A 65,396-nucleotide genomic window follows, 5' to 3' on the forward strand; every position below is an offset into this window, starting at 1 on the left:
GTACAGATTCACCTTCTAAATTTAGCTGTACACAGCAGCAAAGGAAAAGAAATCGTGTACTTCCAGGACAGAAGCTTGTGTACAGTGTGAGAGTGCATGTCAGTATCAGAGAAGTAAATATAAGAGCACTTTAACTGTCTAAGAGAGATATTACAGTGTTAGGGTACACATTGTAAGACTAAACTGAGAATGCTTGAAAGTGGAAATGATCTTCAGGTGTAGTTCTAATCTTAGCTTTCTTCCACAACAGCACCAGGCTTTCAGTCTTCCCCTCTGTGTACCTTTTTATCTGTTACACAAAAGCGCTAGGAGCATTCTCTATGATCTGTAGAAGTAAAGCAAAGGAATCAAAGGTTGTGCCAATATAGGAATGAGATTGGATTTTTCCCATATAGAGCTATTCTGAATTCTCTGAGGGCAAGTATAAAAAGCTTGTTGCTCAAAACCAGTGGCAGAGTAGAAAGTGTATCCATTCCTGGATGATTGTAGCATCAAGAAATATCTCAAGAGACAATCATCTTCCAAAGGAGCCAAGTTCCTCAGATGCAGTAAACACCACACTAAATTGACTCAGGCAGGGAGGAATGTACTGTAAACATATTTCCCACAATTATTACCCAAACCTGCACCAAAACAAGAAACAAAGATTTGTGGATAATTTCTTTTGCACGGAGATTTTCTGTTTGCTGGCCTAGCATATGGCATACCTGTCAGATATGTGCTGGGCAGCAATAGATAACAAGAGCAGGTGTATGAAGAGAAAGGAGGCTTTTGCAACATGGTGAATGAAGCAAAGTAAATAATATCATCAGGGATTTTAGTGTTTTGATTTTTCACAATGAATACTTCTAATGATCAGGATTTTCAACTTTCTTATCTCATATTGTCTTCCAATGTTACTTTTTTTAAGGAGTAAGAAACCCCAGTGTATGGATATGCCACCTTAATTATCTAAGCATTCAGCATTTTTGTTTTGATCTCTGTTGGTCAGCTCTAATATGCCAGCCAAGTCACGCGATTTGTGCTGTGTTTATTTCCTAGCTGAATCCAGGTGTGTGTGCTCTCAGCATGAATACTGACAGATGAGTGTAAAAAATTGCTTCCTCAGAACACCTGCACCTGTCACTGTGTTACTTGTCACTAGATTTTCATTTTCTGAAAATGTTCAGAAATGTTAGGTGAATTTCACTGCAAGCAAATAGAAGGAAGGAAGGGTGAAGTCAGCTGCAGGATCTTCACTTCCCATTTTACTCAATAAGCCTTACAGATCCAGCCTGTGTTGTTCTGGGGGTCTTGAATTTAATAGAAAGTTTCAGAGAAGAGACACTGCAAAAAGTTTTATGCATTTTAACACCAGAGTGTCCACAGACCTGAACCAAATAAACACCCTGCTTAACTTATCTCAAATGGGAACAAAACATCTCTCTTTGCTGCTCATTGTGGTCCCAATATGTGAAAAAGGAATAGTCTTTACTGAGAATTTCAGAGTTGAAGCCAAGATTGAGTTTATAATGGAAAACAAGTTTCAACCTTAGCAATGCAGAGCCAGTAGCCTCTCCATAATACAACTGTCAGTTCAATTTCTGTCAGCGACACAAACATGGAATTGAAATAAGTGTTAGACTAGGATTTGGATGAAAGTTTTAATCAGATGAGCACCTGCACTCCAAGTTTTATTAAATCATTGAGACTGAAATTGTGTGTGAAACATTGCCATCCAGTGGCTGCTTGTACAATTTCCAACTTGCCACAAAAACATTTGTGGAAGAGAAAAATATTGCAGATTATGTCATTCCTCTGTCACAAACCGACAGTGATCTCTGCATTAGCAATCCAATTCTAGGCAGAAAATCCAAACAGTCATAGACTGAAGTTCCATGAAGTTTTCATTTTAAGTAAACATTTAGTTCTTACAACAATGCATGGTATCAACATTTATGTTTCAGAAAAAAATTTCACTACTGCATCTACAATGTATCCATCAAAAGAGGAGTTTGCAGCTAAGGGGTGAAAGCCCAAAGGAATGAAACATCAAAGGCCATGCAGCCCAGATCCTGAAATCACAAGGAAATGTTGTTTTTCTAGCTGAATGATATTGCCCACTCCCCTTTATGCCATACTGTCTGTGCCCTGGTATTTATCTCCTTTCTTGACAGACTCATTTCTGATTTTTTTCCTTATATAGTTTCCTTATAAAACTTTTTTTCCAAAAGTTTCCTTTGAAACTTTTGAAAGCCGCACATTCTGCTGTAAGGAACTAACTTCTGCTTTACCAAAAAAGAGCTAGAGCATGACTGATAGTGACTTTTCTTCTGCCACCTTGTCACCCACACTCAACACTGATCTGACGGGAACAAATTTGGTCTTTATTAAGCCCTCTCTGTCCCTCTGCTACCCTGGGATTTTCTGATGGCCAGAGTGAGACACAGCTGCAAAAAATCAACCAAGAGCTTAATTTCTGTGGAGAACACTGCTGGTTATCAATAAAAGCATCTACAGCAGTAGCCACATTTTTGTGATGGGAGTGCTAATCCAAAGGAAATGAGATTGAGTGTAGCTGTATTAGTTATTGCTATGACTCAGTTCGTTTGAGTCATGGCCCACACAAGGCGGAAATTAAGCTCTGCTCCTATTCCACGTCCATAAACCATTTGGTTTTACTTTCTTATCACTGCATTCATCTGATGTCCACCAGGTTGTGTAGATCTGTTTTCTCATCCTATGCCTATTGCTATGCCTGCAATCCTATGACAAAGACCTGATCCCCATTAAGGAAAGCTGATGCCCACAAGTACAACCATCATCTCACCCAGCTGAAAAGCAGTCTTTGTAGCAGAAGACTAGAGCTTGTTCCTCAGCTCTATAGAGTTGCAGCATTCAGGCTGGATGCTACAAAAGGACACAAGACCTTTAAGAATAAACATTTCACTCTCTGTGTCATACCAGGCTGGATTGTATATGGCATCTAGGTTAAAGTTCACACTTTATTACTAAGAATAAAAGTAACTACAGGATTGCAATACCCAGGCAAGTAAAACAAAGAAATTAGAATATTTTAAATAGGCCTGAACTCCCAAACTGTTTCAAGTCTTTCCTTTTGGAAATCTGGCCTTGGCTAGCCAAGCTCAGGAACAATCTGACAATCCTATTAAATGCTATCTTAACAGAATAAATCAAAAGGACACTGAATGACATGTAGCTCTGGGACTGATTCATGAAGCATTACCCTGTCTTATAAATATGCTTTATAGATTATTCAGCTATGTATCTAAGAGTCAAATTCACCAAGCAGTAACCCATCCCCATCCCATAAACAAGAGGAACCCATGAGTCTTGCTGTAAATCTGCAGGACATCAGAGGATTATAGTATTTAAACAGAACATCAGAGTCTTTCAGGTTCTCTGCTTTCTTTGCTTTGCTAATTAACTTCTGTGTAACTCATTGTATTACCTAGCTGCAACAGGGAGCTGGCACACTAATCCATCTGCAAGGTGACCCCTGTTGTGTGCTATGCAGATTGGGATATTGATATGCTGTTGTGGACTGCAAGACATATCTGTTTCTGTCCCTTGCCTGTCATTTGTAGATACAAAGGGAGGAATGGCTGAGTGTTTAACAAGAGAGTTTGATCCCACTGTGTGTCTAGGTTAATGCAGGGAAGAATAAGGCTGGGATAACCATCCTCACTTAGACACCATGGTGATAGGCTTTGATGCCCTGCCTACGATTGATCTGTGCTCTGAGAGACTTAGTTAAATCAAAGCTCTAAATAGATACAGCTTTTGTAATTGTTAATTTTAAGGCTGGATTCAGTGGTTTTTAGCTCCTAGGCTTATCTTTGCTCTCTCTGCATTTGACTCTATATGATCAAAGTCCCCTTGGGAGCTGTGACTTACTGCAGTTAGACTCACGGCAGTTATGGAGGCCCACAGAAAAGATCAACACTTTTTTGTAAGTCCTCTGGACTTATTGTAAAAGCATCTGAAATGATGATCACTATAAATATTTTTCAGTGGTATTTTCTCTGCTGTGAAAAAAAAAAATGCAGGTGTTAAAGTTATTAGAAGTATGTCAAAAGTTTGCCACTTAATACCAGCCTAGAGGTATGTTTACCAATGATAACACCAAAAATAAGGGAAAAAAGTTCTGCAGGAATAAGGATTTGTCAGGTTATTTCAGAAAGTTCGGGATCATTTGGGGAAAACCAATTTTTAGCAGAGAAGGCTGTATGAAAGCAACATTTCAGCAGTCAAGACTCTCTAAATCCAAAATGTAGGAAACCTTTCTTGCATGAAATAGTGTGTTTCAGTTTCTAGTGATATCTTTTAAAGAGTCAGTCAAAGATTAGAGAGTTTACTTGCGCTGGGATCCCAAGGTGACAGTTCTGTGTGGACAATGACTTGTAAAACAAGTCATCTTCCACCTGCACAGATCCTGGGCAGAACCAAGACTTTCCTGCCATTTCCATCACACCATTTAAAATATACACCTGAACATCATCCTTGTTTGCACAGCACCCCACCTTTACGCCTGCCAAAGAAACAGGAATAATAACCGATTTGAGAGCCTGTTTATCACTATATACAGATTATTCTCATATATATTATACCCCATCAAAACAGTACTGCATATTCTTCTGTCCCCAGCTCAAAAAAACCCACCACCTAGTTTATTAATTCAAAAAGAGCTAAGCACAGATTTCTAGTAATGACTTTTGCTGCAACTGCTACAGTGGTCTTTTTAGCAGCCCAAATTTTGTAACTTATTGGAGTGGGGGAAAGGGAGTTCAAGGCCAGAGAGATGCAAATTAATTCTCTGGAATGTTTTGAAGGGGGGTTTCAGGGTAGATTTCCAAGAATGTGCTCTTTTAGAGAAAGAAGTGATTTTTGCTGAGAGCAGTGAGTGTTACTGATTTACTGAAGCTGATATTGACTAAGCTGCCTGGTTACAGTCCCAGGCACAGAATTATTTGCCTTCCAGGCTGCCAGCATTAAGTCCTTCAAGTCATCTCTATTTACTTCAGACACAGTCCAGGAGGTAGGAAAAGAGACGCAGACTTTCAAAAAGAAATCAAGACACAAACAAACTGGGAAAACAATGGTTACATTCACCAGCAGTTCCAATTTTCACAGGTTTGTTTCAGATGCCACAAGTCCATGTCTGGATCCTATGGAAAGGGATACAGGGGAGTATTGCTGCATCTCAGAGAGAAGTGGGATGACATGCAAGCAGTTCTTTGTAGGTTGTGTTTATTATGGGAACTGACCCAGTAGACTGAAAAACCTGGTGGCTTGATTTTTTCCTGATACTTAACCAAAGTAGCGTTTGCTGAAACTTCAGCTGCCATTTTCCTTGGTTTATAGTGATGAGCAATGAGAACAATTGATCACTCTTCTCTTTCCTTATAATAATCTTTTAAACTTTACTGAGTTGAAAGGTTATCAGCATTACTTCTCCCCAGTCAGAGTTATTTCTCTTCCAAAAGTTAACAAATCCTTTCTTCTTTCATTTCTCACAAATCGCACTTTAAAAATGCCTCTGACTATTCTCTTTGCTCTTTTTGGGCATGCCTTCCTTTTAATGTCTGGTGCTTTGACCTCTCCAAATAATGTCACACCAGCATTGCAAAGAGCAAATTCTGCTCAGTTCAGTGACACTTTTGCTAATATATCCCAGAGGGAGATTGATTTTCTATATCACAGTATTTCACTGACTGGCTTTTTTTCAGTTTGTGACCCATAAGCACCAGACACTGTTCTGCAGCTCTGCTACCTTGCCAGGCATCGGAGATTTTGTACTTGATTTTGTCTTATTATAATCTTCTACACTTACTTCTACAAAACTCCACTTTGTTGACTTTAGACCACCAGTTTCTCCATCCAGGCTGGCTTTGCATTTGGTACAAAGTCAACAATTACAGTTGAAGGCACTGTTTTCACCTGTAGAGATTCTGCTGCTCAGCAAGTGTCCCAGGAAAGCAGAACCAAATCTGGAGCTGGGCTCTCCAGGACTGGGGTCCCTTATTAAGGAAGGCCCCTCAGGAGCATGTAGAGGAGAAATAGCAGTAATGTTAGAGATGTAACACTCTTTATGGTTATATTCATTTTCTTTCATTATAACTCTAAGAGCAAAAAAAATTTAGGAAAACTGTCCAAACCCCACCTTTGTTCTTCTGCTGTTGGTCTTTCAGATATTAATATCTGCCTACAAACAAAGGACTGGGTCCTATGCGTGCTCAGTAGGCCACAGCAGAACTGACCCCTTTTAACTGGCAGCCTTCTGAAAGCAGTTCACAGGCTAATGGAAGAGAATGTCACAGCCCAGGAAAGTCTTTGTAGCTCAGCGGACCTACCAGCTCTTGACAGCACACTTTATTGTACTGAGTAGAACAGGTTGCTTTTAAAGCACAACTGTTGTTAAGACCTGTACATACCAAATTAGACCTAATGTATGACTTTTAAAAGCTATTAAACCAGCAGATGCAAAAATTAAAAATTATGCCAATGTCTGTATTCACTGGATCCTTGGATTACAGGAGAATGTAGTTTCCATCCAGGACCAAAAATATATTCTTGAACTTCTTGAAAAGACACAGCTGGAATAATGTTACTGTAATAGGCAGGAATCAGTCTAAATCGTTGCCCCAGTGGCCAAGTGGTGCTGCTAGTAAAATGCCTGCATAGATACCCTTGTTGCAGCAGATGACATGAATATTTCACAGTGCTGAAAGGAATGTTCTAGTTCTCCACCCCCAGCAAAAAACAAAGACACTGTTTACTGAAGTACTTAATACATTTAAGTACAATACTCAAGAATAAAGAGGAGCTTTTTCCTCTTCTGACTCATCCTAACTTCCTTATATTTTCTTTAATAATAGCTATCTGCAAGCATATCCTGTATATAAGAACTTGAGCCAAGTGTGTTTGACCAAGTGGGTCTTCATTTTATAAAGACAATTTATAAATAAAAAGTTACATATATGCTTCTTTTAATTTATAAACTGTGCCACAACTGAGTTTTTTTTCAAACTGTGTTACACTGGCCTAAGATCCTACAAGTGAAAAACTATCCAGAACTGCATTTTACTTTATTACAGAGAACGCCCCAAGCATAGGCAGGGAATTTCCCACACTGTCTCTGTTTCTCTTGACTTCTTTTAATTCACTGTCTAGAACAGAAGTAAAGTATTCATATATAATATCATTCTACTTTTAATTTCCAATAGCTTCCTTTGGAGTCTGGCTCTTGTTTGGATCATAGACTCAATTCTCTGTAACTGATAACAACTGAAATTCCAGTCCAGCCAAAGGAGAATACCTACTTTTGCTGCATCCACGGCCTTAATATGCCCCTTGAAACAAGGACTCAGACACTTCTTGATATGTCTGCTTTGCACACACACCATCACTCCTTCTAGTTAGAATGTGTATTAAGAATGGTATGAATTCTATTTTATGGATCAATCGTTACTAAAAAAAAATTACACAGCATTAGGCAGCAGCCACTTTCAAAAATGTCATTATCACAACTGCTGGATTAATCTAAAAAGGAATACCAAAGTGATTCATTTGTATTAAGAGGGAATAGGCTGCAGGCTTTGCTTTCAAAAATAAATTTTTTCAGACACAGAAATAAAACAAATGTATTAAAATGCAGCCGTTTGTTACAAAACAGTCTCACACAGGTCTGGTGACATGTTGTCAACACCACCAATGGACAAGAGCTTGTTCAGTGGTCCTTTCCAGCTATCCCTACCCATTCAGTCAGTACTCTGGGACCAGCAGCCATGGCAAACATCTCCTGAAAAATTACCATGCAGGTTCAAATATGCCAAAAGGCATATTTGCAGCACATGGGGAGTTTCATTCTCATAGATCTGTGTTATAACTTTCTGGAACATTCTTGCCCACAGGTGAGGCAACAGCAGCAGCTGTTGTGTGCGGTGGCTCTCAGCCATTGCACTTCGGACTCCGGTACAGCAGCTTAAGCTACTATCATTGAACTCAAACAGTGCAAACTAATGTATCAGGCTTTAAACCAGCTGGGAGGCCACAACACACCAAATCCTGAGCTACACTGTGCCCACCAGTGCACTGGCTACAGCACCTCCTACATGGGCAAAGCACATAGCCCCAGGCAACGCTTCTGGAACTACGTGACAGCTTTGTCTGCTGTGGCACTGGTAACACTTCATGCTTTAGACTCCTGTGCTATTTTGGTGGTAAGAGATACCAAAGGCTACAGGGTGGATGGAATGGAGCTCAGATTGTAGGTGAGCTAAACCAGTGTAGTAATTTCCCTACCAGCAGTTCAGTGTGAGACACTGTTTTTTCTGTGAAAGCACAGACTCAAACTGCATACAGCTGTGCCCTACAGATATTTGAATTCTGTCTATCTTTGCTTTATAGGTTAAATATATTACATAACACAAAGAATCTGTTATACAAAACCTGAAACAGAACGGTCTCATTTCATGCATTTCTTTCAGCATAAATGTGCGAGACACAAAGAAAGACATGCCCAAACTTATTGGGATATGACATAAACATTTAGGCCATGACTGTGCAAAATAAGTCTGTTTTCTGTTGCAAATGTGATTAGACATGTTAAATATGTGTATATTGTTATCTATGGTCTGTATGTTAGTAAATCAAGCAATAGCAGACTAGCAGAGGACCTACCATTCTCTGCAGCTGAAAGAACTGCAGTTCTTTGCAGTTTGGCCTGATTTCACATTTGTTTTTCTAACTCCTACAGTTGCCCTCTTTGTCTTGGCAAAAAAATCACCTACTGATTACCCTTATTTTGTCTCCTTGTGAAATATACAATATCTCTCTCTGAGAAATGTACACAACCTGCAGTACAACCAAATTGTACAGATTGAAAGAAAATGGTTTAAAACACAGTCGCTGGAAGAAGAAAGTAAAAGAAGTCCTGGAATTTAAACTGATAATGGAGAAAAGAACACATGATTTTGGAGAGTCTACTAAATAATAAATGTAGAGGACAATAAACAAGAACTTGTTAGTGGGATAGTCTTTCCACCTGGAAAATAAATTGAAAAAAATTCTAATTTTAAAAATGCAACTCAAAAATTAATGTTTGAAGATCAAAGACAGACCAAGAAAATGTTACATTTCAATGTCATATGAAGAGTTCTAACAGTAGCAAAAGGGTAAAAATATATATATTTGGTATATATATATATACCAAATATATGTATATATGTATATATATGTGTATATACATATATATATATAAAGCCTGTAACAGGAAGTAGAAGAAATGCTCATAAAACATCATAAAACAAAGCTATCCATGTTCCTGTATCCATACCAGTATCAGAGGCAAATGTTTTTGTCTTCCCTAAGATATATACTGAAACTAAATCCTAGATGGAAGTAGACTGAGCAGAATTTTTTTTCATTAGTATCCGTGTACATATTTTTCCAGACAGATTAATGACGGCACCCTAGCTGAAATCTGTATAGAATTCTGAAGAAAAGTTCAAGTTATTTTAAGCTGCAAGGATCAAGGTTTCAAGGTGATCTTTTAGGCAGCAGCAATCTCCATCAGAAAATTGTCTTAAAATTTCTATCCATGACTCTCAGCTGCACAATGCCACAGGAGCTGGACATGCTGCTAAGGGTACATCACGTCAGCAAAATTCGTGGCCACTAATTGCATTACTGGTGTTCCTGTAATTACTTCTGCACTACTGTGGTAGTTCCCGTAGCCTCAGGATCTCATTGCATTCAATATTGTATAAGAATATGAAAATTAGATGGTCAGGTGTTTATATCATGTTAATAGAGGCAGTGGCACAGCGTGCAAGGAAAGACTTAGGTGGTAGTGCTCACTGATATAAAAAGTGTGCACAGAACAGTGAGTGTCACCCCAGTCTTGGGATTTGCAGTGAAGAGCTTTAAACAGGATTGTGGTGTGGAAGTTTAAACAAAATACCTTTGGACAGCAAATGAAATAATATAGCAAAATATTTATTTCTACTATAGTGAGCTGATATATCAAAACAAATGTTTAATTTCAGTGATTGGAACAGTAAGGTGCACATCTGTTTACCCCATCTACAGAATTAAATTGAGATTAAACATGAGGGTCTACATTTTCCATGTTAGTCTTTGTCAGATCTATACAAAGAAGACTTTACCAAGTTCAGTCAGCATGCCCTTCATGTGACTAATCTCAGCTTTGAGTGTCAAAATGTGGCATGTGACCATACTTATCTATTTTTAGAAATAGATATAAAACTGAGAAAAATCAGCCTTATTGTGGTAGACTTTGAAGAAACACAATGTAGATACTCCTTAACACAAAAGGGCATATGAAGAATGTGGAGAAAGCACACAGAAAGCTAAGTGCAGTTTTAGTAATCACCTTTTAAAGTGCAGAGCAGGGCTTTCTACTACCATTTCCCAGAAAAGCCCAGTATGCTTTTTCATTGCTGTTCCTCCATTTTGCTCTTTCTTCCATCCTTCCATATCCCTGGTTAAAATTACTGTAATTTTTGACAGTGTGTTTTCCCAGATTCTCCTTTTCCCCTTGGACACATTTACCTTTGAGGATTTACTGTGTTTGGGGTTCCATGTGTCTGGGTAGACAGAACTGTACAAGATGTCTGTGAGCAGAAATCAGTGATTGCCCATAGCGTGCGCATACGGTGCCGGTCCCTGTGCGACATCCGTGCAGCACAGATTCAGTGTGTCAGACACGAGTAGAAACAGTACTTGCAAGGCTCTCTCTGCCAAGGACATCCCCAGCAGGCACATGACAGTCCATCCTGATAAATGATTGCTTTTTTGCTCCTGTTCCTGATGCTGCAAAGAGCCCGATGTCTGTCAGTGTGAGGACAGCCGGACAAACGCAGACAGCTGGTGGCGCCATCAGCTCTGAGCAACCTCTGTGGGCAGACAGTCCCACGGACCTGCTGCTTATCCCTCCTCCTTAGCCAGGCCACCACACTGCACTGCTTCCAGTGTGTCCCAGCTGCCTCCTGCCCCCGGTTACTCCTGCAGCACATTAAGGAGCCCCCGGTTACTCCTGCAGCCCATTCAACCTGGTCCCTTGTCAGCCTGATCCCCTTTCATCTTAACCCTATTCAGCTCGAAGGCCTGTAAGGCCAGCCTGGGTAAGGCCTGTGCGACCACACTGCAGGCTCCATTCTTGGTTCACAGTCATATTCATAGAATCACAGAATTATTAATGTTGGAAAAGACCCTTAAGGTCTTTGAGTCCAATCCTTAACCCAGCACTGCCATGTTCACGACTAAACCATGTCCCCAGGTGCCACATTTATATGTTTATTGAACACTTCCAGGGATGGTAATTCCATCACTTGCCTGGGCAACTTTTTCAATGTCTGACTATGCAGTGAAGAAATTTTTCCTAATATCCAATCTAAACCTACCCTGGTGGAACTTGAGGCCATTTCCATTTGTCATACCACCTGTAATTTAGGAGAAGAGACTGATCTTCACCTTGATACAACCTACTTTCAGGTGGTTGTAGAGGTCAATAAGATCCCACCTGTGGCTCCTTTTCTCCAGGCTAAACCACCCCAGCTCCCTCAGCTGCTCCTCATCAGACTTGTGCTCCAGCCAATTCACCAGCTCCATTGTTCTACTCTGGACACGCTCTAGAACTTCAAGCTCTTGTCTTGTTGAGAGGGACCCAAAACTGAACATGGTACTTAAGGTGTAGCATTCAAATCACTGAATGCCAACAGCATCCAGAGAAGCTGAGAGGTTTTGTTGTGCTCCCTGCCTTGGGTTACATTTCCAATGCAGGTTTTTATCCCTGTGTCCTGATGCAAGTTACACACTGTCCACTTCCCTGGTGACACAAAACACACTCCACATGAAACAACTTTAATAGAATCATAAAATAAGCTGAATTGGAAGGGACTCATCAGGATCATTGCGTCCAACTCCTGGCCCTGCGCAGGACACGTCTCACACCCTGTGCCTCAGAGCATTTTCCAAATGCTTCTTGAGATCTGTCAAGCTTAGTGCTGTGACCACTTCCCTGGGAAGCCTGTTCCAGTGCCCAAACACCCTCCGGGTGAAAAACCTTTTCCTGATACCCAGACTATACGTCCCCTAACTCAGTTTCGTGCCTGAACTTTGTTGAGACTGATGGCCGTGGCTCCCGGATGTATGTCAGAGACTAAGTCTCTGTCAATGCACACCCATTGCAGAAATGCGATTTTCCATAAGCCCTGGGCTCCCGCAGCTCCCCCGGCTCAGCTGGGAGCAGGGAGGTCTCTCCTCTCCGTCCAGCGAGGCCGGGCACGTCCGGGGGTCCCCGGCGGGTGCCCGGCGGCGGGAGGCAGGCGCGGGCTGCCAGCGGCCGGAGCGGGCGAGCTTCCCACGCTGCCCACGAGGTGTCCCCCCGCACCCGCGCAACCCCGCAGCGCCGCCCGACAGCGGCTGTCGGCCCGGCACGGAGCTGCATGAGCTCCTCAGGTTCATGTTTGTGATGATCTCTGTTCTGCTCTGTGGTCCAGCTCGGGTGTCCGTGTGCTGAAACACGGGCAGCCTCCGGCTGGCGGGTTGGGACCGGGAGTGGGGTCTGTGCAGTCCCCGGATCAGCACAGGGGTTGCTTCTCTGGAGTGGTGCTGCTGGGCTTTGGACGTGCGATGAGATAAATGAAAGGCTTTATACTAGAAACAGTAAAAGAGCAGAGAGCAAACAGTGTATTTAGCGAAATATTAATAGTATTATTTATTAATTGACTCTGATTTCCATTCATGCCCAGATTTTGCCGATGACGTTGGCAGGCACCCTTCCAATTCCTCTATGCTGCCCTCAGCCAGAGAGACAATAATTTCTGTATAAAACCAGAGGCAACATGCGGCAGGCAGAGGGCACAGAACAGAACAAACCAAAGAAATGCAGCTGGTCTGTACATGGGGTCATATCCCAACCAGTGCACAGGGTGACGAGAAAAGCCATGAGAGGGTGCTGAAGGTCAGTGTCAGCATGGAGCACCATCTGTTTTAAATTCTACTTTGAAGCTAACATTGCTTGGCCTCTGTACTCAGAAACCAGAGTTTTCTGTCCCCACAGGTGGATACAAGTGGGTAGAGGTAGGTTTTGGATGTGGTCCAGTGAGCCCAAGCCCAAAATGGATGACCTCCACTGACTGATCAGTTTTATGTATTTAAACAACAACAAAAAAAAGGTAATCCTGCCTAACCTTTCCAGATTATTCTCCCACAGCTGTGGAAATGTCACCACACTCCATTTATCTGCAGTGCAAAGTTCACATGACATTACATGATATTCACAGCATTGGCTTTCTTTAAAAAACTTATTTGCATTCAAGGATAGACAAGGGAATATATGTGGCACTAAAATAGTAAAATATGTCCAACTGTTTTATAATTTGGGAGTCAAATATCCTTCACTATTGAGAAAAATGCAGAAATATGGTTTAATTATCCCAAAATTAAACTGAAATTTGAATACAGCTTTCATTATTTCAGCCATAAAAGACCAGTAGTAGCAACACTTACACAAATGCAAGAGTATTGTAGGCAATATGAAAATAAACTATTTAAATACTAGAAAGATAGAAGGGAAAATTATAACATTTTGAACATTAAAGGCATTCATTCTAGTTCCTGGTATGCCAGTATTAAATTCCACATATAATTAGCCATTAAGAATCATAAGAAATTTTCTGAATAAGTACTTTCCAAACTCCTGGTTGAGAGAAGAACTTCATGGCCTGACTCAGACTTTGGAAATTTTGCATCCAATGAAAGAAGGAAAATCTAGATCAAAAGTGAGGAACCCCTATATACTCCTCTACTTCTCCAAACAGGCTCCTATGTTTGTAAAAAGATAAAAATATTTCTCATTTTAAAAACTAATATCACACCAACTCTGTCTTTAGACATTCATGAACTTCAGATTACCAGAAGACAGGAACATGTATTAGGAACTGCAATTCTACATGTGCACTTTTCTCACATTCCTTTCCAATTTCCCACTGTAGAAACAGGTATATTTTGGCCAATCAAGAATTAAAATTCTTATGTTGTTGCCCAGCATAGTTCAAGGAATGTCTGATAATCACAGCAAGATTTCCAGTGTAATTATTGGGAAAGCAGCACAAGATTAGAATAAATTGGTGGCCAGCAGCCTCAAGAAAGTGAGGAGCTCCCTTTTGATAATTGTTGCTCCTCTTCTAAGCTTGCTCCTCACACTCTTCCTCCTGGCACTTTACAAGATGTTTTAGATAAACTGGGGCAGGTCCTGAAGCATCTTGAACACAGACACCAAAACAGTAAACTGCACTGAACACCATAGAAAGTGCTTATAAGAGACAGGAAGCCAAGTCTGAAAGGCAGCACAGATCCATCCTGTATCAATCAAATCTTCACTCTTTACTGATCAAAGTACCTAAATACTAAAAATTTCAAGTCCTAGTAAACATAGTACAGTAGCCTAGCCAAGAATGACATCATTGTGTCACTTTAAAAGAGAATTAGAGCTTCAGGGGAAAAAATAAAAGCTCATTCTGGGTAAGTCATACAAATATTACCTTAGCATTGTAATTATAGTAGTTTAATTGTGTAGAGAACTATTTAAGTTAGCTTTGTAAGTATCTCTCTTATTTTATATAACTCTTCAGTATAAAACAATATTTAAAACAATGCTTTATAGTTTCAAAATGCCTTGAATAGTAGGAGGTTGTGGTTTGGCTGCCAAGCAAATTACAGAGATGAGTACTGTCCTTGCGTAAGAACAAAGGAGACAGTGCAATAGCAAGCTTGTTCAGGGAACTGAGAGTAGTTATTTCACAGCTTCTGACTCTAGATCTTTAGAGGCACTGTTCAGAGGAACAGAGAAGATGCTCTGCTTGTTCTTTGTCCAAAGGCAAATACAACAAGGGGAAACTGCAAGTCTTAAATGCAGCAACCCAGAGATGTAGAGAGAGGGACAAGGGTGTGTATGTACCCCAAAACTCCTGTGAATAGCATCTACTAATGCATGCAATTCTTAAATTCCTTTCAAAAATGGTATAACTACAGTGTGGGATTTCTATTTGGTTTGTCCATACCATACTGCTTGACAGCATTTTCCCTTGGTGACTGCTGCTGTGTTTCTCATAACTTCTCTTTTCGTGTCTGAAATAGGTAGGGTTTAAGAAACCCTATGCAGACAGCTAAGGAAAAGGGAAGCTAATGCTGTATACATACATTTGCAGATATTATTGTCTAGTCACTAGAATTTTCTGCTGAGAGAATGTGAAAAGCCTCTTCTCTTCCAGCCTAAAAACTCAAATTGTCACAGCAAAGAAATTTCAAAATCATGATTTTCAAAAGTACAAATCTCTTTGTGTTTTTACCTTTCCACAAAGCTCCCTCATGTTCCCCAAGCCTTGCTACACCAATGTTTGGGGTGACTGGGCAGTTCAGGGCTGAACTCTAAGGATTTCCCCACTGCTGGCAGTCCTGAGGTGAAGTTTATAAAAGCTGAGAACAGAAAAGCCAAGTTTGCAAAGAGCTGCATGCCTGGCTCCAGAGCTGTGGATTCTCAACTTGCCACTGCCCCTTGCTCCATGAAGCTGGCAGATTCTCCTCATGCCTCCTCAGCAGACCATTCTATTCAATTTTTGCTAAAACATCTTCCCACAAAACACTCCAGTTTTGATAAGTCAGCACTTTTAAATGAAAAGTAGTTTCACCTAAAAATAAACAACTAACTTCAGCTTTGAGAGCTGTAGATTACTTAATTGCATCAGCAAGTGCTGACTTTGAAGCTTAGATATGAACACCTCTTTCATACCCTACCAAACTCTGCTAAGAAAGGATGATTTATAGAGCAATGCAGAAGCTGGCAGAGCCTGAGGCTTGGGATTAAACCCAATCCTGGTTGATAATACTGCATTCTAAGACACCCAGAAGTGATGATACAATGTAGCAGGGAGGCACCACAGGCTTTTGATCACACTATTTTCTGTTCCTGTTAATTATCTCCTAGGTCAGCATGCATGTACTCTGCATATGCATCTGCTAATGGCAGAATCTGTTACAGTCACAGTAAAAACATTTTGCAGTCTGACCTGAGTAATAAGATAGGGCAATGTTATGTTTTGTTTCACAAAGAATGTTGTTCTGTTTGGGTTCACTTCACCAATTACATTCTAAATGCTTTTATCACACTCTACTTACCCCAAAAAGTAAACTCTAAAATTCATAGCTAACTTCCTCTCCCATTTCAACTAAACTGGGGAGAGGCTTATGACTTTTTATGGGAAGCAGTGATGAGATATTTTTCTTAGAAACAGTTAAAAGTAACATCTGGAAGATTTAAAGTTCATGCCACCTGGCCACCATGTGGATTATATTCTTAACACCATGAATTTAAAGAAGAGGAAATGCATCAAAAGCAGCTGACTGTGTGACCCTGATTGCCCTCAGTTTTATGCAGCCCTGCACAGAAGAGGGAGCACAAAGGTACTGCAGCCCTTGGTTCCAACAGACTCCAAAGTCTGGAATTATGTGAAAATGCACTGGCTTCATATTGACTCAAACACCTAGGTTAGACATAGATGGTACTATGAATGTGAACATAGAGTTCTAGGGCAGCAGTTGGAACACAGATTTAAAAACTCTAAAATATTTCTGTGAACCGCTCTAGATCCCATAACTGTGGTTGTGCAATTCTCTGGCTCCATGTCTAATTGCTGGATTTTCTGTTTGGATAATATGCAAAAGTCTAATCTACAAAGTGTATCCTAATCATTTGACATCTTAAATTGGTTTTAACTTCAAAATAAATGAAATTAAAATTTAATTTGGCCATATCATATTAATGATATGCAATATCTATTACATATGTTATTCAATGTACATAATATTTCAGAGTCTTTGAGCAGGATACCAAAATCACTATATTACAAAAAGCAACTCCCCTGACTTCTGAAGAGAGGGGACATCAGCACAGGTCCACAGGCAGGAGGTTACACTAGACCCACAAGGTCCCACTGCCTCCTTCTCCCAGCTAAGGCCAGTTTAGATGGGCAGCTGAATCTTTCTGTAGCCCTTCTGTCCCACCACATCACTCTGGTGGCTGAGGAGCAGACCACAGTGCCACTGCCACAGTGCCACTGCTAATCCATAACACACTGTGTGACACGATAGCAGCAGAGCAACTTCAATGGCTCATGAATTGCCCAAGGCTCTCAAGCCCCATTTGACAGAGAATATGAATTATGAGAAGTTTGTGAGCTTGAGTCAGTGTTAGTATTCACTAATGAGCAATTTCCCATCTGAACAAAAGGCAAAGGACAGGAGACATTCACTGTCCCAAAGTGTCCTGTAGTTCAGCCTACCCACAGAGGCTGCACTGGTCTAAAGGCTGGAGTAGTCACTTTGGTGGCATTATTTAGAAAAAGCTCAAAGGAATTTGATAAGCCTCTCTGGCCCCTAAGTTTGTCACAAGATAATTTTCTTCAATTCCTACAAACTGTGGCAAGGCAGTATGTGTGGCTTAGGTGACACTCCTATGCCAAGGCACTTCGGGATGGTGCACAGCATCCTACCCTACCCTCATTGCACAGCAAAGCTACATCACCTGCTGCACCTGCTGCAGTCATAAAGAACTGCTTGCCCCAGAGCATACTTTGATCTCTATTACTACTTTTTCTTTCTTTATTCAGAAATTTGTTTTTCTTTCTCCCAAATCTCTCCTAATTTCTATCTGCAAGTGTTAACTACAGAACAATTTAACTGTCCCTCTGCAACATTTTTGAAGCTATTAAAGCATGCAGAAATTCAAAAAAAGGAAGAAAATCTGGTCCAGAGAATGAGAGAACTGTTAAAATTATGGTGTTATGTTTTGAAATTCTCCTTGGAAGAAATACATTCCTGAGAATACCAAATATATGTGCTGGTTATTTAAGAACTCCCTGCTTACATATCTTTGCCCCTGCCAGTTAATACTTAGATTTTTATTAAATATTGCTACTTTCTTGTTCAAATCATGTTAAAACTTAATTGGCAATGCTTCTTATTTACATATTTTTATTTACCCTATTTTTCTCTTCCTCCAGGCCAGCTGGGTTTAGCCATAGAGCCCCATTCCACTAACCTCAAAAACAACCCACTCCTTTTTACATCCTCATTTTTCCTGTTATTGTGCTGTTTTATCCTGTTGAGTTTTTATTCCTCTCCAGCTACCATATAATTTTTCCTGAGCACCAGCATTACATAGGCTTTAATCTTGAGGTAAATGTAATAACTCCAAAGAGTTTGTACAGGTATATGTCTGTTCTGAGGCCTTAAACTAGAAATGAGCACCAAATTTAGATCAGATCAGTTACACAAATTAGCATTTTATTTAATTTTTTTTGCTGGTATCCTAAGTATCATAGTATCCTGTGGTGGCATATGCAATCAGTAGAAGTCAGTTATGTCTGTAACACTCATTGTAGGTTAATAAAAAACAGAAGGAACACACTGAGATCTCATTGTCTCACCATCATCATCTGTGTCAGTGGTAAAGACCTGGTTGTAATTAGAACCCTTAGATCTTCTGAATGTAAGGGTTGAAGAGCTCTTTAGAGTTTTGGAAGGACTTGCCTGGAAGGATTTGAGAAAGATCTGGAAAAGAGTCGTTCCTCCCTATAGCTTGTTAACTAGTACCATTCTGGAGGGAATGTATTCCATGTTGGTAAAAGTCTACACCTTCTGTTCTACCCAGACCTTTGAGTGAATATTAAAACCCCGCCTCAGCCACAAAGGGAAATGGTGAAATTCTTAAAAACTTATTGTAATCCACTGTTTCCTGATGAGCTAAAAGCTTTTTCCTGAGCAGAACAAAAAGTAATTACTTTAATAAAATGTTACATCAAAAATCTAACATAGGTAAAATAGTTACATGCAAAACCTTAAGACATATGATAGAAGGCAGGGACCCACATGTACATAATAAAAAGCTGCAGTTTAGTTCAACCCAGGTTATTTTCTTGTTTTCTTGTTAAAAAGCTGCAGTTTAGTTCAACCCAGGTTATTTCTCTCTTTCGTTTTGCAAATCTTGATTATAAATGGCTTTTCCCTGAAGAATGCTTGACAATGCTTGATCATTTATTTGCCTTCCAATATTTTTCAAGGCCAGATGAATTAGCTATCTGTTTCCCTGAGTTAAAAAATCAAAATGGTTCTGTCTTGGCTCCGAGTAGCCAAGTTGTAAGAAAGATGCTGCCTACCCTAAATGCCCTCAACACTTGAATCAGAAGAAAGAATTTTGGATGCTGACCACAGATTCACCAAGTATTTGTAGGCTGAACATTTACTTGGATTTGCAATGGTTGAACATGAATTGGCCTCCTTATAATTTGTCTTTCCATAATTTCCATTAACATTTTCTGTTTGTCAGGTAAAGCATTAGCATATGGTGACCTATAACACATTTGCCACATAGTGAGGCTAATGAACATGGCAGTACTTTATCAACTTCATCTATTGCGCTTTTACCAGTTGATAATTGCCATAATGGGGCATTTGCTATTTTGATCTTGTAGAGCATGAAGTCCCATTACATTCATACACTAATCTGGGCCATCTATCAGTTCCTGCTCACGTCAGTAACTGTTTGCAAACTCTGTTCCAAAATACTTTGCTCCATGCTCTTTTGTTCCTGTGGTTTCTGCTGCTTCCAGCACAACAGTTGTCTGACTCCCACACCTTTCCCAAACCCTCCTCCTCTAAGATGTATTCCTCCTGTGAGTCTGTGTATAGGAGAAAATGATGCTGTTTGCAGAACAACAAAAAAATCCTCTCCCACCACAGACTGTAGAAGAGCAAATAGTGGGTATTTAAAAGATAGCTATTTTAAAGCACTTCAAATGATGAAAAATGTCTCCCCTTCAGATAAATCTAGGAACCATAGCCAGATACTTGATAGAAGAACCCTTCATAATAAAAATATTTCTAAAACCTTTTTGAGTCTTTCTTCTTATGCTACCTTCTGGTACAAACTTTTTCTCTATTCCAGTTTTTCTGCATTTGGATTTGAGTCATACGATAAAATTAAGTCATATAACATCTTTAGTTGCTTAACAGCAGTCTCATCTATGAAACTCAGCCTCATCTATGAAAATGTATCTTTGCAATTTGCAAAGTTGGTAAGATACTTACATATTCCAGAGAAAAATGCAGTTCAGTGACTTCAGCAGCTACTATTAGGCATCTGCTGTACAAATGACACAGTCATTGCATAAAACAATCAGTCCAGCTGGCCACAGTTCCTACATCCTTTGGATATGGTCTTTGATGAATAGACCCTCCTATTTTTCATCTCCAATCTATTATTAATAGCATTCTCTGTGATCATCCAGACACAAAGAATTAAGACAATAACTCTCTAAGTGAAAAACAGAGCCTTAGCTTGCCCAATGGAATTGCAGCCATTAAGCCTCTGCCAAAAGACCATTGCTTCAGACAGAAGGATGAGCAATTGCCATGCAGGTTTGGAAAGTGTTCATACATAGTATATTAAGCTAAAGCATTCCCTTTTCTTGGGAGTTCCTTGTGGTAGCACCAAATGCATCAATAAAATTACCTAATGAAAAGCATTTCAATATAAACCAATATTCATTCAATGTAACTGTTGTAATAATATAACAAAAATATAAATTGAAGTTTTTGTGTATGACAATCTTCCTACAGACAAGTTTAATGAAAAAAAAGAAAAAGGTCAAGGTAGATAATATTTCTGTGTCACTGAAACAACAAAAAATTCTAGAAACTAACTTCTTGGGACAAGGAGAGAGATATGAAAGAAGAAACAACAATTTCCTTGTCAACAAGCTTTCCTTTATCCCACCTGACTTTGGACACTGCAGGCAGCCCAGAGTAACACTCTGCTAGCCTCTCACTGAAATGCTGCCTCTGTCACTCTGCAGTGTTGTGGTTTAACCACAGCCAGCATCTAAGCACCACGCTGCTGTTCACTCAATCCCTCCAGTGGCTGGGGAAAGAGAATGAGAAAAGAGAGAAAACTCAGGGGCTGAGATAAAGAGAAACATCTTAACAGATAAAGCAAAAGCCACACACACAGGCAAAGCCAAACGAGGAATTCATTCACTGCTTCCCATAGGCAGGCAGGTGTTTAGCCATCTATCTCCAGGAGAGCAGGGCTCCATCACATGCAAGGCTTCCTTGAGATGACAAACACCATCCCCTCAAATGTCTCTCACTTTCTCCTTCTCCCCCCAGCTGTTTATGTGAGCATGATGCCATGTGGACTGGAATACCCCTTTAGTCAGTGTGGTCAGCTGTCCAGCTGTGTCCCCTCCCAGCTCCTTGTGCACCCCTGGCCTCCTCTCTGGTGGGGTAAGAATCAGAAAAGACCTTGGCTCTGTGTAAGCTCTGCTCAGCAATAAAAAACAAACAGTGTTATCAACACTGTTTCCAGCACAAATCCAAACCACAGCCCCATAGCAGCTACTGTGAAGAAAATTAACTCTCCCCCAGGCAAAACCAGTGCAAGTGCCTACACAGAGAGGGAGTGTTCACAGTGTTCTCATTAAGGATTGCAGTTAGGAGTTAGGACAGGAGCAGTCACAATGTGGGCATCATGTCATGCAGAGAGGGCTGATGAATGCAGGCACAAGCACCTGCTGAGATCTCTGACTTCCTGACAGTGTGCGTGGCACGCCTGCTGCTGTTGGACAGCCCCGATACCATCACACATCCCCATCCTTTTTTTGTACCATATCCATCCGTTTAGGAATAGCCACTAAACTGCCATTCTTTCTGCATAACTTCATGCTGTTTTCCCTTTCAGAAAGTGACCTGTCAAAGGGAGACAGCACACTGCACAACAATCATTTCTTGCCTGCATTATTTGAACACATGAAGGAAATACAGTTTATGGGCTGGAGAAACCGGAGTTTCAGCCTTCCAAATTTCATATCCTCTTCATATGTGTTCTGTGTATATTTTCCTCTTTATAGCTTTCACTACCTTGTCTTTTCAAAACTCATGAATAATTTTCATTTCACTCACCAAAATCTCAAACTAAGTAATTGTTTTACCACAGAGGAAGTTTAAATATGGAACTAGCACAAGGCAACACCCAAATTCAGAATGCATCCTGAAACACAAAGGCATTAGAATCTGAGATACATATCTATCCACAACTTCCTTCTCCCAAGTATCTCAGCCGAAGTTCTGCATCCGGTCTGCAGAACTGCAATGCTCTCCTGACCCTCCCTAAATTGTAAGGAAACTCAGGTCTAGATTTAAACTTTTCACACAAGCATGTCTCCTGTTAAGAGAACAGAAATATTACAGGCCTCATAGTGCCCATTTTTGAGTTGTTCTTTCACTTGCAAATGTAGGGAAAACAAATTGCTACACTGCAGTTACAGGAGGTGGTATATGATAAGAATGAAAGCTGTATAGAATGTTCATAATTAATTTATATTAAAAAATCTCCCCAAACCTGTACATTTCGTATTTTAACCTTTCATCCAAAGAAATACAATGTTATTCAATGAGATAGTCAAACTTCAGGAACTTTCTCCTGCACATGCAAAGTTTTTTTTCTGAATAAGAGTGATGACCAGAAGATTGCTCAATGAATCCATTGATCTGTCTTCTGATACAAAGTCTGCCCTGAATATATGTCTTTTGGTCAGATTCCCAGACTGATCTAAATAATTTCACAAAGCTGCATCCCTTAAACTTTCAAATATTCTATTGGCTTTTACCAGTTGATGGACAATGTAGAAGTGATTTCAGGTTTAGAGACTGACACACCTCTAAGAGTTAAATACCTTTGTTCTTGCCTTCGTGTTTGCCACTTATCCTGAAATTATCCTTAATATAACCCAGATCAATACAGAACAAAAATGAAGAAGCTTGCATTCAGCATTGTACTGGAATAGAGCTCCTATACAAAGAGTTTCTTTTCCCTCCTTTGTTTGAAAAAATGCCTTCAGGAAAAGATACATTCTGAATATAGTAATCTTTATTTATTTAATGGGGAGAGGTATATTTATTAGTAGTAATTAACTACTATTAAAAATACTAATATAATTATCCCTTATAAGTAAATTTTAAAGTATTATGAGTTTACATTTTTAAGTCTCTATAGAAGGCAGAGTTGCTTTATAAATAGTTGCTGACATTTATACCTATTTTAGCTCTTTTTGCATGTAATTTTGCAGTTTTGTGTATCTAAGCAATTTAGACATGCCTTCTGACTTCTAAATATTAATTTCATTCTTCTTCTCTTTTCTTGCACTGTACGAGTTTCTTTGGCACGCTCCTAACCTAGGAGTGCACTAGAGTGCACTATCTATCAGGTTCTCTGATTAACACATACTGCTCTTGACAGTGCCTAGCTGAAAACAGTCAAACTCACCTTTTAATCATATGTTATGAATGTTATGAATGACTTTCAATTCTTAATGCATAGTCACAATAACTTTTGCCTTTTAAACACAGCTGAAATTTCTTATATACTCTCTTGGCACAGAAGCTAGATTTATTTAAAAATTGGTAACTTATGACTGGTTCCATTGATTTTAAAAACAAAAAGGCATTGTCCAAAACTAGTTAGCTTTGTAGATGTAAAACAAACATTCACTGTGGAAATGTCAGGTAAAGAATTTGCTGAACAATATAGGACTTCTGCATAAGAAGACACAGGATTTAACATTACTAAAGTCTGTATCAAATGTTTGACTAACATACTGACACATGCAATACAATACTTATCTGATGTTGTGTGTCTTACAGGTTAAAGAAATGTTCCAAGAACTTTGAGGTGTGCAGAATTATGTACACTAGTCACAGGTCTTACAGTTCTTACTCATAATACTGTTGGTTGTGGAGTTCTTGTGAAAATCTGAAATAACCTGTCTGAAATAATTCTGAAAAGCTGAAGTTTCAGACTCAGTGGAACAATAAGTTCATTTAAAAAAAAAAAAAAGTTATCTCATAAGTTTGTTTAAATTCTTTTATTTAAACAGAGAAGTATGTAGGGTCAGGATTTTTCCCATGTCAGATTGAGCAAAAATTTGATATTTTCAGCAGAATTTTGTCAAAATTGTAAAATATTATTGGTATTTAGCACTGAAGCTCTTTCAAATAGCTCAGTCTTCATGCCACTTAGAGAGCAATGGTTCTAAAAATATCTTTAGTGTTTCCCTTTTTACCTTTCTTAAACTATGTCAGAAAAGACTGTGGCCCCTTCATCCATGTGAACAGAGTATCCTACATAATTTTTTCCAATATGAGCAGTTAATCTACAGAAAAAAAATTACTTTTTCATATCTTCTTTTTTTCAAAGTTTCTAAACTGCCATAATTACAAGCATATCAGTGTGTCAACCTGAGAATGTTTATACAGCAGAGTCAAATTGAAAAAGAGTACTCCCTTTCTCTGGCTCCAGGCAAGAGTTCTTGAACCCTTGTATCTATTAAAGAAGAGGCAGGAACATGCATTCATTTGGGAAACCTACCATGTCCAGTAATGAGGACTTACACTGCAGAGACAGGAGACTGGGATGATGATGCAAGTTTAAACATTTTTTTCCTCTCAGTCAGTCTTGCTACACTGAGAAAGGGCAACCACACAGTTACCCAACTCCAGGTGAAAGGCTTAGTTTCATTCCTTTGCAAAATCCTCAAAAATGCACATCCTTCTCACATGCATAAACAGGAGAAAGAATCAAAGAGTTTCCCTATTTCCTGTTCCTCTTTATCTTTTCTATATTCATTATCAATAGCAAATGGATGAATGCACCATGGACTGGTTCAGCTCTGCTAAGAGCTCTCAGGGTGAAAGTGGCAACTGCTGCCAAGTGACTTAATTTCAAAACGGAAATTCTCCTATGAACAGTTTCTGTAAGAGACTGACTGATTTTTGCTGCCAAGTGAAACAGGCCAGTGCCATATTTATGACATTTTTGTAACTCCTTTCCTTTCCAAACACATACTAGCGAAATACTATCCATGATTTCAGTTAAGAATGTGATGGAGGGGAAATGAAAGATTTTTCCTCCTGCCGTTTTGACCAGGATTGATAACATTTCATTCTATGAGCTCATTTTGAGTAAGCTGAATTGCACTTATGAGATATCAGTCTCTTTTTTCCCCTATTTTAATGGAACAATTATATAAAACAGTAACCTCACATATCATCTATCAAACTAAGTGTGAGTCAGTAAATTTACTGGCTTGTAAAGTAGAGCACTTCAGAATTCCACCAGAGGGAGCCAGTGCGATTGAAAACTTGAAAAGCTAAATAATTAAATAAAAAAAAAAAATCAAAAAACACTTAGGAAAAGATCATTACCCTGCAAAACAGCAGACTGAAAGACATAAAGACTGATCTTCAGAAGCATCGTGTTTGTGCCTTTTGAAGCAAAATTCTTCACATGTAAAATAACACATAATGGAGATCAATAACATAAATTAAAAATTTTATTTTAACAACCATGTTTATTTTTTTTTCCCCTGGGAAGTGCATTATTTTGCATAACACTGCACTTTAGAACCCCTTATTTTGATCATTTGTTATCACCTTGACAATGTCTCCCTCCATATTTTTCCCCACACCAATTCCTCATCCTTTTTCTCATCTCTTAAAATGGGCATCTCCAAACCAGTGGTTGCAGATCACCATCTCCCCCACATCAGCTGGGACAAAGCTGTAAAATGTCCTGTGACTCTACCTAGCAATGTATCTGATATCTGTTCTTTAAACAATTTTTCTTTGATTTTTTTTCTAGAATATTTTCTAGATTTTCCCCCCCCCCCCTCTAGATTTTTCTAGAGTATTTTGGTAATTGTCAGGCAACATATTGCAAATACACAGTAGAGTTAAGATCTGATTTCAAGTAGCTGTGCTCTAAGCACATAATTCTCAATAGTTCCTCATTTTTTGTTTTGGCTATTCAACTGATTTTTAAATATTCATCTCTTGTTTCAAATTCAAGGTGTGCTGTGATCGATTTCTGCACCCTTTTTTTAAGTATCAGGCTTTTTACAATTGAGCAAGATAGTTAACCAACAATCACATCCGGAGCCATGCATGGTGAACGTGCATATTTGGTTTTCCCTGCCATTAATAACTTCAGAAATGGCAATTAATTTCTCTAATGGCTTTTTAATATTTTATTTTATATAATCTTCTGTGCTGTTACAATCTTCCTTTTTCCATCTGCTAAATCCAAAAACTTATCCACTTCCCTTCTACTGCTCATTCACCCAACAAAAATTGTGTCAGTAGCCAAAGAAGCCAATCCCAGCACTGACAGGCTGAACAGGACCAGCAGTTTCTTCAAGCTTTCAGGTCACTCTTCTGCACTTCCATGACTTAGATAAGACATAGGGCACCCTGGTTTTTCCTAAGGAGACAGAGTCAAAGAAAACAAAGAGGGAGGGGAGAAGAAGAATAGTGAAAAAGAAGGAAAAAACCTTCTGAGTGGAGAAGTCAGAAGTAGGAGTAATAGCACAATATGTGGTAAAGATAAAAATCAACTTCTGAAATGAGAATCATGCCTTGCTGCATTTTACTGGTTATGAGGACCACTTGGGATTTCTCAAGGTTTTCCTGTGCATATGGATTACTGCAATTATTGGAGTATACCCCTAAGTAAGGAAAAGAAGAATGTGGTTTCCATGACAATGTGGTTCTTGTATCCTAAGAAAGGGGAAGGAAGGAAACTATTACCACCCTATGAAGCCACAGTTTTGTCTAGAAAGGGAGATGTTCTTCTGTTCCCTGCACACAATACAATGAAGGTGGAGACTGGAGGACCAGGAATGCACAGTGAAGCCTGCACTACAACAAATTGCTAGAGTGCTAGCAGCTTTGACCTAGTTTGGTTGTTCAAATAAGTAAGTTGTCAGCTTTGCCTTTTGCTGAGACTGTTATTAGCATCTTTGGGTTTTTTAACATTTTTCTTTTTTATTTTTCCCAAAACATTCATCAAATTCCAAAGGTTTTCTCTAGTAAAACTCTTCAAGCAAGATTGCTAACAGAAATTACACTCTTTATATAAGCTCCATTAACTCACATACCATGTAGAAGATTCCAAACTGTCATTTGTTATGCTTTCTACTTTGTGTTCAATGTTCCCACAGACAAAATGTACCTGATGATGCACTGTGATGTTCTGGTATCCACTCACAATCCTGCTTTCTCTCTCAGCCCCAGTGTTTTCGAAACTCCAATTCTTGTGTGTCCATCAGTATATTTTCCAGTGATGCATAGGTTTCTGTCATGCAAGAAGTTCTCAAAAACTTTACAAAAGCAGCAAAACATACAGAAATTTCCCTTTATACTTTCACTACACATTCTGACAGTGTTTTCAAGATGAGCTCAGTTTACCTTGTGTTAACTACTGGATAAAAACCAATTTCTATTCCTTCTTGCCTTTGCACCCTGATTTTCCTTCACCCTCTGATTTTTCAGTGCTACACCATTGCAATCTTTCAAAGTTAGAGAACAGCAAGCACTATTTAAGATCAGCAACATTAGTACATTCTGAAGTGGCAGAATGTTTGGGTTTTTTTCCTGTCTTCTGCAGGGTCTTCTGTATATTTTTTATTTCATACCTTATTCAAGCACCAAGGTCTTGGTCTTAACAGCAACTCCTCCCCACACTCATCTTTGGTTTCATTGTCCTGTTTCCCCATTGTAGTAAGTTGGCCTGCACTTGTCCATGAGGTCTTTATTGGAATGCATGAAAGTGTGATGATTTCCAAGTTAAATTCATTGCATATAGACTCATTTATAGTTTTGTAAAACCAATACATTTAAAAGTCTCCCCATGCTCTTCACAGCATAACTAATTTCTTTGCATGTGCCTTTATCTCATGATGTCTTTGTTGTGTTGCCTAACTTCAATCTATGATGCTTCTTCCTGTGTTACTTTCTATGAGTTTGACAATTCCATATTTTTCCTGTCCCTACATTTAATTTAGCTTTATTATTATCCATTATGACATTTATGATTCCTTTTTTAAAAAAAATTGAATGACAGTTGCTTACTTCTAGAATGAATATGATGTGAGAGTCAGTCCTGATTTTTATATTATAACTGTATATTAGAATATGTGATTTTTTCGACGTTTGTCCCAAGAATTTTCCTTCATAGGCATTATGTGACACGTCTATTTTGAGGCTAATTATTGACAATTTCAAAATTCTAAGAAATGCCGTATTTTAAACCACGTCAGACCAATAGTGAAATTCTTGAGTCTACTGCAGTCTTTCATCACAGCTAGAAAGTTAGGATACTTGTAGTCATTTGGTAGACATTCTGTGGTATCCAGACCTACATTACAATGGAATACTTAGATTAGTACACAATCTATTTGGATTTTGGAGTGTCCTGATATGTGTCTAAAGATTTTGCTGCACAAACCCTCTTTTGAGATTACTCTGAAACAATATATCTCATAAACAAAGAGAGGTTTATTCTGCATACAAACTTAAATCCTCTTCCTTTTAATTACCAAGTCTTCAATTACCTTCTATTTCTAAGCAGAACCTCTCTCAGTTTTTGCTATTGCAAAGTTGAAATTATTCATTAAAACCAGCCAGCCTCTGCTTTTTCCAGCTTTCATTTTCCAATGTTATGGTCTTTCTTTAGTACATTTGTCTGGCAATCCCTTCTGAGGACAAGTGATGAGAATGCAGATCCCCTCTGAGAAGGAGTTTATTCTTATTGAAAGCATCCACTGGATGTAAAACCATGCTATAGGAATAAAAATGGAACAGATTCAACTGTTCAACTTTTTACCTAAACAGAAAATGCAATTCAGCATGGCCATTTCTTGTCTATTTAATTTCAAAATTCTTAGGACATAAATATTCAAGCCCTGAGATTTCTCCAACAAGTTTTTAAAAGGCTCCATTTATTAGACAGCTCACATGACAACTCGGAGGGAAAGCTGCCCAGCTGTGTGCTGCGTTTAGTACTGAATAACCTATGCTAGGCTAATAGGGGAAAGCCCCTTAAATCCCTCCTCCCACTAATCCCCCAGGCACTGATGTACAGTGTCACAGTCCTCTTTACCCAGAATTGTTTCAGCTTTTCAGCTGTTAATTTCACACGGGATGCCTGATCACTCCTTCCCTTGAGAGATGTAAATGGATTTTTCTAACAACTTCTTAAACTTCATTTAGGTAAACCAAAATACATTAGCACAGAAGGAGATCACTGAGCCATACAGACCTTGCTACAAACCCATTACACTGGACAGAAATTGTATAAGGCAAAAACTATACAGAAAGAAGACCTGTGAGTTAAGATGCCATTTGATAACTCATATGTTCTTACTGAAAAGCTCATTAAATCTTGCGCTGTGAACATCACAGAGTGAGGGTACAGACACAAATTAAAAGGAAAATAAAACACAAAGAGCAGATGGAGTGTTGGATATGTGTGAATGGGCAGGAAGGAGAGCATACAAAATAGCTATGAAGATTAATCAGAATCAAATATATTCAAGTTGCAGCAGCTGTTCAGGATTGTGGCATCCTAAAGACCACACCCAGTAAAGGGCTTCCCTCCTCATCTAGGATTTGTGTTTTTTCACTGATTTAGAAGAATTAATTTCTGCAGCTACAGGAGGCTCCATCACTGATCAGTGATGCACCTCAACATGCCAATAACAATGTATGTGACTTGCCAAGGCAAATAGGTATCAGCAGGTGACTTGGGTGGATGACATCAAATTGAGGGAAGCAGCTGATTCCCTCAAGGCCAGGGCTGTCTTTAGTAGGACTCTGAAAGGCTGGGGACATAGGCCAGTGTGAATTTCTTCCAATTCAATTAAGGCAAACATAAAGTCCTGCACCTTGGATATTATAACCCAAGCAGCCAGGAGCTGACTGGGTAAAAGCAGCTTTACAGAAAAGGTCCCAGTGAACACCAAGGGCAGGCTTGAGTGAGCGATTGCTCTTATAGCAATGAAAATGAGTGATACACTGGGAAATATCAGTAACAGTCTAGCTAGATCAAGGGAAGTGATTACTGCCCCCATCCCCTTCTGGCACTTGTGAGGCTGCCTATGGAGAGCTGTGCACAGCCCAGGGCGTTGTGAAACAAGAAAGATACCAACAAACTACAATGAGTCTAGTGAAGAGTCACCAAACGAATAGAGAGCTGGAGCACGTAACAAACAGGGAGACACTGAGAAAGGCTGGTCAGCCTGAGAAAAGGAGGTTACAGGATGATCTGACTTATGTCTTCAGCTCCCCGTTGGGAGGGAATAAAGAAGATGGAGGCAGACACTTCTTGGAGGTGCACAGCAAAATGATCAAGTTACAACATGGCAAATTCCAAGGAGGGGGGTATGTGGAAATTCTTACCAGTGAGGGTGGACAACCTGGTGTGGCAAAGAGGTCACGGAATTCCCCATCCATGATGAGACTCAAAACTCATCTGGACATTTTGCAAGACGAGCTTCAGCTAAGCAAGCTGAAGGGGTGGCAACTGGCATCCAGGTACAGAGATGTGCTAGATGCCAGCCCTGCTCCTGCCTATGGCTGTAATGGGCCTCTTACAGGTGACTTTCACCAGTCATGTTTTAGCAGCCACCAGGGACAAGCTAAACACAGAGCTGATGCAATGATGAGGAAACTGTGCAATAAGATTGTTAGAACTGGACATATGAAATAGCTGCATGTAGATCCTGAGGAGGAGATGGAGCTTCCACAGATCTTGGAGCATTGATAGTAGTTCCCAGTACCTGTTCTGCTCTCATTTGCATGTCTCTGTGACAAATTAACAAGGATTGTATCTGCTCTGTAACTGCAAATCATTGCAGCCTCATAATAGTCCATCCCCTTCAAAACAGCCCTTTTGCTGTGCAGACTCACACCTCCATGTCCCTTCTTGCTCCCCTTCTTAAGTATTTTTGGGTAATTCTTGTTTGGGGTACATAAAGATGTCTGAAGCTCAGCTCCCTGACCACAAGGGTTAATGAACAGAAGGAACTGAGAAATTGCAGGCAAAAAGATCTAAACTAAGTGTGTGTGATCCTATAAAATGCAAACAGGCAATGTTTGATCCACCAGAAAGTCTCCCAGCTTCAAGCAAACAATTAACATCTTTTGAATAAAATTTGAACACGCACAGCAAGTGCAGACCAGCCTGGAAACACTGGTTTTGATCCTGCTCTGGGAGCTTTAAAGTCTATCACCAGATCACAGCCCTACGGTATGGCTCATTACACTACATCTAAAGTCTTGAAATTGTTATGAGACTGTGGTTGTTATTTTACAGTTTTCAGGACAAAATTTATATCTGTTGCATCCACTGAGAAACACATTCAAATGTTTAAATGAGTAGGCCAATTCTCAGAAATGCATTGTTTACAGGTCACTTATATTTAGAAGTCCACATAAAGGAAGCTGTTTGCTCTTTAGCTATGACTATCTGAAAAAGCTAAGCTGGGGTTCATTTATGCAAATACTAGCAGCAGTGGAGGCCATTAAAAGGGAGCACCATTTGCTCCAATCGCTTGTTTATTATGTGGTGTTCATTCTTCATCTCAGAAGTCAGCAAATTAAATATAGTTTCTTGTCTAATGTCACTGTGATACAAATTTACAACCATGTTTCTGCTGACCGGGTCAGCATCAAGCCAGATGGTCAGCCCATGTCCTTCTGCCTTTTGCTCTCAAATCTCAAAGCAGCTGGTTTCCATTTTCCTCGTTCCTTTTTTAGGTAGGTAAGGAGCAGGTGCTCCGGTTCCTTAACCTCAAGCACTGCTGACACCAGCACTTCTCAGGTTCCCGTAAAAAGAAACTCTGCGTGAACGACATGCAGAACTACAAACGCGGACACCCGAGCTGGCGGTGCTGCTCCGCTCCCCCCGCCTCCCGCCGGGCAGTTCCCTCCCGCGGCAATTTCCAGGGATCCGTGCCCGTAGCTCCGGTGCGAGTGCTGCGGAGCTGTCTCTGTCTCTGTGGAGCCTGTCCCGGTCCCTGTCCCGGTCCCTGTCCCTGTCGCGCTCCCCCCCCCACACCCACCCGCGCACGCGCCGCGGGCGGAGCGGGAGGGGCCCCCGCGGAGGGCCATGATACCCACAGCTCCTCGTTAGTATAGTGGTGAGTATCCCCGCCTGTCACGCGGGAGACCGGGGTTCGATTCCCCGACGGGGAGAGCTGCAAGAGTTTTTTTTTAATTTGCCCCGGCCCGCACAAACCGTTGACGCCGGCGGCAAAAGGCGCCGCTCGCCGGCAGGAAAAATTCACATATTGGCCTCCCCGTCGGGGAATCGAACCCCGGTCTCCCGCGTGACAGGCGGGGATACTCACCACTATACTAACGAGGAAATGCCTTACAGGGATATTCGCGGGACTACCTTTATGCGCAAATCCGCACAACCACGTTGCCACAGGCCGATCACGGATGTTCTGTTGCGGGCAGAGGGACAGCAGGGGCGACCTCCGGCATCGGGAACACGGACCCACGGGCCTGCGAAGGGCGGCTACAGCGCGGGAGGCGAGCTCGGCACCACCAGGGAGCGGGGGCGGAAGGCCCTTGCTGCTGCGGTCCACTAGCGGGGGTGTGGGTGGGGAGAGTCAACGTGCTTGCGCGGGAAGGCGGTGACGGAACAGTGGCGAAGCAGAGGGGCCGGAGCAGGGGTGCGGCGGCGGACGGGCAGGGTCCTGGGCCGCGCCGGCCCAAACCGCCCCCCACCCTGCCCCTCCGGGCAAAGCGGCTGCACTGCCGGCGGCGCGCGGCGGCCCAGTTGTAATGCTCTGCGTGGGGCTTCCCACCAGGACCTCGTGGCGCAACGGTAGCGCGTCTGACTCCAGATCAGAAGGCTGCGTGTTCGAATCACGTCGGGGTCACTTACCTTTTCCTTTCTCATTCGCGTTTTACCGCCTTCCTCGCGCAGGAAACCGAGGAATGTTATTATTGGTTGGTTTTTTTGTTTTCCCCTACAGCTTAGGGTCTCCTCTTTTGCTTGAGGCTGAGAGGGCAGCACGACACAGAGGGCTCAATGGGAGTCAAGGCAAGATCCCATTGGATAAAATGGGCATCTTTGTTTATGGTCTTTGTGTGTATAGGACTATCTGATTACACACTTAAACACAAAAGGCTTACTTTATTAACGCAGCCTCCAGTGTGGAAATGATGAGAAAACTTCAGGAAGTTGTATAGAAAGAGTAACTTTAAAGGGGGCAGAGGTCCCAAAAATGGCAGATACCATGTTTTCAGTACAGAAATTCACATAACGAGGAGTAAAAGTAAAGGCAGCAAATGGTCTGGTGGAGCCAAGAGTTCAGAGAGATGTTTGTCTTGAGAACCCCGCAGAAGAACGAAACCCTGACAGGGAGAGAGAGGGGACCAGGGTGCCGGTGGGGGGAACCCTCGAGGGTGATGGAGTTAGGCTGAACAGAAGAGTTTTCTCAGAGTAGCTATTTCCACATGCTGAGGTTAACAGGTACCCATGGCAGAAAGGCACAGAGAGGACTTAGCTTTGATTTAGACATGAGATAGCAAGTCTTAGAAATAATACTTTAGCAATTTAGATGGACTGGAAAGTTTGACACTTGATGAAATTTAAATGGAAGGAAAACAATAGTTTGTCAAGGGCCTGAATTGTGAAAGAATGCCAGAGATACAATTCTCACTTTGTAATAATTATTAGTGTTGTAAACCATAGAAGAAAATGAGTACAGAAGTCTTAGAAATAAGATTCAGCAGACTCAACAAATTATGCAGGGGTTATTAAACCAAATACATTGGCTTTTACATGCTATTGTTTGTTCTATATACTCTTAAAACCTTTTAAATACAGAAATTCTGGATCCTCCTTAAGTGATTTTTTGCAGTACTTTGCTATTCTTATAATTACAAAATTAGCATATGTAGTTTAACCCTGATATCTCTTTTGCCTTGACTTAAATCTAGCCCTCATGTCATTGCACAGGAGATCATTTTCTCCCTTCCTTTTTATAGGTACTTCTTACATATTTGGAATTTGTTATGCCTCTCTATAGATGTTCCAGCATAACAGACTATGTTTGCTGGGCCTCTGATTATTTTATCGCTTGCCTCTGGAGCCTTTCCAAACAAGCTGCATTTTTAAGCGCTCAGAATTGGTCACAGCATTTCAGCTGACTCAGATTTTACCAGATCTGAATAGACAAGGAAAACTGCCTCACATGCTATGCTGACAGAATTCCATTTAATGTGGTTAGTCCTTTTTTTTTTTTTAATGCACAATCTGTTAGATGGACGCATTTTGTATGAGATGCATAATCTGTTAGATGTTTCCCTGGTCCCACACAGCATCTTATCTCTCAGCCTCATCACCCACCAGAGAGCTGGATGTAAGAAGCAGTAGCAATCTGTTTGCATTCCTGTACCTCTGCCAAAGCAGGTGCCCCGCTCTAAACATTCCAGATTGTTGCCAGACAATATCTCTGGCTTGCAGTAAGGGTAATATCTGCTTATAGGAGTCAAAGTTTTCAGAGTGTGGTTTGCAGTACTATACCTGACATGTGCAGGTTGTCACAAACCACTCCATCTCGGTCTGCCCTGCCCATCGCTGTCTGTGCATTTCCCTCCTTCCACTTGGATCACAACTTGCAATGGCATTGCAGCAGCTGCCAGCTCAGCATGTGAATCTGGTGGCACAACTACCAGATCCAACACAGGAAAAGCACCAGGAGTGCATGGCCTGGGACAGCATAGAGAGCAGGATCATCCCCTTCAGCAGCACCCACAAATACTAGTGGTTCAGTTTAAGATTTTGTCAGCTGTTCTTTAGGGGGAGAGGTCACTGTCCCTAAATCAAAATCATCTAGTGATGTTTCAGAACTAAATGAAAGAATTAAATGTGCCTTAGCTACGTACAAACTCTCCCACTCAATTTCCTATTGGTGAAGTGGGGATAATAGTTCTCTTTGACCTTACAGATGTTTTGTCAGGTTGACTCTATTAATTCTGAGGCATCCAAGTATGCTAGTGGGTATTTGTCTTTCACCAGCATTTCAATAGCCCATGTGCTTCTGTTCTTTTTGTCTCTTCCTGACTTTTAAGTACTGCATTTTGTAACCTGACTGTTCTGTTAACACAGATGTTTTTTCTTATGGAATTGTTACTAGATAAACAAAAAAAAAACTACAAAAACTTAAATCCACTTTAGCTTCAAAAAACAGTGGAGCTGAAGTTATATATGGTAAATATAGCTTCTGTCTGTGTTTCACAGAAATAAATATCCAAATAATTCTGGTTTGGAAATGATTCATTGTAGGAAACCACCCTGAAAACTGTCCATTTCATTTCTGCCAGCATACTTTAGCAGGAGCTGACACTTCTGTTTTCAGTCCTTGTTGGTATAGGCCTTTGACTATCATAAGATCAGCAGTAAGACGTTTTAAAGCAGTTGTACAAATTTCTTTCCTTGCCTGGGGACAGCCATACAGTGCTGGGCATCCCTTTATTCACCTGTCTGTTCACTGTCTCAGGTGACACTGGCAGAGCAGCATCCCCAGTGGCTGCCAGCTCTGGAACTGCTCTAAAAGCAATATGCTCCATTATGTAAGGCATGCTTGCTTTCTTATCACTTTTCCCTTTCTACTTAAAAACAGGCATTTCTAATGAAAAAAACTAGAGTTATTAAAAAGCCACCTAATTTTTCTAAATTAATCAAGATTGTGGAAAATAAATAATTGTTTCTAGAAAGTATAGTTATGCTGTGCTATAATGATCAGTCAACTGCTTATTTTATTTCTTGTAAAGCTTTCCAGTTTCTATTGCATTTCTCAAAGGGAATATAATTTTCATAGTGAAACTTACCAAGACTGAATTAATACTTCTTACAGCTTTTACATTTCCTTATCAGCTCAGTCTAAGACAAGAGCATGTCTGTAACACGTGCTTAAATGACTTTGCTATGAATTTATAGTCTTTATGTTATCTATTGTGAGACAAATGTTACATATGAATGCAAATTATGCATCTATACTTCATTATAGGCCATTTTCCAGACCCTCCACTTAATTTAGGTGACTTTTTTGAATGCACATATATAGAATTTTTTTTTTTTTTCAGCATACTGCAACATAAGGTATTTGTCTCATTTTTATAGGTGGCATTAGAGAAATCACAAACTTAGGGAAACTCGAGCCAGAAATCTGAGACAATTTTAAAAGGCATTCAGTATTTTCATGTCAAAGATGAATGTATGCTTGAAAAATCTCTTTCTCACGCTCAGGAAAGCTAAGAAATTCCAGACATTTGGGAGGGTCCTACAAAGGAAGGATTTTTGGCTTCTCCTTTCAGCATATTTCACATTTTTAGGCAAGCTTACAGCAGTTTTTTAACTACCGGAAATGGCCAGTCTCACAACATTTTCACTTTTTTTCCCTAAACTTTGCTTTTGTCAGCTTTTATACTGACAAGTAAGAAACTGTAACTACCTGTTTCTCAGGTAGAGGCAGGTATTCTGGTCTTTGAAAACCAGAACTTGCAGTTAGGGATAAACATTCAAGTACTGGAAAGCTTCACAGAAGGCATGGTAAAACAACAGTTCCATGCTCCAGCCTTTACACAGCAAATTACTGCATAGGCATATGGACCAGAGACTTCATATTTGTGGGTTTTCCCCCCCCCACTGTAACAACATAAGAAAGATCTTTTGAGTTCATTCATAGTGAACTCATTTCCCTTCATCCCTCTGACTGCTGCCTCGTGCTACAAAAGGTGATTTCCCTTTTCCTTCAAACAGAATAAACAACAAAGGTGCAGATCCTCTGCTGTATTAAGGTCTAATTGTGGTGACACCTGCAAGTTCCAGTGTCAATCATCATGTACTTATTTAGGTGGTTCCTTATACTTTCCCTGTCTTTACCTTGCCTGGAAGATGCCTGTTGATCCTAAAGTGCGACAGTAACAAATGTAGAACCAATAAAGGACAGTTTTGTGCCAAGGACTGCTTGGCTTCCCAGAGAAGTCTATTGCTCCAAAGAAGAGTGACACTGAAGTATTATATCGTGCTTCTTTAGGTTTGGCTGCTTTGGAAGCAACTAGAGGTAACCAGTAAAAGAGTTCCATGTCAGTGCAAGGCAGTTATATCAGGATAACAACATAATAGAGAAAGTAATTCACAATAAATACATTTTTTTTTCTTTATAGTTGGGGGAAATTACTTTCAAAATTTAAATGGACTGTAAATATGAACTTTAAGCAATGTTAATGAGAGCCACAATGTCAAGTGGCTCCACAACAACTGTACCGGAGTTTGAACAACAGACAAAACATATGATAAGTTCCTGCTATCTTTATGCTTCTATGCCAGTTTCATCTGACAGCAAAAGCAGAAAAACACAGAACCAAGATAAATCAGCCCATCCATTTGTTATGGCCAAAGCTGAACTGTGAGTGTAACTGTAGGGATTTACTACTTCACACTGTATTCCTGTAGGGTTTTTTTATGCTACACTTAATGCATTAAAACCAGGCCTGCCATCAATGTACTTAGGCTTCAAGCTCAGCAGTTGTACTTCCTTCCATTCCTGAACTGTCACTCACAAGAAAAGCCAGCACCAGCTGTATTGCAGAATCTGAACAGTACAGTGAGTTGTAAATTGTGCCTGCACTAAGAAGTACTGTCAAAAAATAAGCTTCAGGGCTATCCTACCATTATTGTCTATGGGGATGTTAGATGGTGACTGCACCAACTTTTTAGACTGTATTTTCACTATTAACTTTGGCTAAAATTTCCTAGACCCAGTTCCCCCTTATGCTGCTTTAAAACATTTCAGACCTGATAGGAGTTAAAGTTGTTATTTTTTACATTAGTATGATAGCTGAAGAATCTCTCTAAAGTATGCTGTGCAACTCGTTCCATATCTGGAAAAGAAGCAAATTCTTAAATGTAGAGGAAAGACTATTTCCCAAGCCACCTAAAAGCTTTTCAAGGTGAAAAATACTATCTATTCTTTCAATTAGTACTAGCAAATTCGAACAGGAATTAAAATTCCTTTAAGCATTTCCAAAACACCTGTCATGCAATACCCATATACCTGGTAAAATTTTGGGTAAAATAGCTGAAGAACCATCTAATTCACTCTATTCAAGCTTAAAAGTAAGTGATATTAGTCAATCCACATTGATTCATTACTTTTTACTGTGTACATGTGTGGTATTAATGGAGGAAGATGTTTCTACCCACTGTTCAGCCTCGTTGCCAAACAAACTGAACAGGTTAAGTACGTACACCAAGAACCAAGCACTTTCAGATCCAAATTATAAAGAACTTCAGATGACTGCCACCTCCCAGAACTACTGGCACAACGAGGTAAATTAAATGCCCCAAGCTAAGCTTCTCCCTCCTCTTAATTACACCACACCAATTCTTCAGTGGGAAGCATCAAGCTTCCTTTGGGTGGGTCCTTGCTCTGTCTCGAAATTACCTACCACAAAAAATAATCCTCATCGTCTTCATCTAGCTGACACTGAGGCTATGGTAAGGTAAACAGGAACATCAAGCACCACGACAGCTTCATGATGCAGCACACGACAGTAGTGGAAATCCCTTTTCCCAGCAGCAACTTAGAACTCTTTCTGGAACACAAAGGGGAGTAGGTGCAACACCAATCCCGTTTCAGATCCATGACTGATGGAAAAATTAAAACAGCCACATTTAAATTCTTATCTCCGGTATACTGTAAGGCAGTTCTCAAACGCATAGGACATGTAGCAAATCTAAACACTAAACCCTTCCCATCTTAAAACAGAAGCCGTGCGTGTTCCCAGCAAGCAGCGTGTAAACACAGAAGGATTTAACCCCCTTGTTTAAAGACTGTAAGACTGCAGTGTTGAACTCAATCGAACTTCCCCAGCAGGGACACACTTGTGGCATTTTAGAAGTCGACTTCACAAATAAATAAAACGACTGTGCGCCTTTCAAACTCTGCGGCACTATAGATGCGAGTTCAGGGTTTGCGTTTAAGCCACCGCAACGGCGGCAGTCACACTAACAGATTAGCTATCGATCTCCCGTCTGGATTTCTTCTGGAGCCCGCTAGCCAAAGGGTTGGGCGAGGGCGGCTGTCCCGAGGGAGAGAGAGCTCCCGTGCCCGCCCGGCCCGCGGTGCCGAGCGCGGGAGGCACGGCCGCCCGCGGCGCGCTCCGCCAGGGCCGCAGGTGCCTGCGGGACAGAGGGGGCAGCAGGTGTCGCGGCAGGACACCGGGATCACGGCAGGTAACTGGGATCGCGTTAACCGCCTCCCGCGCTGCTCGCGACAGGGAGGGGCGCTCCCGGCGGCGGGGACACACCTGTCAGCCGAAAGGGCCCCGGGGGCACCGGGACCCGCGGGAGGCTGGCGGCGCCCCCGCCCTCCCCGGCGCCCGCGAGCGCCGCCCCGCGCGCCTCTCCCGCCCGAGCCGAATTTAAACTGCGTTACTGTCCCTCGCGCAAAGCACCAACGCCGCTGCTCCCGCGCGTCCCGCCCCCTTTCCGCCCGCCAGCCAATAGCGGAACCGCTTCGTTGCCCTCCGCGCCAATCAGGGCGCCGTTTATTGCTGTCTGGGAAGAAGCGCTCGGTGCGCGCGCCCGCCCGCTGTGGAGCTGGTCCCTGGCGCGGAGCAGGCGAGTCCTCCTCCTCGCGCTCCCCCGCCCCTTCTCCCCGCGCTTTGTTGGTGCCTCTCCCGGGAGAGCGGCGGCGGCGGCGGCTGCGGCCGGCGGCGATGCCCGAGTTCCTGGCGGATCCGTCGGTGCTGACCAAGGAGAAGCTGAAGAGCGAGCTGATCGCTAACAATGTGAGCCTCCCGGGCGGCGAGCAGCGCAAGGACGTGTACGTGCAGCTCTACCTGCAGCACCTCACCGCCCGCAACCCGCCCGCCCTCGCGCAGCCCGACTTTTCCAGCGACGAGGAGCGGGAGCCCACACCTCTCGGCGCCCGGAGCCGCGGAGCTGCTGCCGCCGGGCGGGTGAGTACCGCTGCCTCCTGCCCCCGCCGCCTCGGCTTCCTGGCAGCCTCGGGCCCGCTTTCCCGCCCGAACGGGGCCGGCCGCCGGCCGCGGCTCGGGGAGCGGCGCGACGCGCCGGGGTGCCCGCACGGGGTCGGGAGAGTCTGTGGCGCGGCTGGGGGTGAGATCGTGCCCGGCTGGGATGGTCCCTCCGCCTGGGGGAGAGGGGCAGCGGCGCTGCTGGGCGGCCGCCCAGCACCAGGAACGAGTTGGGACGGGGGCCGCTGGCTGCTCCTCCAGGATGCGTCCCGCCCGGAGCGCCCTTTGGAGCGGCTGGCTCGGGGAGCCGGGGCAGCGCGACCGCGCGTGGAGAGTGCGACAGCCCCCCGACTGTAAATTGGGAAACCTTTACTGTAGCTTGGCGAGCGGCGTCCTAAGTAGACCATTTCAGTGTTGGAGGAACGAAGCAAGAGACCTGTACGAGGTTGCAACTTGCTCAGGAAAGGGCTCCGGTCCGCTTGTTGTACGGTTGTACGGCAGCAACGCTGCTCGGTGTAAATGCCTCTAAATGAAAGGATGAAGCTGTGCGGGAACAGCTGGTTTGTTTCGCTTAATGAAGTGGACTGTTTAGTGTAAAGAGGGTCTGCGTAATGTAGATGTCTTGCTCGTACCCCTAAGATGTGTATTATAGCCAAGCGCCTCTGGTGTCTGTTCTGTTTGTCCACTGTGCTTGTTTTCTTAGACTTTACACGTGTGAGGAAAGAGGGGAAGATGATGCCATTTGAAGTTTTTCTCTTTGGGAAAATGTGATTTCTTTCTTATTTTTTCCTACGTGGACTATAAATTTGTATATATTGAGAAAGCAGTGTTGTAATTGATAATTGTAAGATGTCTGATCTCGAGAAAAGGCTTGGATAATGATTATCAGCTTCCGGAGTCCTAATGTGTGTGATAGTGAGTGAAAGTATTTAATTGTATCTTAGATACTGTGTTTCAAAGGTCATTAGTTACGGGAGTGCCGAGAAACGGAGTCCTTTGAAGGTCTTTCACGCTTTAACCTTCAAAAGCCCAAGAGAACAGTTCTTGAATTAAAAAGTTGAAAACTGCAACTTCAAGAGGAAGATATCTCTAAAACCAAGTTATTTACTTTAATTCTGTCTATTTCAGACAGTTAATGGGCATTTACTGAATGCAGTTACAGTGAAACAGACATATCTCAGAGTGGTCTGCTGATAGCATTCATAAGGTGCTTTTGAGTTAAACAGGATGAGCATGAATCTGACTTGTTTCATGCTTGTTGGAGGAGTAACATCTCAGAACTGCTAGTTCCTATCCTAGATCTGAGTTTTGCTTTCCACAGTGCTTAAGTTTAAACAATTATGGGTGAGTTTTTTTATGTTTACAGAATGGGTGGTACTCCTACACTTTTGTTAACAATATCTGGAAGGCTCTGTGTAACTTATGCTTATCTTGTGTGTTAGTATCAGAGCACTGTATCATCAGAAGTTCCAGAACTTCAGCAAATACTCCAGTGAGAGCTACTCAGATTTGCGTCCGTTGTGCCCTGTGTTGTGTCGCCTTCCCCTTGACCCCCCCCCACCCCAACCAAAACACTCAGAAAAATCCCAAACAATACCTGCCAAGCAAAACAAACTTGGATGATGTGTACTTGTTGCCTCCTTTGTGCCACTTGAGTAGTTCTGCAACTGCTTGTAGCCTGAGTAACTTGTTCCTGTTAATGTCTTTTGGCATAAGGGTGCTTCTCTGATCAGCTGTCCTTCAAAAAGATTAGCACAGGTGCCTCCAGAGCAATTTGCCCCCAGAACAATTGGAAAGAAGAGGAAGAGTGAGAGAAGCCTGACATCCTAGGGGACTGGGATTCTGGTGAAAAACGAAAGCCAAATATCTTGATAAGATTAAGAGAGGACAAGAGGGAAAGCACTCTGACATTTGAAAGAAGTTAGAAATAAGGGGCAAGGGGGGAAGCTGGAACTGCAAGGATTTATGGAAAGGAGGAATAAAGTAAAAGAACGGGCCTTCCCCCACCCGTCCCTGGGCCCGCTCGCCCGTGGCTTTATTACGGGCAAATAGTTACAAGCCTCTCAGAGCCTGCAGCCTGGTTGAGTTGCAGTCCTCGTGTGTGCGGAGGAGTCGGAGGGTGGGGCAGCGCGGGCGGGGTCGCGGCCCGTGCGGCGGTGCGGGCCGGGCGCCAGGGGGCGCTCGCTCCGAGCGGCTCCTCCTGCGACACCCGCGGGATCACTCGGCTGGCTTGGGGGTCCTGAAGGGGGGCAGGCATCGCTTTTCTTAAAGTGGGCGTGAGCAACAAGTGCAAAGAATAATCTGAATATCCATTCTGCAGTCGCTGAAAGCTATACCAGGTCTCTTAATGCTGGCATTAAGAGTTTTGACATGGTAATTAGTAATTTTGAACTGTCTACACTGTCATTTTAGTGGGATTTTTCTAAGTTCTGAGCACTTGATAATGCATTCAGGTGCTTATTTTCTATTGATAAAAGCTGTGCAGAGACAAAACCCCATAGTTTAAATTCTGTTGCTAATTATGTGTTTTGAATCCATCACTCTTCTGCCTTAGCTCTACCCAACCCAAGAATATATAGCTCACTTTGGCTATATATTCCTACCAGAACAGGAAAAGCTTTTAAAATCATGCCTGTTTGTGGCTCAGTCTGATAATATTGTCTAGAGGAGCCAGCTTCTCCAGCTCTACTAATGTTTTTGAGAAACTTTTTTGCTTTTTTCCCTTAAGCCTGTTTGGCATAGTGGTATCTGAGGACAGTGACTAGGTATACAAGACACTGTTTTGCTGCAGGGTGAACCATCTGCTTCTGAATGCCCCTTGTCCTGGTTAGTTACGGGCTGAATGTCAGCAAAGATAGCTCACAGGAAAAGTAACTATGAAATTACATTTTTTCCTCTCTAGGACCATTATTTTAAAGCATGTACCAATAATATTGTCTTGACTCTGTTGTCAAACAGGAACTGTTCAGAGCTGAGAATGTGTAGATTATTATGACTGAGTTTGCTGTGTATTTCATGTCCTGGAAGAATCACTTCTAATGCATATATTGAGTGATATTTTTGACCTTTAAAGTGATTATATGAAAAAGATCAGTCAGATGTCTCCTGTTAATGAAGGTATGATGAGAACATCTGGACCTGAAGGGCCTGTTAGAAAGGTCATACAAGAGACCTATCACGTAAAGATGTTTAGTTTGATGGGGGGGAAGGGGGAGAGTTGTTTGTTTGGGTTGTTGAGAATTTTTGTTCTAATCAAGTAGCCAAGTAAATAAAGAGCCAGCTTCAGCTCTTCATAGTCGGAATGCTGTGGTTGTGATATCTGTAGCTGAGGTAACAACAGCTTCAACCCCTTCCCTATTGGAAAAGAGAAGATAATGATAAAACTGGTAGTTTATGAAGATTAGGTTTGTGGAAAGTGTACTGGATAGGTGAGGCAGTGTAAAGCATCTCTGCGTGCCCAGTGAAGGCAGGGAATCTCTTTGGTGTTTGCTGTGTGGCTGTATGTCTTAATTACGAAGTGCCACACCAACATCACCCAGAATACAGTTTAAATCCTTTGTGGCCTTCTAAACAGTGCTCATCTGCTGGCTGAGAGAAAGCTGTGGGCAGCAGGGATGAGATGACCAAAGTAATTCCCACTATAGTGAGAAGTCCTGCCAGGCTGTTCTGCACCTTCAGACTTTGAGTGGGTGCATTTCCTTCACCAAGTAACATGGAAATTAGTGTCTGGGAGGAGAAGGGGTGGAAGGGTTGTATAGTCCATAATCTTATAATTTCTGTCTGTTACTGTACACAGGCTGGGAAATTTTAAGTCTGGCACTTACTAATTAAGGTTAAAAGGTAGTGAGTTCTCTAAGTTGTGTGTATCAGTATCTTTTGAATTGCTGCTGCATAATGTCCTTTCCACTGTTTGTCTATCCTGTAGCTCTTGGTAAATATTGTTTCCAGGCCTTTAAGGTTAAAAAGTTTAGTAGGACTTGATTTTTAAAAAAGGAAATTCTACTGCAGGGAATGATTGTGTATGGTAGAATAAAAAGTACAAGGGGAATAAAGACCTATCTATTTCACAGTATAAATCTATTATTAACACTTTGCATATCCAGTTCCTTCACTTCTCCTAAGAGAAATAGTTATTTGTTACCAGAGGAAACTCTGCAGACTGGAGAATTAAACAGTATTCTCTTGGTGTGATTTGGGCTTTCTTTAGCCTATCTTAACCTCATTCAGAGAAATCATAAATAAGCCCTGACCTTTTTTTGTGTCTAGCGATGAAGCTGCACCTGTTTGGGATTAAAATCCTTGGGTATCCTGATGTAGATGCCATTTAACTTGGGATTTGAAAATAGTTTTGGGTGATGTCCTATAGTTGGTTTTATTATTTAATGGATTGTTCAGCATGTTTCTTCTTATGCTTGTCTTTGGGACAGTGCTAGGACTAGTACAGGCGCTTATGAAGTCTGCCTGATTAAGCTGGTCTCTGGCTGTGAAGTATGCAGATAATTTTCCATCTTCTGTTTTCTAGAAAATAGCAATGACTAGAAAAATTTTTTTAGTGCTTTGAGCTCTGGATTGGATTAGAAGATCTTCAGATAAGGATTTATTGATCTGGGTATATTGTTGCAAAAATATTTACATAGATTTGGGTGTATTACTGCAAAAATATTTACATTATGGGCAAAGTGGTCAATGGCACTACCTTACTTTGACAAATTCTGCCACAATTTCATTTCAAGTACTTCGTCTCTGCACCACAGTAAGACATTTTCTTGTGGCCTTAAAACAGGTAAATGAGAGTGTGGGTTTTTGGGTTTGTTTGTATTTAATTTACAGTGTTAAACTTTTAAGCTGGCTCTTTTGATCTGTCTCATGGTGTAGTCCAGTGGACAAGTTGTCATAATTCACAGGAAGCATAGTGATGCATTTTACTATAATAGTAGTGATAATTAAATTTAGTGTTGTTGCTGAAGTTGATGCTGTCATACCACAGCTGAGGTGTGATAAATTCTTCTATCCAGCCTTATGCTTCTAGAGATTCACCTTGTAGTCCAGTGAATGATTAGATGGCGGCTTTCTACTTGTACAAGGGAAGTCATTTGCTCCTGCTCTAAGGAGAATAGGTGTTCGAAAGTAAAAGCTGTGACCTTGCAGAACACAAAATGAACACATCTGGCCCAATTATTGAAGAACATAGATTACTTTCAACTTCCTTCATCCCCTCCCTACTCTTTTTCTTTGCTGAAACAGGCTGTTTTGATGATCTCTGTTTGTGACAGTTGTGCAGGAAAAGGTGAAATGGCGTCCAGAATGCAGAGTATATCTTTCTGGTGTATATTGTTATAGTCTCTTCTGTGGTCTCTAAGTGAACAAAGGTAGGGATACATTACATTGGGATTCCAGTTTCTCTAAAGTGTCATTGGAATGTCGATTTCCTGCACCATGGTGTTTTTTTTGTAAAATATGGACTAGCATCTTGATTAATCTGTGTGGTGATGTGGGCAAACACCAGAGCCGTCATTAGTCTAAACAGATCTCAACAAGAAAACCCAGCATTTTTTTCAGAACTTTTCTGTTTGTACAGTTCAGTAGTCCAGAAAAAACACATTGAATATGAAATTAAAGTTAATGCAATATTTAACTTGACATAATGTTATGGCCAACATGTTCAAAAGTGAATAAAAGTCTCATGCATTTGCAAGTTGATTGTTTCTTGGGTATGGCTCAATTGCTTCAGAAACTAATTAAGAGTGCAATGACTGATAAAGTGAGCTGTAAATCTGTCTTCAGTCAAATCTGCTGCTTTAATGACCCTATACTTTCTTTGGACTGTTTGGAGTCTATTTCTTAAAGAAATGCCATGATCCTTAGAGATTCTGTTGCTTTTCAGCACCTATTTTAAGTTTATCATGGTGGAATATCCAAAAGTAAGAGGAAAATTTGGAGTCAGATATATTTGGGAAGCCCTCGTTTAGTCCCTGCTTAGTTTTAAAATACCAAGATGCTTGAGGCAAGACCAAGCTTGCATGCAAACAAATATTGAACTGGCATCAATAGCTGGATAGATACTGTTAGCTCATGTAAATCATTACTTAAAGTGTTTTCTTGCTATCTTATAAAATGCAACAAGAAGATGACCTGTTAATCATTACTGAGTGCTTATAGGCTATTTGTATTTGGAATTTTAATTTTTTGTTAGTACCAAAAAAACAACCAGATAGGCCCTCTGGACAACTGTGTTGAGAAAAATGCTAAGTGCAGAAATTGTCTGTTTATATAATACAACTTTGAGATACAAATGTGACTTATTTCAAAGCAATATCAAGGTCTTTCTTAGTAAAGAGCATGCAAATACTAAGCATGCTTTTTTGTGTTTTACCTCTTCACTTTTACAAACCCTATTGTAGCAACAGAGGCTTCCCAAGTTGAAGTGTTATGATCACTCTGTTTGGATTGAGAGGAAACTGCTAATTTAGGAGTAGCATCTCAGCAGATTATTTTGATAGCCATCTGCATGTGGTGATGGTGCATTGCCAAGTGTTCAAGTAGTGTTGCCAGAGTTGGATTTAGAATTTTTTAGAGCTACAAGTAGCAGAGGCCTAAGCAGACAAGGAGGATTTTGGAAATATGAGACTGTTTCTGATTTTTGCCTTTCCTTGTAATATTATGTAATCTTACAGAGAATGACAGGATAAGTAGGAATAGGGGTTTTGGAAACTTGGTTGGAAGTATGTAGATACTAAAGAACTTGTTCCATATCATTAGAGGAAGAAATGACCTATCAGGTAGAAAAATAATGCAAAGAAACGCCAATGTAACATAAATATTTGTAGTTTTGTGTAGTGATGGTGAAATGGCTAGAAGCTTACTTCTCCAGTCACAGGAAAGCAATCCCTTCCCGCTATATATTTGAACTTCAAATTAAAACACAAGACCAGAATAATGAGCGATTTCTTTTTTTTTTTTTTAACTGCAGAGGAGACTTGTACTGGGTATTTCCTTCCTAAGCAGAAAACTTGTGTGTGTTTTCTTAGTAGATGTAAATGTTTGTACTGTTTCACATAGGCTTTAGTAGTGATCATGGGTGAGAATAGAATTAATTTCTTCTGGGTTTATATGTTTAGCACACTGTGTTTTCCTGTTACCTTAGAAGAAAAAAATGTGTTCAGTATTAACTGGAAACACTGTCTCTCATTTCTCCCTCCTATTCTCAGAAAGCTACAAAGAAAACTGACAAACCCAGACCAGAGGAGAAGGATGGCCTAGATATAACTGAGATGAGTAATGAAGACCTTCAAGAGAAACTTATGAAGTATGGAGTAAATCCCGGCCCAATTGTAGGTAGGTCAATTGAACTAGTAGATACTAATCTGTTTTATTTCTCACTATACCTCACTTGTGAAATTTCCCTGGTACAGTTACTTTTTAGTACCAGTACTGTTGCAATGCTACTTTCCACCTAGGATATTTTCATCAAATGTCTGTTTACATTGAGAAGTCTTGAAGCATTGCAGGTGAGCAAGTCTGCAGTTTGCTTTTCCTGTTCTAGGCCAGCTGGAGATGTTCCAACTTCTTTTCTGAAGCTGTGTAACCATTAGTTAAAGTTCAGTGCTGGGCTAGTTAGGTCTTGTGATACAGAAGTTTAGATCTGGGCTCACTTAAATAGGAAATATATCTTACATAATAACCTAATAACATGGAGAGCAGAATGAGAACAGGGAACTTCCCTTTCCCTAGAGCATTTCTTACTGACAGTGTTGTGCAGTAATGTTTTCCTTTGCTAATGTTTTTTTCTAGCCTAGCATTCTGTCCTGTGTGCTGGCCTATGTCAGGAGTAGTCCTGACCCCAGCCTGATCTCCTGCCTTGGGCACTTGTCTGTGATGTGAGATCAAAGTACCTTGCCTTTCAGATTGTGCAGTAGCCTAATGGCAAGGGAATTTGATTTCACAACTCTTGAAAAAAAGATTGTTATCTGTAGTATGCAGAGCCTTCTGTGGAATGTTCTTAAAATCCTAGGTGGATGGAAGTGTCCATGACTGAGCCTGCAGTCCTGTGTGTATTCAAAGTCTTATCTGTAATATTTTCAGTTAGCTGATTCTGCATACCTTGCCATTCATCCTGTGCCTCTTGGATAGTACTCAAGAAACCATGTAGTCCACTGGAAAGGCATTTACATTTGGTCTAATTTATTGCCTTTATTTCTTAGAGGGTATGGACTCTTTCTTGAGAGGCTGCCATTTCTTTTAAATGGTGGTTTCCTCTTATCAGAAAACTTCAAAAGTTAGATGATTTTTTTTTTTCCTGCAGCTAACAGCTCAGGCACTAGTCACCTCTACATTTTTTTGCCAACAAAGTCCAGATGTGGAAGTATGTGCTAGACTTAAAATATTTTAAACAGCTGTACTCTTAGCTCAAGCAAGCCAGCCTGATGGCTAGATGTCAGCAAGCAGAAAGTTCTGTTGTTGCTGCTTGCTTGCACCGCATCTGATGCTTATTGGACTCAATTTGACAACAAGGAAAAGGCAGGGGAATTAATTTCAGGGTGAGGGAATTAGGAGAATAATAGAACAATCTGCATGGAAATTGTTGCCCTTGCATTATCAAATTCACTTTTTTTTTTTGTGTGTGAGGGAATAACAGCTTTTATATTGCAGCATATGAAGCAAAACATCTAAGAATGAGGTAAATTTCCTTTCTATAACTTTCAGCATACAAAGAGGTCTGAGTTTATCTAAGAATTCTCTTAAACTGAAAAGTTAGAAGCCTTAGAGGCAGAGTTGTGTACCTAGAGGTGTGTGCCTGTGTATATATATATAGAGAGAGAGAGAGACACTCTGGGCCATACAAACTGATTAAAAGTAAACAAAACATTATGTTCAGAAATTCCCAAAGAATATGTAATAGCCAAGTTCTATCAGGCAAGTCAGGAAAGATTAAAACTGTTTCCTTAACATGTATCCTTCCTTGTTATAGCTACTACTAGGAAACTTTATGAGAAAAAGCTTCTGAAACTGATGGAACAAGGTCCTGACCTGAAAGCACCTGTGCCTCTCCCAGCAATTTCAACTACTGAGAACACCAGACAGAATGGAAACAATGATTCTGACCAGTACAGTGACAATGAGGAAGGTAAGACTCAAGTGGAACTTGCATGGGAACAATTCAAATTATACATGAGTAATCCTTGCAGTACAAATAACCTAAAGAGGGTATGATCTTGCTGTTGGGTGGGGCTGTAAAATACTGCTGTGGGCCATGTCAGTCATGTACTTGATCATGCAGTACCAGCACAGTGATCCAGATGCCTGTTCTGGGAAAGGAAACCTTTTGCTACTGAACTGGTCCCTTCATTTTCCCCAGACTGGATGGAGCCTGCCAATCTAATAGATAGGAGAACTGCATATTGGATGTTTCAATGTTCTTTGCACTTCATACTTAAGTACTAGTCCAACCAGGACTGGTTGGTCCTGGCTGTGTTTTCTGGGTTTTAATATCAAGTTTGTATCAAACATGTGTAGTGGTGGGGGAAGTGGAACTGAAAACACACCATTGTGCAATTTATAAAAAATAAAAACAGCACAGGTTTTAAATAATTACTTGATTTGGGTGTTAGAAGATGCTTATTTAGTATGGGTTGGTTTTGGGAGTGGATTTGTTTTGTTTTTTACAGGAATTTCCATGGACATAGGACAGAAAGGGTTGAAATACAACTAGTAATTGGATTGATCTCCCTTGCATATTTGGGCTTGTTTTTCAGCTTTTATATCTTGCACTTTTAAGGGGCAAAGGATGTTAGAGATTGATTTATTAATGTTTGGGACAGCCAAGAGCCCAGTCACAACTGACAGATAACTTCTTATAATTACATATGCTTCATATAAATACTGAACTGTTCACACACTCGGGGAAAAAACTCAAACCCAAATATTCCCCTTCTCCGCTACCAAAAAGAAGTTTTTTATTAATAAATCTTAAATATGTTGGTGTAAAGCTATTAGAATTTTAGAAAAGTGGTGGAAATAATGCATCTTTTTATTGGTGAGATGACTGCTAACCACTTTCTACTGCATCAAAAATGGGGTTTTATATAAAAGGAGATATATTAGAAGAAACTACTCTATCAACTTCAAACAATATTGACAAGCTTCAATACCTTTCCTACAATCAATAGTAGAATGGTACTTTGATTAAAGGAATTGCGATTTGATAGCAGTTTCTAAATGGAACTGCTGGATTTGTCAAGGCTTATCTGAAATGTAGGATTTTTAGCAAAAAAAGTAAATACGTGTTTTAAAATAATTTTAAGGTTATTCTTAAAAAGTCTTTGTTCTTATACATTTAATAGAGAAATATACCTGTTTCACAGCTTTTTAAGAAAATGGTAACTCATAAGCGTTATGTTGCCTCTCAGAATGAATTTTTATTAAAATACATTTGGTTTCAACTAGTAGTTGGTACAACAACTAGTAGTATATTAAACTAGTTATATTAAAACTGATTGTAGATCCGAAGACTGAGCTGAGGCTTGAGAAGAGAGAACCTCTGAAAGCCAGGATGAAGATGCCAGTAGCACTCAAACAAAAAAGAGTTGTTGAACATAACCAGGTATGTTTGTCATAGCGGCACGTGGAACAGCTACTAACTGCAGGTGATGTGCTCACTAAACACCTTACTACTTTTAACATCACATTTGACTAAGTGAGCCATGCTGGTTTTTAAAAGTTCTTTTAGAAAGCCTGTTCTAATATAGCATGAAAATCTTGTGAATTAACTATAGCGGCTGTTTTTAGCTTGTCTGATAATGTTCAAAGTTATGGTCTGCTAAAAGCTGTTTGTCTGACTTGCTACGTGCTGTAGCACCTCCTGGAGAAGAATAGTAGGCAACCTTAATGTGTTTCATTTTGGAAACCTAGCAGATTAAGTCATGTGGGCTGATGGCTTTCTGTTGGATGCCTATAATCAACTTGATTTAATAAAAGCAGTGGTTTCTCAAAAAAAAATGTTTGGAAAAAGGGGTGTGTGGGTTTTTTGTTTTTTTTAACTAGTGTTTTAAAATACGTGTATATATATGATTAGATAGCTACAGATATAGGTATGCATTTTAAATACATCTGTTTAATGACTCATTTAAATGTAGTATGTGAAGTAATGTATTTGGGTATATGCCTATATGTCTGTATGCGTGTACACACGTATGCTAGCTGTCTATGTAATATTTTTTCTTCAACTATGTTTGTAGCAGCAGTACTAGAGTAGATGCGAATTTGTTGAAAAACTTCTCCTATGAAGAAAAAGAATAAATAACAAGTGTAGGTCTCCCACCTGTATGTACCACCTGTTCTTTACTTATAAATATTAGTTCTGCTGTCTTGATGGAAGAGGCATTTTACAGAAGTACCTCTGATTTTCATACTGGGTTTTGTAGTTGATAGCCGATCTGTCCTTCTGTTATGAAAGTGTCACGAAATACCCTGTTCCCCAGATTAGGATACTTAAAGTCTTTAGAGTGTTGTTCATCGGTCCAGTAAGTAGTGAAGTTGTGCTACAGTAAAGGACTTGTAAAGAAACATTCACTGACCCAGAATCTGACTTTTTAATTGCTTAGTGTATTTTAGCAGATCGCAGTGACTTTTCTCAATACTTTGTTAAATGCCAGATGCTTGCTATTTAATGTGTGTGTGTATATGTACAAACATGCTTTAGCTATGGATGTCTCTTAAAACAGGTAAAATGCTGCTATATGATCTTGAGTAATACAACACAGCTGTGGAGATCCATAACTAATTTGCTTGTTTTAAGTTGGAGTTTTAGGGTGCAAGCTGAACAGATTTTACTTCAAAAAATTAAAACACACACATAGTTCAATGCACCAAATATTCTTTAATTTGATCAGGCAACTTGTGCTTGTAATGGTCTTTATAATGAGCATCTTAATCTTTAGGTTCTTGTATTGTAAGAATCACTTTTTTTCTAAATGGTTTTTCTGCCGGAAATCCCTGCCAGCTTCAGTGTAATAAAGATATTTAATTCTGCTATCAACAAACAAAACTTGTAGCCTTCAGGAACTCTTACAGAATAAAAGATATTTACTGAGGTATTTTTGTGGCATTTTAAGTGATGATTTGCTTACTCAATTTTTTGTCATGCAGTTTCACTATATTAATATCAGGTCATTACTGTTTTTGCAATCTTACATGTGCAGTACAGATGCAATATTTTGCAACTTGCATATCTCAATTACCAGGACTTAATCAAAGGAATAATCAAAAAATTACCTAATTTCAAAATTGCTAAATTCTTCAGGAACTCTCTTTAGTTTGTTGAACCTTTTACTTTTGAACTTCTGGCTGTTTCTTCTTGTTTTGGGTTTTTTTTTTAAATACAGCAAACAGACAAAACCACCAAAAACCCCAAAACAAACAGCTCCACCCACCCCCCAGTAAAATTTTGCAGCTGCTTGAAGCCAAGAACAACTTAATGCTTTTGGCTAGCAAATGTGTGTAGTCATGTATTTTGCTGAGAACAAAACCAGAACGTGGAGAAGATTTTTTTTTTTTTTCCTCCCCTTCTTCTTTGGAATTACATTGTAGGTTTTCTGCTAATGTGTCAAGGGACTGTGCTCATTCTGCAGAATTACTTCAACTGTTTTGCGCTGTGCGGCATTGGCACAAAGATTGAGTGTCTGAAGCATGGTGAGGCTGAACTGGTGGGCAGTGTGGTGTGAGCAGACTTGCTAGTTACTTCTAGGTCCTGTGCAGCGCTCCTTTTAGACCAGACGTATGTAGCTGACAAGACTGTTTGTCATTTGGCATGGCTGCATGTAGCTGTTCTCTTGAGAAGAGAGTACAAATAGATAGTTATTAGGCAGACTGCTGCAGAAGAAATTGGGTGGGGAGGTTGAATATGGGTCTTATCAGTTAGTTAGCAGTGGAGGGCTGGATGAACTTGAGCTCCGCTGTTTTTGTTTAATTACATCTTCATAGTGAAAAATTGGCAGAAAACCCTAATTCAAATACCCTCTTCTAATCCAGTAGGTCATTCTAGAGTAGGAGTTCAAAACTGAGCCTGACATGTCATAGTAAATGGCATTGGGCAGAAGGAGGTAGGCTAAACAGTGTAAATATGAAGGAGCAATGTAGAACTAGTCGCTCTCCTGAAACTTTGTACAGTGACATTCTACATGTGTCATGTTCCCCTACTCTTCCCTGTATTTTTTTTTTTAACACCTGTATAGTAACTTGATAAGTGATAGCTGAGGTAAAGTCATAATCTATAGCTCTACTGCTCATGAGTTATTTGACAGGTAGAAGCACATACTGAACACTGCTTGTGTACCACACCATTGTAGTTTCTCTGGTTATGTTACAGGGTGTTGGTGTACCTAACATGAGCGTTGCATTTCGATAAGATTTAGAAGCCTGTTCCATTGACAGTGAGGATAATTATAACTGTAGACAACAATTTTTATTTCTTCTTTTTTGTTGTGTCTGGGTGGATTTTATGCAGTAGTTTCTGGTTTTTCCTAAACTTTTCATGCAAGAAAAAAACTTGAAAGTTGATACTTAAAACATATGATTAAAGCATCTGAAGAACAGTGGCAGTTATTAGTGAAGTGCTTCTCACTTTCATTAGAAGATAAGTAATTCATAGTCAAATAATCTGGAATGGGGAGCTCGTAGTTACTCGTATGAGTGAATTTGCTTTCCTGAGTGGATTGTTGGAGTAGAAACACTCTGAAATTAGTGTTTTCTTTCTAAGCTTCTAAAGATCACCTCTCAAATAGAACGTGTATGGGGTTGAAGTAGGGAACTGTGATTGTAGATTGCAGGAAGGAAGAGAATGTAGTGTCTGGTAAATATTTAAGAAGGGGTTAGAAGATGTTTAATCAAAAGTCTGTTAAAATTATGAAGAATTTTGGAGAATTAGGCTGAAATCTACAATTCTAAAAAAAAAAAATCTGTCAAGCTGTTTGGACCTAAGGTCTGTGCATTTGTTTTATAAAGTACTTCAGTGACTTTGGAATGAAGTGAAACACTTGTGCTCCCTCTGCTGTGTAGATATTATACAGACTTTGTCATAGAACCATAAAGCAGCTCAGCTTCTAGTTTCACTGTCCCTTCTCAATTAATAAATAATTTTCAACCTGTTCTCTTAACACATTTGTTTTGGGGCTGATACTGTTGTAGTGAAGTCATTTCCACTATTGAACCTGTAACTGGCAGTTGCAGTGTATAACTTTATTTAGCAATGAGTGTAACTTCTAAAAACTTGGTAATACATCTCCGTATGAGGTGTTAATGTGCAAAGATAGAAGTATTTAAGAGGTAATAATTTTTATGTTTAAACTTAACCAAATAAAAAAGAAAATCTTGTATGTAATCTAGATGAAGCAGTTCCACATCTCCCTTTCCATCTTGGATTTAGTTTTGAGGGGAATATTTGCTTTGAGCATGAAACTTACAGTAGAGCATAGGGAATGATCTGCGTTTGTTAATGGCTATACAAGCTTGGTGCTTCATGCTGTTACTTCAATTGTGAGAGATCTGTATCAGGCTTGATTGTTTAAACCTGCTGTTATGTGAAAATTGTTACTTTCATCCCTGTATGTGGAAACTTTTTAAGATTATTCAGTGTTTCTCCCTGACCCCTGTGGCTGAAGATTAGTTCCTGTTGAAACATAGGTGGCTGTGCATAAACTGTGCCCAACTCTTCTTGAGAAAATAGAACCCTATCTGTGTAGAGAAAATGGTGATGCTTTCTGCTTATGCTCATAGATTTATTTTTTTTATGTGTAGGCAGGAAATGTAATGGGCCTGAAAGCTTCATGTCTGCTGTCCATGACTTGATATAACTCCTCATGTTAGCTCATTCTAGGACAGTGAGCAAAGTATCAGGTTTTCCTGTTGGGCATTATCTATTCAGTTCTGTATTTAAGCAACAATGTGCTCAAATATAGTTATTATGGTCAATGCTACTAATCTAGCCAGCTATTCATTATTAAATGTATTAGGATCCACAGATTTTTTGATTGTAGACATGTTGCTTCTGGAGTGTGCATGCTATTATTTTGGCTTTTGGTTGTGAGTATCTGTTGTTTGGAGCTGGTTTTCATGTATATGATCATGTGTTTGATGCTTGAATAGACCTATTCTCAAGATGGAGTTACTGAGACTGTCTGGACAAGTGGATCTTCAAAAAGTGGACCTCTGCAGGCATTTTCTAGGGAGTCTACAAGAGTGTCAAGAAGAACACCAAGAAAAAGGGTGATGAGAGGCTTTTATAATAGACAAGCTTTCTTTTTTTCTCTCACTCTTAGGGTCCCAGTGGCTCTTTTATTCAATTGTTGTTTTTTGTTTGTTTTAAACAAACAGGTGGAAGCTACAGAACAGTTGCCTATAGATGATGCTGTAATATCAGAGAGTACTCCCATAAATGAAACTATATTGGCTGCAAGCAACGAGACCCTAGTAAATATGCTTAGTAAATATGTTTAATCAATTGTGATATTCTTCTGTAATATATCTTCACTGACAGAATCATTCTGTTTTGGACAAATAGAAGACTGTTTTAAGGAAAGTAAGACTATTCTGTAGTGTTTGAAAACACATACTCAGTATTTGTTTTAGTACCTAGTATTCTTCACTTTGAAATGAGACCAGGTCAACACCTAGGTCCCAATCTAATGTCTTTTGGGGGGAGGGCTGAAAAGCACCACTTTAAAAGCTTAGATACTTTCTTAATTTATTTAAGTACATGCAGAATATTTGCTTTTAAGTTTGGCTGTTCTTGTGAACTAAATAGCTTTTATGTTTCTAAATGGCTTAAAAGAACCTACTCAGAATGATAAGCAGTGTGTTTCTTTTGCTAATCTTGGAGTATCTTTTACATAACCTTCTTCAGTTAACTTCTAACATGCATATATTCAATGCACGTAAAGGTTTTGCTTTTTGTTTTTGCCACCTTGCCCCTTTTCATTTTGTATTTTGGCTGTTTCTGAGTTTGAACAATTTTGAATCTCGGCAGGTTGGCAATAGGGTGCCTGGAAATTTCAAGCATGCAGCTCCTACACTGTCAGTCAGTGAACTCTCAGACATGCCCAGAAGAACACCAAAGAAACCACTGATGACAGCTGAAGTAAATAAATTAAAACTTAGATTGCTCTTGCTTACTCTCTGTGAACAAAATTCTTGTGTGTGTGGACTTACTTCTTAGTACAGAGGGGGTGGAGGATGTCATTGCCCAGGTGACACCAGTCAAAATAAACTAGTGTTGTCACATGACATAAAACAGAATATAAACTTATTTTCCCTTCCCCTTTCAGATTTGGATGTGTGTGTGAAAATCTGATTTTTTTCTTTTTTCCTAAGACGAATATGTTTTGATGTGTTACTTCTCCTTGTGCTGCTATTTTTCGGAACAAAATGTAGAATTTTTTTTTTCTTTTAAATTCTTTTTAGCTTAAAGTAGACTAGACTTGGGTTACTTCCCTTTGAGCTTGTAAATCAACCTATCCTGAAAAAATGCAATGTGCTTTAATTTAAGGAATCAAGTAGTAGAATTATTTTAGACCAAATGCCTGAATTAAAAAAGCATCTGTAGATTACTGTCAGTTATGAAGAAAGAAAAGAATTCTTTTACTGTTAACCTATTCAAGCTGTCAAAAATTATATCTCTTGGAGAACTGTCGAAAGCACCTGCGAGTATATGTAATTGTCTTAATGTAATACTGTAATGTGGAATTTTACATTGCAAGATGCTGTTTGTCTGTTCATGTAGCTGTAGATAAAGCTGCTATTAACACTTCATTTACAATATGACTGCAATGTAGACTTAGTTGTGAAATCGAATGTTGTGGGTCAACTTGATGTTCTATTCCAAACTGCTGATGGGGTATTTCAGTCAGTATTTTACTGTACTGTGGTTTATTACAGCATACCGTATGGTTTATTACAGCAAGAAGAGACAGATTGCCCACATCAGTGCTTTTTAAATCATGTTGGTCACAACCAGTCCTGTGATCTGCTCAACACAGCCATGATAGAGGTGATGATTAAGTTTTTTTGGTCATCTACATCATCGGCTCGCAGGTGTATAGGTTTTGTACAACTTACTCTTTATCTTAAAGGAAACTGAGGTGATCACTGAATGCTTTAAGACCCCAAAAGTGACTGGATGGCTGCCAATAATTAAGGTTAAACGAACTTCTAAAACCCAAGAAGTAAACTTCTTGAACGGCACTGGGTGACTCAGTCATTCTTACAAATTGCACACGGTTGTGGTCACTGAGGTAGCTATGCAGAAGCTTTTAGGTTTGCTGTCTGTTTAGCCTCTAACTGGTTTTGGTTTCCTAGGTGCTGGAGAGAACTACTGAAGAAAGAAGACTAGAAAGGGATATTCTTAAAGAAATGTTCCCTTATGAAGTATCAACACCTACAGGAATTAGGTATTTTTAAGGTTCATGGGGGCTTTTTTTCTCAATTCTTGTAAACCTATTTAAGCTGAGAAATAACTTTTGATTATATTGATAGATTTTTGAGGAACAGTTTTTGGACTCTGGCTCAATGACATTTGTGACAGCTATCTATTCATCTATTCTATATACATAGATTTGTTACCAAAACAGCCTCCTCTGTTGAAATTGGAGGAGGGAGAACAGGGTGGTAGTATAGTAGGAATTATTACTGGACTTTCTGGCTGGTGAAAGTTAAATGGAAAGGGCTTTTCTGTGGTAATGACTTGCAATATTTAAGTTTTTGGCTAGATGCAACTGCTCAGGCCTGATGTTAAATTAAGGAAAGATCTTGCAGCATATATTTGAGTTTTCTTTTGCAAAGCAAGAAAGAAAGAACTTTTAGATACCCTATTATTTCCTTTAGGTGGCAGTCATATTGATTGCTCTTAGCGTGAATAAGGGTGGCATCTAGGAAAGGCTATTACTTGCGCATTTTGGGTTTTTTTGTCTTTATATTTAAACAAAAATTGAAGCAACCCCTCTGGTTAAATAGGCAATTTTAAAAATTGCTCTGTTTAAAGGATATCAGAAAAAGTTAAGATGTGAAATCATCTCCTGTGTTTCATCTCCATGTGAATTAAAGCTTCAATTTAAACTGCAGTCTATGCAGTTGCATAAACTCGTAACCATAAGGAGATACATAGTACCAGTTGCTACTACTGTAGTGCATCTGCTGACTACTTATGATTGTTCTTCTGTTTTGAGGTCTAGTTAAATCCATACCACTGGTTTTTCTTCTTTTAAATAAAGATCATATATGTGTACTCCTTGTATATAGGAACTTGGCAGTATACATGGGGTTTTTTAATCCTTACTTTGTCTTTTAGCTCTGTGTATTGGCTTAGCCATCAGTAGATATTTTATTGGCCAGAGATAATCTTATGTTTAGAAATCCCAGCAGAGCTGCATAAGTAATCATTAAAAAAGCAAATAGAGGGAGACACTTTTTCTACAGTTTGATTGCCAGATATGATCCTTATTATGTAGATAGGGTGAAGTAGCATTTGAGATTTTTTTAAAAGTGTTTGCTTGAACATTGAATTATTAACTTATTTATCTGTCAAGCTTCAAAAGTAGTATTACAGGTACTGTATTCACCAGAAATATTTCTTAGTTCGTTAATTATACTAAAACTTCCCTATGTACTTTAGATTGCTCTTTTAAATATTCAGTATTTCAGTTTTACTTTTTTTTTATTAACAGTGCTAGCTGCCGTAGACCAATCAAAGGAGCTGCAAGCCGGCCTCTAGAGCCCAGTGACTTCATACTGGAGGAAAGTTACTCTAAGTATGCGCAAAAATACGGTACCTCGACTGACATCAAGTCGGAGAAACCACCAATAAAAAAAGAACGCCCTGTTCCCGTGTGGATAAAAGTTCTTCTCTTTGTTGTTGTTTCAGTCTTCATGTTTTTGGTCTATCAGTCAATGGAAACTAATCAAGGAAATCCTTTTTCTAGATACCTGAATATTGTCACTCCGGGCGGTGCTGAATGAATATCTTTCTGAAAGGCACACCCAATTTGATCTCCTGTTTTTTAATTGTAGAGAACTCTTCTGCCCTCTCATCGGCTCAAGGACTTCTTACAAATAATGTGATTGGAACCTGATAAATTGGATAAATGAAGAAAGATAATATTAAACGGACATTGGTAACTTTCTGGACTTTGGACAAGTAGGAGATCACTGCCATAGGAGTAACATTTTTTTAAATCTTTGAACTTTTTGTAGGCTTTATTTTTTTAATGTGGACATCCTTTAAATTCACTTTTGAGAAAATGTATATTTGTTTTTGCAAGAACTTGGAAGCTGAGAAGGGCAAAAATGTAGTAAAATGTGAAGCTGTGTTTTTAAAGCTTTTCCTTTGTACAGAAAAGAAGTTGTACTTCTGTCTCTAGATTATAGTGGAGAAGGATTTTAACATGGGAAAAGGGAAATGCATTCCTTTATGCATTTTTTCAGTAACAAAATAACTGAATTTGATCTCTTAGGATGTAGAGAGAGTACAACAGCAACCTTTTCTGTAGATTACTGTAACTTTTTATTAAATGTAACTGTAAACCTGTTTGCATTTCTGTAACAGTCTTAGTATCATATTAGTAACTCTGTTTAAGTGTAACTTCATTTAAATGTATCCCTTCATTTTAGTGCTCAGTGTTGTAGGAACTGAATACAAATCTAATTGGCAAGAGATGTCTTAGAGGAACTTATTTATTAGTAATATGTGTGGGAAATAAAAACGACATCATAATAATTTGCTACTAAAATACATTTTTGGGTCAAGATTGTTATCTGAAGCAGTTGATATTCCAACATTAGCAGTGGTCTTTTTCTTTTTTAAAAAGTGAGGTCTTTCCAACACAGCTTTATGTGATTATCTTTAAATATTCATGTAGAAAACTATTCTCAAAGTGTGAAAATTCCATATGAAGTTTTATTCTTGTATGAAGAGGGCATTGCTGCATTTTCTGCTAGTTTCATCTTTTAAGGTGAGATTTACTACTTTCATGCCATTGACTATTTTTCTCAGTGGAAGCATGCTGAAACACTCTCTATTGTGTAACTTGGTTGAGCAGGCAGCTGACTTCACTACTACCAATGAAGAGTGATAAGCAAAAATCTTTTTAAAGTGAATGTATACATTTTTGGTGTGCTTAAATCTGCAGCATACAGATGTTCAGTCTTATTGCTTGGTACAAAATTGCAATAAATCATACTACTTATTCTTAAAGTGCTACTTATAAAAAGCTGAGAACATTAGTTAATAGTCAATATCTTTTTACTCTAGGTACAGTTATTGTGTAGACTATAGCTATGGGGAAGCTTTACTTTTTGTGAATTTTGGGACAAATATGGTAATTTGTAGCAAAGCAATAGTTTTGGGGTTTTTTCCTGTTTAATGTTTTTTTTCCTTCTAAAATGCTTTTTTGAGTAATCCAAATAGCTAAACTTGTGTCCATCCTATAGGGAATTGTAACATAAGACATTCACTTTTGGTGTCAAAAATGGAGAAAAATAAAAATGATTTTAATGTGTGTGGATTTTCCTTATCAAATAAATGCATTGCTGAAAAGCAGCAAAATCAAGACAAGTAATGTATCAGTGGTGTCATTTTGTGCTGCTACGGTCTTCCATATTGGAAAAAAAAAATTTAAAATCTGATAATAAACTCAGGTCAGTTCATGTCACCTGGTGGGAGAAGTATGCATCATATTTGTAGTATCAGAGTTTTCTGCCATAGTCCTTTAGCCTATATCAGGCCTTTATTTTGGATGGGGGAAGAAGATAGCTTTCATTTGTTCTTCAATGCTAAAGGAACTTCCTTTTCACTTTAAATTGTTTCTCACACCACTTTGCGTGTTGAATGTAAAATCTTTCTTTCCTAGTTATATGCAGTACTTTCAGTTGACCTCCTCCAGGGATACTATTAGCATCATCAAAGAAAAAAAGCAAACCACAATCAAAACATCCTGCAAATTGAAGTTAATTACAATTAAATGGCATCATTCTTTCATTTTTGCACTGTTTTGGAGAATGCTCTCAACTTCAGTGTTACCTCACAGATGGTAAAGTTTTCTAGAAAAGTCCTCAAAATAACCCACATCTGGTTCAGCTGTAGTTGGAAGTCAATGTATCTTCAAGAAAGGAAGGGGGTTTGTTTATATTACAGACATTTAATGGTGTGAGGTAGCTCTGAGAGAAGGATCTTTCTCATAGCTCCAAAGATGAATTTTTCATGGTATTCTAAGAGTAATGCATAGTAGTGCTATGAGCTGCATGTGCTTAAATATATACTACTGCTGTATAAGTTAAGCTGAAGTATATAATTATACTGTATGTAGTCTTTGTATCAAAGTGCTGAAGCAATAGGCATGGATGTTCCCTTTTTTTCTTCCCTTTACACATTCTCACTTTTGTTTTATGAGTTCATCTTGTTTTTTAGACAGAGCCAGCTTGAACTCTCAGAATCAATGATAAAATAAATCAATTTTTTGGACTAATATCCAAAATCCAGTTGTAAAAATGAATGGAGTTCTGATGTAGTAAGTATAATTTAAGAAGCCCCTTCTAGGGCAAGGGCTACAACAAGGCTAGAAAACGTCTGTGGAAATTAATGGGCATGACAATGTTATTTTGGGTTTGGTTCTCATGATTGGTCATATTGCTCAAAATGCTGTGCTGAAAACCTGGCAGGTCTTGATTTCCTGTCTGAATTGGAATTAACACACAGCTTGTATTTTCCCCTTTAAATTCTGTGCTAATTTTTCAATGTGTATCCAGTCTTGGGAGGAGCCTGGTATCGGGCTGTGTATCACTAGAGGATTTCACTTGCAGTCTTGAGATAAATCTTACAGCATCTGATCCATGGTAAGAGCATGAGAGCTTCAGTAGTGCCCAAGACATTTTCAAGAAGGATCTTAAGTTTAAATTCTCTGCGTGTTTTAAGACTTTAATTTGTATTTGCATAAGAAACAGCATGAAAGAACTTCTCCAAGTTTACTTGCTAACAGTATGCACAGCACCGCCCTACAGAATGATTTTGGATCCTTCCTAGGCTTGGTCTATATGTTTTGTTTTGTTTTCTGTGGCATGACTTACAAAACTCTTTATGGTATTAAATTCCTGCTAATTACCTTCTCTGCTAGTTTTGTGGACAAGATGTCTTTAAAAAAATATTTTAAGTAGTTTATGCAGAGTCAAACCAGAAGAGCTGAGTACCAAAAGAATGCCTTTAAATAATACAGGTCCCAAAGAATATTCAGCAGTAAAAATTATGTAATTGCAAATTAAGCTGGTAAAATTGTGTGGCATATCTTGTGCATGGTACATTTGGCTTACTTTGATATGGCTTAAGTAACATATTGGGTGGAATAGATACAGGGATCCATTTTGATGTATAATTTTAAAGTGGTGTTTGCAAAGGTAGATGTTTGAGCATACCCTTTTTTGTCTGTTAATATGCCTTTTATTGTGTGTTTGGTAAGTCTACCTATCTTTGTCTAAAACTGTCCTTTGACTTGCTTTTCTTTTTCCTGAGGGAATTTACCAGGCTACTTTGAAAGTGAAATTACTACAATGGATATATACATGCATATTTCAGACAGCACAAGGTCTCCAAGCTAATTGAACTTGTAAAGCAGTCCTAAGGTGGCATAGAAACCTGAAACCTGTAAGTACTGTGTATATGCTGATATTAAAAAAAAAAAAATCCCACAAGTTTTCTGTTCCACCTCACATTGCAATTCTTTGTTAGCATTGGTAGTCTGTGGTTAAAACATAATAACTGCACTATCTTTGTTTATTTGTTCTTTAGGGAAAAAAAAATTGTGATGTTTAAGAGATAAACCATATAATGTGTGAGGAGAATTTAAAAAAAATATTATTAGACAAGGATATCAATGGCAGCAATTAATAAGAATAGAGGTTTCACTACTACTTTCTGTGTTGAGAACATGTGACTGCTGTTGTTCAACATTGGAAGCTTGGATCCTCGTGAAGGAAATGCTGCAAGTTAAGGTTTCCCATGGGCTGTAAAACCTGATCTGTTACTGACTCTAGAACCATGGCCTAGTAGTTCTGATGTTGAAACAAGGTAAGTGTATATAAAATACAAGTTTACAACCCAAGCAGATACTGCTCTGCTAACCTCGTTATCAAAGGTGTGGATGGTTGTTTCAGTACCTTGTATATTTCTGAAAACAAGGTCACCTGGGAAACCAGATTTTAAGAGCTTTGATTTTGCTTGCAGGCTTCACCAAAATGTTAGAATTGTGAAAAGTTACTGTAAGACAGGAACTAGCCTGCATTTTCTTGATTGTATGCAGTTTGAGGTGAAAGTGGGGTAGAAATGGAGAGGATGTGTGGTGGGTACAACAGAAGGATAAATTAAATGAAGAACACTGGAGCTGCAAACTGAAATTTTCCTAACCTCATAAAACTTGTAGAGCTATTGATTAAAAATACGGATTTAATTTACAATAGCTCTTTTTACTGTGAATTGGACAGAGGTTGATACTGGAAGGTAATATCTTTCAAGTCTTCACCTATTACTACCTGCAATGTCTCTCAGAAATTAATCAAATTAATAGCTGGTTTGAATTACAAGCTATTGCTATTTTATTTTTTCACATCTGGGAAAAGTTGTAGGTATTTTCTTCGTGAAATTATGTGTATTCAGCAAGAACACATATTATCCCTGTATTTTCATGGGGCTATGTTAGACTGCTGTTTAGTAGTTCTTGTTAATAGTACAGCTGTTAGAAGTTAATTGTCACTTAAAATGAAAACCAAACTCAGTTTTTTTCTGGAAAAGTTCTACAGAATAATTCATAAGCATCTGTATAGTTGCGCACACAAATTGTCATTAGTTGTCTATAAATAGTCATCCACTCATCCTTTATAATTGGAAGGAATAGAGGTTTTCGCTATGTTAAAAATTAGAAGTCTGCAAGAATTGTAATCATTTATATGCAGTTTCAAGATAAGAGCCCAAATCTCAATCATGTTTAGAGGTTACCATCTAATTGAAAACAAGTGTCAGTGTTTGGCTTTTAAATAAAACATTGTTGCCAAGAATTATTTAGAGGCAAGTGAGTAGAGCAAGTAATGGCAAAGTGAACAATTCTGGCTTGTTTTCATTGCTGCCACTGGCAATGAATACTTTGGGCTCTCAGCTGGTTGCTAAAACGGAAGTATTTGAAGAATAAGTTTCATTTATCCTTTTCCTACTTGAGTAGCTGGGGTGTAGTTTATTCAAGAGGCACTTAACCATCTTTGATATCTGTGACAGTGCTACTGGGCACTTTTGTCCTTGTAGGACAGTCTCCCTGGATTCACAACTTCGTTGTGAAATAGAGCGAGTAGAGCCAGGGCCTAAGGGCCTTCCTTGGAAGTTTGATAGGAGCCCCTTAGCTGACCAAAGTTGGGATGTTTCTTCAGTGTGGTGCTGCTGGTGTGCTGTCATTTGTCCAGAAGTAAGAGCTGGAATGTTCAGCACATGTCTCTTGCTTTCCTGGCTTCTGTGTGTATGCTGTTGCAGAGCATTACAATCGAACGTATATGATCAAAAAAAAAAATGAAAAAGTGGAGTTACTGCCTCTTCAGTAACTGAGATCTGAACTTGTCTGTGCTAGTCTTGTACTATGCAAAAGTGAGTGAAATCACCCTGTGCTGGAAAAGGCATAGTTAAAGATAGGCAAGGCCAAGCACGGGTCCTGTGTTACATAACATTCTGCTTTTAACAAACCAGTAAGAAACAATTCTGTGAGCAGCTGCAGCCGTTGGAGCATTGGCAAAGTCGTGGCGCCCTGCAAGCTTACCCCTCCGAATGTGGAGCTGGGCCAGGGAGTCTGCAGACAGTGCTTGCTGCTAGATCTGACCGCGCTTGGGCTGGCAGGGTTCTGCAGCTGGTCTGGTGAAAAGGGGTGAGCTTTCTGCTCAGGGAAATGCATCCTGTGTGTTTACCAGACTGTGATTAGAAAGCGTTACTAGATGTGATTACCACACATGGAACCTGGGCTGATACCGAGGACTTCTTTAATCTTAAAAAATGGGTGCGATGCTAGGGGGTTGGACTTCATCGTAAAAATCTCTTCCAACCCCGATACTTTCATGATTCGGTGTGAGTGCCGCACAGCACGGGTCAAAGCCACCACAGGGAACTCGCGTTCAGGCGTGTCTCCGGTTTGACATTGCCCAGGGCAAGGCTGCGGGAGGCACGTGGCGCGGCTGGCAAGCGCCCCGAGCCGGGCGGCGATAAGGAAGGAGCAGAAGCTGAGGCGCGGGGTTATCGCTGTACGCTGGGCTCACACACCCGAGCAGCGGGCCGCAGCGCGTCACTGCCGCCGGAGCCGCACCCGCGCCTGCTCCGGGGCGCTGAGGGGCGGGCTGGGCACGGGCGCGGAGCGAGC

At 39.9% G+C, this 65,396-nt stretch overlaps 1 protein-coding gene, 2 long non-coding RNA genes and 3 other non-coding genes across 12 annotated transcripts; 3 read left to right on the forward strand and 3 right to left on the reverse strand.

Annotated features, from left to right (window-relative positions):
• Positions 1 to 26,141: 26,141 nt before the first annotated feature.
• LOC128787864 (uncharacterized) lies at positions 26,142 to 32,774 on the reverse strand. Its single transcript, XR_008430880.1, has 3 exons — positions 32,375 to 32,774; positions 27,149 to 27,271; positions 26,142 to 26,398 (listed from the first exon to the last, which is right to left on the reverse strand). It is a non-coding gene; the product is annotated as an uncharacterized LOC128787864 (long non-coding RNA).
• On the forward strand, positions 32,101 to 32,172 carry TRNAD-GUC (transfer RNA aspartic acid (anticodon GUC)). The gene has a single exon. It is a non-coding gene; the product is annotated as a tRNA-Asp (tRNA).
• On the reverse strand, positions 32,273 to 32,344 carry TRNAD-GUC (transfer RNA aspartic acid (anticodon GUC)). Its single transcript has one exon. It is a non-coding gene; the product is annotated as a tRNA-Asp (tRNA).
• Positions 32,775 to 32,795: 21 nt separating the features above from the next.
• On the forward strand, positions 32,796 to 32,867 carry TRNAW-CCA (transfer RNA tryptophan (anticodon CCA)). The gene has a single exon. It is a non-coding gene; the product is annotated as a tRNA-Trp (tRNA).
• A 4,938-nt stretch (positions 32,868 to 37,805) lies between these two features.
• Positions 37,806 to 39,394, reverse strand: LOC128787865 (uncharacterized). Its single transcript, XR_008430881.1, has 3 exons — positions 39,310 to 39,394; positions 38,449 to 38,595; positions 37,806 to 37,881 (listed from the first exon to the last, which is right to left on the reverse strand). It is a non-coding gene; the product is annotated as an uncharacterized LOC128787865 (long non-coding RNA).
• A 77-nt stretch (positions 39,395 to 39,471) lies between these two features.
• TMPO (thymopoietin) lies at positions 39,472 to 60,577 on the forward strand. 7 transcript variants are annotated; one of them, XM_053942398.1, is made up of 10 exons: positions 39,474 to 39,963; positions 47,190 to 47,316; positions 48,950 to 49,105; positions 50,481 to 50,581; positions 55,120 to 55,239; positions 55,348 to 55,443; positions 56,000 to 56,110; positions 56,930 to 57,019; positions 57,328 to 57,419; positions 58,692 to 60,577. In XM_053942398.1, exons 1-10 carry the CDS (start codon positions 39,721 to 39,723, stop codon positions 58,981 to 58,983), a joined length of 1,428 nt encoding a protein of 475 aa, XP_053798373.1. In that variant the 5' UTR covers positions 39,474 to 39,720; the 3' UTR covers positions 58,984 to 60,577. The 7 variants fall into 7 exon arrangements, with proteins under 7 accessions (XP_053798372.1, XP_053798378.1, XP_053798373.1 ...); XM_053942401.1 differs by lacking the exon at positions 55,120 to 55,239; XM_053942400.1 differs by lacking the exon at positions 56,930 to 57,019 and having other exon boundaries at positions 39,488 to 39,963.
• Positions 60,578 to 65,396: the final 4,819 nt, after the last annotated feature.

The sequence above is a fragment of the Vidua chalybeata genome, chromosome 5 (genome assembly GCF_026979565.1).
Source record: "Vidua chalybeata isolate OUT-0048 chromosome 5, bVidCha1 merged haplotype, whole genome shotgun sequence".
Lineage (NCBI taxonomy): Eukaryota > Metazoa > Chordata > Aves > Passeriformes > Viduidae > Vidua > Vidua chalybeata.

Bases quoted from the DNA above. Each gene is read 5' to 3' on its own strand.
- TMPO (XM_053942397.1), top strand. From the start codon at position 39,721: ATGCCCGAGTTCCTGGCGGATCCGTCGGTGCTGACCAAGGAGAAGCTG. The intron at 39,964-47,189 runs GTGAGTACCGCT...TCCTATTCTCAG, and splicing joins GAGCTGCTGCCGCCGGGCGG to AAAGCTACAAAGAAAACTGA. The intron at 55,444-55,999 runs GTAAATATGCTT...GAATCTCGGCAG, and splicing joins CTGCAAGCAACGAGACCCTA to GTTGGCAATAGGGTGCCTGG.